The sequence below is a fragment of the Amblyomma maculatum genome, chromosome 10, assembly GCF_055883805.1.
Source record: "Amblyomma maculatum isolate TAMU_Amacu chromosome 10, ASM5588380v1, whole genome shotgun sequence".
Lineage (NCBI taxonomy): Eukaryota > Metazoa > Arthropoda > Arachnida > Ixodida > Ixodidae > Amblyomma > Amblyomma maculatum.
This window is the reverse complement of record NC_139353.1, coordinates 88,040,835-88,112,923: the sequence shown is the minus strand read 5'-3', so window position 1 is coordinate 88,112,923 and position 72,089 is coordinate 88,040,835. Positions and strand designations below refer to the sequence as shown.

At 44.1% G+C, this 72,089-nt stretch overlaps 1 protein-coding gene across 1 annotated transcript; it reads right to left on the bottom strand.

Moving 5' to 3' along the window:
- Positions 1 to 14,491: 14,491 nt before the first annotated feature.
- Positions 14,492 to 55,785, bottom strand: LOC146176955 (uncharacterized). Its single transcript, XM_084581058.1, has 6 exons — positions 55,667 to 55,785; positions 53,752 to 53,828; positions 34,060 to 34,211; positions 32,524 to 32,591; positions 23,510 to 23,605; positions 14,492 to 15,544 (listed from the first exon to the last, which is right to left on the bottom strand). The coding sequence occupies exons 1-6, from the start codon at positions 55,677 to 55,679 to the stop codon at positions 15,366 to 15,368; spliced, it is 585 nt and encodes a 194-aa protein (XP_084437184.1). The 5' UTR covers positions 55,680 to 55,785; the 3' UTR covers positions 14,492 to 15,365.
- Between the last annotated feature and the right edge of the window lie 16,304 nt (positions 55,786 to 72,089).

Below are 72,089 nucleotides of genomic sequence, written 5' to 3'. Positions count from 1 at the left end.
AATAGATGTTAGGGTAGATATTTGCAATTATAAACGATTTAAGGTAATTGTTTAGCCTTTCAGTAAGATAAGTTTGGGTTGTTGCAAGAGTAAGACTACAAGCTTGAAGTTTAGCTCTCTTTGACAAGAATTCCTGCAGGTAAGTAAACCCCTATAGCAGCCGTAAAGAAGCAAGCAAAAAATTGTTTTTTGAACAATAAAGCATTTTTGTTAATCACCACTTATTTCTTAGAAACTGCCTAATACGTTTTTGAGCTATTGGTTGATTGATGCATTGGTTGATATTTATTTCAGTGGTACGTTTGGAGCGATGTCTTGGCAAAAAGCTGCTTTTTCAACTTGACGAGGCCTGGAAATCCATTATAAAGTAGTGGCTTCGACATGTAAGACAACTACTACATGAGAATGATGCATATCACAAGGAAAGGAAAATGCACATTACAGGATACACAGAATGACTACACTCAATAACTTAAATTTTTCTATGTAAACTGATGTATTTTTAGGCTCATCTCCTTATTCTTCTGTTATATATGGGGTACCCCATGGCAGAGCTGTCCGGCGCCTTTTCCTATATATATATATATATATATATATATATATATATATATATATATATATAAAGGAAAGAAGCCAACAGTCGGCGAGGCCAAAGAAAGCGTTGGAGATGGTACTTTATGTATTTTTTTTAAATGTTCATTTGGATAATCACAGAAATTAGTAATGTAATCTGTTTAGGGGAAAGATAATTAAACACAAAGCGGAAGAAAAAACAACGTGCCGATGGTGGGAACCGAACCCACGACCTCTGAATATCGCGTCCGGTGCTCTTCCAACTGAGCTACATCGGCCGCTGTCCCCCCTGCTACTTTAATGGGTATTTATGTTGTCTGTAAACGAACCTTGAGAGTGTTCACCAGCGCCACCCTCAACCATAGCGGCGGACGTGGAACGTCCATTGTTACCGCCAGCGTCACGTAGAGCGTGATCAAGAGCGAGGACGAAGGCTGTACTAGAACCCTCTTACGGTATACCTAAGGCTTCAAGACTGCCAGAAACGAGATCCCCGTAAGCTACAAGCACATCAATTAAGGAGAAATGAGGGTGCTCATTATAATACTTGAAGGAAAGAAGCCAACAGTCGGCGAGGCAAAGGAAATCGTTGGGAATGGTACTTTATGTATTTTTTTAATGTTTATTTGGATAATCACAGAAATTAGTAATGTAATTTGTTTAGGGGAAAGATAATGAAACACAAAGTAGAAGAAAAAACATCGTGGCGATGGTGGGAACCGAGCCCACGACCTCCGAATGTCGCGTCCGGTGCTCTTCCAACTGAGCTACATCGGCCGCTGTCCCCCCTGCTACTTTAATGGGTATTTATGTTGTCTGTATACGAACCTCGAGAGTGTTCACCAGCGCCACCCACCGTTCGTAAACAGACAACATAAATACCCATTAAAGTAGCAGGGGGGACAGCGGCCGATGTAGCTCAGTTGGAAGAGCACCGGACGCGATATTCGGACGTCGTGGGTTTGGTTCCCACCATCGGCACGATGTTTTTTCTTCTAGTTTGTGTTCCATTATCTTTCCCCTAAACAAATTACATTACTAAATTCTGTGATTGTCCAAGTAAACATTAAAAAAAATACATAAAGTACCATTCCCAACGATTTCCTTTGCCTCGCCGACTGTTGGCTTCTTTCCTTCAAGTATTATAATGAGCACCCTCATTTCTCCTTAATTGATGTGCTTGTAGCTTACGGGGATCTCGTTTCTGGCAGTCTTGAAGCCTTAGGTATACCGTAAGAGGGTTCTAGTACAGCCTTCGTCCTCGCTCTTGATCACGCTCTACGTGACGCTGGCGGTAACAAAGGACGTTCCACGTCCGCCGCAATGGTTGAGGGTGGCGCTGGTGAACACTCTCAAGGTTCGTATACAGACAACATAAATAGCCATTAAAGTAGCAGGGGGGGGGGGGGGCAGCGGCCGATGTTGTTCAGTTGGAAGAGCACCGGATGCGATATTCGGAGTTCGTGGGTTCGGTTCCCACCATCGGTACGTTGTTTTTTGTTCTACTTTGCGTTTAATTATCTTTCCCCTAAACAGATTACATTACTAATTTCTGGGGTTATCCAAGTAAACATTATTAAAAATAAAAATACTGAAAGTACCATCCCCAACGCTTTCCTTGGCCTCGCCGATTGTTGGCTTCTTTCCTTCATGTATTATAACAAGCACCCTCATTTCCCCTTAATTGATCTGCTTATATATATATATATATATATATATATATATATATAGGTGAAGGAAAGAAGGCAGCAGTCGGCGAGGCCAAGGAAAGCGTTGGGGATGGTACTTTATGTCTTTTTTTATTTTAATATTTACGTGGATAATCACAGACATTAATAATGTAATCTATTTAGGGGAAAGATAATTAAACGCAAAGTAGAAGAAAAAACAACGTGCCGATGGTGGGAACCGAACCCACGACCTCCGAATAACGCGTCCGGTGCTCTCTCTCTCTCTCTCTCTCTCTGTATATATATATATATATATATATATATATATATATATATATACATACCATCATCATCGTCCCGCGGCGCCGGCTCCTGCACGCGCCTGGGTTTTGTCACCGGATTAAACGCTAGACAAGGCATCGCTGGCCTTGCCGTCACGACCTTGCCGTCTCAACCTAGCCTTCTTTCACAAGTGGTGGAGGTCGAATTCGATCCCCTTGCTGCCTCTCGCTGGAGCTACGTTCCGGTCGCCGTTTGGCAACTACCACCATAATCATGTCCACCGAGAGCAATACCGACCCGGCCTGACCCTCTACCTCAGCTGCACCAATGCCTCCGACTCTGCCCACACGTCAACGCGACCCACCGCTGTTCGCTGGTCGTCGTGACGAAGACGTGGATGACTGGCTTCACACATATGAACGCTGCAGTGCCTATAACCGGTGGGACGATGCTTTAAAATTCCTCAACATTTCGTTCTATCTATTTGAGGTCGCCAGAAACTGGGTCATTAATCGCGAAGCCCACACTACTAACTGGACCACTTTCAAACAGCAATTCCGACAATACTTCGCCGACCCGGCAGTTCGGACTGAGATCGCGAGAAACAAGCTCGCTTCCCGCCTTCAAGGTCCCGATGAATCATATGCGTCTTACATAGAGGCTGTTCTTGCTCTTTGTCGGCGCATTAGTCCCACCATGACGGAACCCGAACGCGTGCACCACGTCTTAAAAGGGATCAATGCTATGGCATATCACACCATAGTTGCCCAGAATCCTTCAAGTGTTGATTCAATTAATACGACCTGTGAACGCCTCGACCAGCTGCAGTCCTCTCAATTACAGCCCGGCTTCGCAACTGGTCCGACCTCTGCTGACCTTGATCTGCTGGCAATGATTCGTGCAATCATCCGCGAGGAGCTTCAAGCCCTCAATCCTTTCTGTCGACATGGGTGCGATCATTCTTCCGCACCTCCTAATGACGCCGTTCTCCGTAACATGATTAAAGAAGAGTTAGCTACCATCAGCCGCCCTATGACATCCGAACCTTCTGCAATCAGCCCAGCGCCGACCTACGCGCACGTCGCTGCATCCCCCCCTTCTTTGGTTCCCCCGCGCCAACCTGCACCAACATACAATCACGTCAATGCAATGGCGATGGCTCAACCTACACAACCCAATTACGCACCTTGGCGTCCCCCCCGACCAGTCTGCTATTACTGTGGTATTAGAGGACATATACCACAGTAATACCTAGCCTTCTTTCACAATATATATATACATATATATACCACCGTCCGAAACTGTCAGAAGAACAAAGATAATCGGGAAATTTGTGTGACATCCTGTGTATTTATAAAAACACGATATGGCTGCTAACAATCGTGTTGACATTCGCATGATCGCAGACAACTGTATCATCTATCGTCCTATATATATATGACAACACTGACCTTATGATTATTCAGTCTGACATCCAAACCGTACTGACATGTTGTAACATACGGTTAATATCCTCGAAGGAGAAGGAAACATTCCATCGACGTCATTTCCATTATCTTCCTGCTATGCTATCGGCGATACTAAATTCACTCTAGTAACAACTTACAGATATTTAGGCTCTGCTTAACACTCGATCTAAGCTGATCTCACGTAACTCACGCCACTAACAAGGTAAATCGTCTTCTCGGTTACTTCCGTCTAACCTTGCATCAAGCACCCCATCAGTAAAATCCCTGGCTTATTTAACACTTATTCGCCCCATCTAAAGTACACTTGCGCCATCTGGGACTCTCCTCACAATAACCTTTCAGCTACTCGCGAAGGAGTACAAAATCGCGCTGTTCGATTCCTTGTCTTGGCCTATTAATATAACATTAGCATCTCTGAACTAAAGCGCAATGCTAACTTGCCAACTGTAGCTAACCGCCGAGAGATGGCTTGACTATGTTTGTTCCATAAGGTTTACTAATATCCTTTAATGACGTTTATTATCAACCGCACCCACCGCATTTTTGACAGCACAAATCATGAGAAGGCTGTCAACCCTCCCCCTTCCAGGAAATCTGCACATTTATTACATTTGTCAAGTTAGCAAGCGATTGGAATGACCTGCCAAATGCCATTGTGGACGAAACCCACCCATCATCAATCAGATCATCCATCGAAGGTTTCATCTGCTGAGTCTACCACTGCCTCATGTGAGGCCCCTTCTATGGGGCATTTAGGGTCTTCGTAAATAATCAATCTATTAAAAAAATTAAAGCTAGGAAGTAAGGACACGTAGAAAACTCGCTCAGACGTTGCGACAGTTCTGTATGGTATGAAACAGATAACTCATAACAAGCAAAATACACATCTAATATTACAAAAATATCACAACTTTATAAAGACATTCATAACAAGAGAAGTAACATAATTACAAATATCTCACAACTAAGACAACTACCGCCGGAATTCCTTCAATTTGATATTTTCGGTGTATTTACATTTGTTGAGTATGTGGGGAAAGTTCATGTAGTGTGTCGAGTATATAATTTAATCTGCCTTCGACTGTCAAAATGCACCTCAACGGCAGCAACGGTTCTTCTCTCCCGCGAGCATCCCATAGCTACATATATTGCTGTTGAAACCATGAGGACATGTATACGACACCTCACCCGGGTTTCCCGTCACCACCTGGCAACTATCCCATCAATTAGACCACATACTGCATTTGCCAAAACCATAGCAGCTCATCGCAACTACCTTCCTTCACAGTTCACTCCAGCTTCAAGACCGAGTTTACCCATATGGAGCCTACATGAACCGAAAGTTTACCTATCTATTCCGGGAGTAAAAAAGAAAACGGGTGTACCATTGCCTGCCTTGAAACAAATGACGTTGGATCACCTGTATTCTATGCACAATAATCGTGAACACGTCTACACCGATGGCTCAGTTGCTTCAACTAGCTCCGCGGGGTCCGTAGTGATACCGTAGAGGTCCATCGTGCTGAGGATCAAGACGACGTACCCCACCTCTTCAACTGGTGCGGAACTGGCTGCCTTACGTGCAGCTATTGAATACATCGGCCGGGTACTTCCAGATGTCTGGTCCATTTTTACGGACTCGAAAGCAGCGCTTCAAGGCGTTCAAGCTGCGCTACGTCGTGGATCACATGAACAACTAACTGCAGAGATCCGCGTGCTATACCACGACGCTACATCAAAAGGTCATGATATAATTTTCCAGTGGCTACCTGGACATTGCGGTATTGCGGGAAACCACCAGGCAGACAAAGTTGCCCGTTCTGCACACAACGACGGAACTACAGTGAACATTCCTATATCTAGAGTTGACGCAGCTTGTCGACTTCGTTCCTTAGCGTCGGAGCTAACGCTTTCAGCCTGGAACAAAGGAGAATTTTCCAATCGACGCCTCAGGGAACTAGACCCTGGGCTGCACCTTCGTGTTCCCCCTAACAAAGGGCGGCGCGAAACAACACTGATGTGCCGTATGTGGCTCGGTGTTGCATTCACCAAAAAATACGCTTATGTGATGAGAATGGCGGATAGCCCTAACTGTGAAAGATGCGGCTGCGAAGAGACCACACAGCATCTCCTTTGCGAGTGCCCTGCTTTTTCAAGCGAAAGATATGCGCTGCGTTAGGCTCTGGACCATCTTGACAGCCGTCCTTTCACAGAGTAGGAAATACTCGGCCCATGGCCACAGAAGGCGTCTAACGGCAAAGCCTTCAAAGCACTTATGTGTTTTATGAAAGACAAAAACTTCATTGAGAAACGGTGACTGTGCGCCTCGCCGCCTTACCTTTCCTATCATTCTCTTCTATATTTCTCCTTTAATCTCCTCATTCCCCTTTCCCAGTACACGGTAGCAAACCGGAAGCTTTCCTGGTTAACCTCTCTGCCTTCTCTCTCTTTCTCTCTCTCTCTCTTTTAAATGATATGACAACCAAAGTATCGGCGCTGCATGTATTAGTAGAAGTACGTTTACTTACATAAAAATGTGCTTTCACTAATAATACGTTTGCAAGAGCTGTTAGAGAAAGAAAACAAACTTAGCATGCAGAAGTGATGCATGCAGTAAATTCTAATATTTGATAGATTTCAAACAAAATCGTTCTTGGGAAAGGATAAATGCATTTGCGATGTGGCGAAGGGATTTCTTCTGGAAGCATATATTCTTCGCGACATTCATTTTGGAAGTAGTTGCCCAAATTAAGCTACAAAATTAATGTGGCAGTTTAAAGATCATGCTAAATTTGACGCTTAAACCTATAGAGCAAAAGCATTTGGCATCTTGACAAAGCTGCAGTTGTCGCAGCGAGTTTTTTAGTGAATATTCACTTTTACATCTCTGTTCAGAATGTAGAGGAAATAATTCCCAGAATTTAATGCTCATGCAAATCTTCAATTTCACTACAAGCATATTTATTAGCGTTTCGAATTGCAGAAGTTTTATTTTTGCTCAAAAGATAATTGCTCTTGTGTTTGTACGCTGTGATCCCAGCAAGAGGTTTTCAAGCATGCGACTATATTTATTACTGATTTAGATACATGGATCAGGAAATAATACATTACTGTCATCTTCATAAATTATGAACTTCGCCATTTGGTTATGTGTAGCGATGACATTTATGTACAAGCTAAATAATAAAGGTCCATAAACATTCCATCATGCGTAAAGGTTAAAAACTGACTCTTCTCCACCGGCGCATACGTACTGAAATATAGCACACATATACGGTAAAACATTTCCACTGGGATGCCACGAATTGTATAATATGAATGTTATCCAGTGGGATTACGCGATTAAGACAATCAACAGCTTTTCTCAAGTCCATAAATAAACACAAGGTATAATCAATATTTCCTACGTTCTGCAGTATACTTTTTTAGATTTAATAGGCTGTCTTTGTTGATCGGAATACACAGAAGAACTGTACAAGAAGGACCCGAATGTGCAAACCCAACTTAAGACGGTTGTGATTACTGATCTCGAGCCGGGCATCTTGAAGAGTGAAGTTGAATGGGCCTTAGCCAGCCTTGCTAAGAACAAAGCTAGCGGAATTGATGGCATTCCAGCGGAGTTGCTTCAAAACCTCAACCATGACGCTGTTAACATTCTGCATATACATTATGTCAGAAGATTTGGACAACCCTGCAGTGGCCACAGGATTGGAGGAGGTCAGTTTACATCCCCATTCCAAAGAAAGGCAGTGCCAAAGATTGTTCCAACTACCGCACGATCGCACTCATTTCCCATGCTAGCAAGGTGATGTTGAAAATCCTCCAAGGTAGGCTGCAACAGTATGTGGATCGGGAGCTTCCGGACGTGCAAGCTGGGTTTCGCAAGGGCAGAGGAACTAGAGACGAAATTGCTAACCTTCACTGGATCATGGAAAAATCAAGAGAGTTCCAGAAACCCATCTACTTCTGCTTTATTGATTATGCGAAAGCGTTTGACTGCGTAGATCACAGCATATTGTGGCAAGCTCTCCAAGAGATGGGAGTTCCAATTCACCTCATCTGTCTCCTCAGGAACCTGTATACAGGGCAAGAGGCCACAGTCAGAACTGGGCATGGTCTTACTGATTGGTTTCCGATCGAGAAAGGAGTGAGGCAAGGCTGCATACTGTCGCCCTGCCTATTTAACCTATATGCAGAGTGCATCATGAGGAAGGCCGGTCTGGACGAGTCTTCAGCTGGAGTGAAGATTGCTGGAAAACGTATCAACAACCTTAGATATGCGGATGATACCACTTTAATGGCATAAAGTGAATTAGAACTCAAGAGACTTCTGATGCGCGTACAAGAAGAAAGTGAGAAGTTTGGGCTTAAACTGAACATTAAAAAGACAAAAATCATGGCGTGTTGCCCTATCAAGTCCTGGAGCATCAATGGACAAGACGTGGAAGCTGTGACAGATTTTCTGTTCTTGGGCTCCAAGATTACCTCGGAAGGAGACTGAAGCCATGAAATTAGGAGACGCCTGCTTCTGGGAAAGAGAGCAGTGGTTAGCCTTGACCGCCTAGTAAAGAGCAGAGACATTAGTCTGCCAACCAAGATCCGTATACTCGTGCTATGGTCTTTCCAGTTGTGATGTATGAATGCGAGAGTTGGACTGTGAAAAGGGCTGACCGCCGGAGAAATGACGCGTTTGAATTGTGGTGCTGGCGAAGACTTGAGTTCCTTGGACTGCCAGATGATCAAATCAGTCGACAATATCGACTGATTTGGAGGGTCAAATTCTAAAGTTAAAGCTCAGCTACTTTGGTCATCTGATGAGAAGAGAGGAGTCGCTGGAGAAAGATTTGACTGAACGACTAAACTGAACTCAACTTTGTTGATAAGTTTTTTCAGATATCCATGTTGGGCATCGGATAGGGCTCTATGCTTATCCAGGAAAGGATTACTCGATTATAAGGAATTTTTCTAGCCCCTTCGAAAATACAGGAAGAAAAGATATTGTTCTGTACTTAGAGACTAAACTTTTCTCGTCTCCTTAGTACACTGCAAGTAATCTAGCTATTATGACATCTGGAAATACACCTGTCTCTAGTGCAAAATTGTAGATATGAGTTAAAACAGGAAGACTAAGATCCAAGGCATATCTAACAGGTTTCATTTGTGCATTATCCAGATCTAGTGCCACACTATTACTCAGTTGATTAAATATATTGATGTCTGCTTCACTAAACTGTAAAAAGAAGCTTTCGGGAACGCTGTGCATATACGGATCCAAAGTAACTGGATTATTGTGCCGTGGTATATATTACCAAAATGTTCATTAAAATGTTCCGCGAATGCCCTTCCAGTCGATCAAAGTAGTTAAATGTAATTTTTTTGCTCAGTGCTTTTGATCCAGCGACCAAATGCCTTATTTACTACTTTCCTAACAATATCTGCGCCTTTCGAGCGAAATCATAAGCAATTTCTTGTTATACAATTTCTTGTCTCGTCTAAATTCGGCATTCCCTTTCTTGCTGGCTGATTTATAACTCTGTAGGTCGGCAGGAGAGCACGTGCATAGGGAATCATGATAAGCTATTTGCTCTTTGTGATCATGCTTAATTGAACCCTAGTTACTGATGGTTTCTCTATTTAATGGAAAGTGTTTCATGTATATCTTAACGAAAGCTTCACTAAGTGTGATGTGGACATCCGTTGCGTTTTTAATGAGAAAGATGGAAGGCTAATCACGGAGGAAGACGTATGTTTGAATTACTCTACAACCAGGTCTCTTGTGTACTGGATTGTGGTCAGCTTATAAATATTGGTTCGAGTATTTTTCTTCTTGATTGCTGACCATAAAGACCGGACAGTGGCCGCTAATGTCTGATGTAGTACTTCCACCACAGGAAATGATCGACTCTATACCTTTATAGCAAATCAAGTATAGACATACTGGATGTCGTGTCGCGACTCGGCGTTTAAATTACTTTTTTGAAACCAGAGCAGTGGATCGTTGTGATAAGGTCATTTTCAGTATTATTTTGTTGATCAATGTTACATTAAATTGCCTCAAATACTAGCCTATGGTTATTAGCACGCACGTAGTAAAGCAATGTGCCGATGAAGGTATAAAAATATTGCCGTTCGGAGGCACGTACACACCTGCTACTACTTCTTGCTATTATTTCAATGTTAATATTTCAAAATCATCACAAGTTAGTGCGAACTCTGAAACACTTTTATAGTCATAATTTGCGTAACCATAAATGTTAATACCACCGCCACATTTACTACACCTATTAAAAATTATATATCCATCTAAGTGAAGCAGAATACAGTGCTCATAATGTCTGGTTTCTGTGAACAATATTATTGAAACTTAAAACTTCACTCTTCCAGAAAGCTAGTAATGCACTCATCCTTGTTACAAGCAGAACATATGTTAATATGTAAACAGCGTTTTGTATGTTTTGGAAAAACCAATGTCGTGATAGGGCATTTTCGACAGATGCGGTATCTCTGCTCTTCGCTGTAAGCTGCCTAGCTGATCATTTCAAAGTCGTTTTAATTTTTTATCTGCATAGCATCAACATACTAGTTGCTTCCACAACATGTGCTACCATTCTACATAGTTTGGCGTTTTAACAGCCCAAAATTCTACTGAACTCTCATATTAACCTTTTTCTCGTGACTTTGGCATTTATTAAAAAATAACCAATCCTAATGACATTAAATTACTTCAGTCAAACCTGAGTACTGTAATTAAATAGTGCAAGGAATTGCTAATGAAGCTAAATATTGGCATGTTTGTGCGTGTATCTAGAAAAACGTTTCCCCACCATTAAAGATATTTTCTTGCCGCAGTTACTTTAATAAAAATTGCAAATTTGCTTCTATCGACGCGCTGGCGGAACGTTCATTTTTCTTGGGCTGTTAAAACTAGTTTTTGCTTTATCCATGCTGCCAATTACCTAATCTGAGAAAAAATTTGGATTTTCCAGACCATTAGATATTTGTCAACAACGTATCGGATTCTGCCAAATTTCGGAGAAAGCAAAAAAGGCCAACTTTTATTTCGGTTAAAAAACATTTTATATTTTTAATAAAATCTCTCAGAGCAACCCTCAGTACCTCAGATATATTATGGACTAAAATGTTGTTCCATTACATTGCATACAATTATTAAAATATGGTAATAATATAAATGCAAACTTGAGGGCTCGAACTAAAAAAGTCAATAATTTACACTGCATTCTAGCAGACAACATTAAGTTGCAAGTGAACCTTTTTCTCTGTATTGCTCAGTATAGGCTCTTTATTCTGGAAACTTATTTAGCTGTGGTATGTTCGGTTTTTTTCTGAACATTAGGAGTCTAAATTGAAGAATGTGCAGAATGGTAACTTTGATTACAATTTGAAAATTCCTATCATTGATTTTTAAAATCTTCTAATCCTCAGTAGCTCACTATTATTCGGCACTAAAAAGTAATTTATTCTCAACAATCGAAACATAAAAAAATAAATCACGCATGCTCTTATTCCATGCAAGTGCTTAGTCCTTCCTCCTAAATAATAGGTGCCACAAAGTCGATTTGGTGTACCCTTACTTTTGTTAACTTTTATCTTAAGTAATTTTGAAATTTTCTTAGAATTTAAAATGTCACCTTCTGCTCCGTTATTAGGATTAATGATAATTTAATTGGAACACATTCGCTAATTCTTACCGTTTCATGAAGAAACGCAAGCGTTGGTTTAGATCTCTTGCTATTGTTTTTTATTGAGCGGTGCAATGGTGCTCAATCCAGCTCTTAATTTTGTAATTTTTTTTGGTCTTGGTAAAGATAACGATGTGCTTTTGGAGACGATCTTCCTCAAGCGCACTAATACAATAAACGAGACAATCTATAGTACTCTTGGGATTAGGTTGTTTTTATGTGTGCGGCGCGAATCAGTTTAGATGGCGAGTATTCTTGCCGACAAAGCTATCCAGCCCGGAAAACAAGAGAGGAAACACAAAACGAAGCCGCCATTTACCTACCTTTGAAAGTTTCAAGCAAAATGCGAGATCCAAGTATTTGCATACATTGTCGTCGTACTTTATTGCAAACTTTCTACAGAACGGTACTTCCCGTGCTCTAATTTAAACATTTATTTTTGAAATAGCCATTTGAGCTCACGAGGAATGTGCATAGAAAAAGGCACCATATACATTAGCAAAAGATCATCGCGAACTGAACAATACGAACGAGCATTGCAAATAATCATTGATGACCTAAAGAGGAATAGAAGAAAGGTAGGCTTGAAAATCAATACGCAAATGACTCAGGTAATGGTCAATAGCCACGGGAAGGGACAGCAGTAACAATAGGTAGCGAAGCACTGGAGGTGGTAGGCGAATATGTCTACTTAGGGCAGGTAGTAATCGCAGATCCAGATTATGAAAGGAAAAAACTACCAGAATAAGATTGGAATGGAGCGCGTTTGGCAAGTATTCACAGAATATGGCTACAATATTTCCGGTATCGCTCAAAAGGAAAGTATACAATAGTTGCCTCTTACCTGCACTCACCTATGAAACGTGGAGGCTAACCAAGAGAGTTCTACTTAAGTTGAGGACAACCCAGAGGGCTATGGAACGAAAAATGGTAGGGGTAACATTAAGAGATAGAAAGCGTGCAGAATGGGTCAGAGAAATAACTCAAGTTACCGACATTCTAGTGGAAATTAAGAAGAAGAAATCGACATGGGCAGGACATGTAGTGCGAAGAGAGGATAACCGATGGTCGCTGAGGGTAACAAACTGGATTCCAAGGGAAGGAAAGCGTAGCAGGGGGCGGCAGAAAGTTAGGTGGGCGGATGAGATTAAGAGGCTCGCAGGGGTCAAGTGGATGCAGCTAGCACAGAACCGGGTGAAGTGGAGAAATATGGGAGAGGCCTTCGTCCTGCAGTGGGTATAATCAGGCTGATGATGATGAAATGGGAATGAGCAGAATAGCGCTTAGAGAGGACCGCAGATGGTCGCTTACGGTACCAAATTAGATTCCAAGGGAAGGAAAGCGTAGCAGGTGGCGGCAAAAAGATAGGTAGGAGGATGAGGTTAAGACGTTCTCAGTGGTAAAGTGGATGCAGCTAGCACAGGAGCGGATTAGTTGGAGCCGTATGGGGGAGGCCTTCGCCCTGCAGTGGATATAGTCTGCCTGATGATAATATAAAAATCTACCGGCATTATCTATTGATACAAATAATTAAACTGAACTTTCTTATTGGTGTCCAGTATAGATTATTATGCTGTTTTCTAGACTGCAAAATTTGACACTTAAATTGAATGAGGATCTGATTTCGTCGCATGAGAAGCAGCTTGCCTACGTTGTTCTTAAGAAGCTCAAGGTACCCGTCAGATTGCGGTAGTACATAATGACCAGCGTAGAACCTCAAATGCTAATTAGTAGCGAACATTATAGCTTCCTTTAATTATGTGGGGAAAAATTCAACGAGAAGGTAAAAAAGTGTGAACGAAAAAAATCATAGGAATGTCTCCAAGAATTTGTTTCATTGAACTTCAAGTCGTGTCTTCTTCCCGGCTGCCTTCAGATTAGGCTGAATTTTTTTCATAAATCAAGTAGCAAGGAAAGCAAACAGTCGGTATCTGGGAACGAAACTGCATGGAATGTTCAGATGCTGGAGGTAGCTTGAAAGATTGGCAGAAGAATTTTGTTTAAGAAGAGAGACTGTGTTCGTAATACTACACAGTGAAGTATAATCGCTTTGTTGTGTGCTAGTTAGTGCATTGTTGTTGACAAAAGACAGTGAGAAGGAAAAAGTGCGTGTCTTCTGCAGGCTGTGTGATCCTGCTTGGCTAAGTTGCTTTGCGCTCTATATTGTGCCACGTGATACTAAGTCAACACAAATAAACGCTTTTTCAACGTATAAAGGGCACTTCCTCCAGCGCATTTTAGTAGTTACAACAGTCAACAGCTTGGTGAATATTAGAGGACATAAAGACGGGTGTCAAGGATTGCATCTACGAGCAGGTGTTTAAGGTTTTGTTATGGTATAACCCCGACCTGCCCTCTCGCGGTTGATTCAGATAGTGAACAGTGAAGCGAATGATGTCTTCACGACTAAAAGTGATAAAATGAGTTACAACTTTTAAAAGCAGTTTCAGTTGAAACTTAACAACGCGCGAAAAAAGTTTCAAGCAGGCCGCACTACTTCTATGCAGTTGGAGCTAAGTTGTGCGATGGTACAATTTTTTTCTGAAGAACAGCGCGACTAGTACACGGACGGAAGGAAGACAACACGGACAGGCGCTGACTTGCAACTGATGTTTATTGCTCGGAACGTGGTAATATATATATCAGGCTCCAAGCAACAAAAGGGAACACAGAAGCGATACACATTTGATTATACACTTGAAAACACGTGTGATGCAACCACGTCACTTCCCTGTAGCTAGATATCTAAGTTCCTTTGCTGACAACGCCAAGGACGGGCTGCTGACACAGGCGTCGTTTGACCATGCGATTTGTGCGGCCTCAATAATTTCACGGGTTATCTTGTCCTGATGCCTATTTAACACTTTTGTTTTTTGAAAATAAGGCTGGACAGTCGTTACTTTTACAATCTCTGCAATGGATGCCGAGATGCCCTTTGACGGAGTTAAACACATTATTATTCTGTTCTCTTAGGCGCTCGTTAAGGCATCTGTCCGTCTGGCCGACGTACTGTTTGCCGCAAGATGGTGGGATGGACTAGAAAATTTGGTAGAAAATTATTACATTAATAAACGACTTGTGTTCTCTACATTTAGGTTACACTTCTGGGGCTGCAGTGCGCCCCTGTAATCAGTTGCATTTCAAATGAAGTAGTGGTGATTGAATCCATCTTTCCTGTAGAGTGCGGAACATTGTTCCTTAAAAGTTATCATGTAGTTTATAGACCATAATGGGCAGTTTGCGATTAATTACGTCTTCGTGAAAACTTTTTTATAGTAAGAACAAACGCTCACATCCGCTGTATTAATAAAACGATGCATAATATGAAATAGACGTGATATATAATATCAGTGTTTTTCACACTTCAAAGTCTTAGAAAGACGGATCGATGAAAATTTCTTGGCAGGTTTGAGGGCGTGAACAACATTCGTCTTTATCTTTTTAAATGCAGACTTCATTCACCGAAAGATACTACTTAAAGCCCTTGCGCTTTAAATGCGACAAAGCCGTCAAGTGCAAACCGAAGTCTATAAATTACTCTAATGAAACAACGTACCTCTTTATTTATAAGATTGAAAATATCGCGAACGCTTTGTGGAGCTTGCATCATTGACATGTAGCATCGCACACATATTGTAAAATCAGATGTAACATTTTTTGCATCGTCCACATTAAGTGGTGGGAGTCTCCCTGACAGCTCCCGGCGACGTTGCACCGCAGTCCGTTTTTTCTGTGTGCATGAAGATGACAGGTTGCATACACACTTGCGTCATTGTCTTCAAGCAGGCTTCCTCAGCAGTTTCTTTACCTTCTGCATCCTCTGTTCCCCATAACGCACAGAGAGGTCTCCCTGCAAAATAATTTTTGACGGTCCCAAAATGTGTGATAATCTGTATTGTATAAATGAAAATTATGCAATATAATGTTACCGACAAATAAAGAAGTTTGCACTTTTTTTCATTTTTTTTATTGTCACACGTATTATTCAATGGTAGTTTGATGTTTTGTTTTTGATTTCCAACAGAAATTAGGCTCTGTTGCTAAATCCGCTCACAACAACGTCAAGAATCGTCACAAAAGGCCCAAGCACTTAATCATTGTGAGGCTCTTGACAGCTCAAACTATTTGATGCTTGCTCCTTATTAATCATGGAGCGAATCGCTGCATACAAAGCTCTTTGGTTCCTATTCAGCAGTTGCTGTGCTGTGCAGCAATGGGAGGAGATTTCACCATCTGCTCCAAGCCTTGGTAGTAATTATTTGCTTTTTTACTGTTAACCAACTGCGTACCACTGTTACGTTCAAGAAAGAATGTCACGGGTTCCCACAGAAAGCTCGGAATGAAAGAATGGTCTAGAAACAGGTGTAGCCACATAGACACACATTTATTACAGCCTATGCGAAACAAACGCTACTACACAAACCTAACACAAAACACAACGACTACCAATACACATGACCCGGGAGCACCCTGTCTACTAGCAATCGGAGTTCGGGCTCACGGTTCGGTACTGATGAAGCGTTGCATGGATCCAGTAAGTTGCAACCAGGTAGCCGGCGTCGAGGTGGCATTCCAAGTGCTCAGGCTGACATCACTGGCGACGTCGTAAGAGCTTCCGGTCAAAGGGCTCATGGAGGTAATGCTGGTGACATTGGCGTTATGGCCAACGCCCGGATTAGTGGTAACAGCGCTGGAGGCACCCCAGCCGTAGCAGGTGGTTGCGTCATTAGTTCACTCCCCGGAACGGGCTCAGGAATGGCAGGAAGTCTAAGGTGCGACGTCGTAGAACTCGAGATAACCGGAGTAGTAGCCGGCGCTGCTCTCTCTTCCAGCAGAGGTGTCCCTGAGCAACCGGAACCCTCACTTCTCAGTTATTCCCTCCCGTGCCACGTTATCCCTCGCGCTTTTATAACCTTGGCTTTGGTTCAGTCATCCTAGTCGTCATCGTCATCATCTTCTCTTCTCCACCAATCATTTGTTACCACCTCACCGAATACTTCATGATTTTTTTTTTATTCTTGAGTTAACACATGCCATGCTTATCGTCATTCCCATCGTCTTCTCCCAACCTCTTTAATTCATACTTCTATTTCAAACTTCCTATTATTAATGACAAGGGCCCACTATCTCAAGAGGTTTTCCTTAAAAACTGCTCACATCAACCCATATTGAAGCCGTCCAGCCAATCATCTTCTGTAGCGATTTCGGACGCACATCGCAAATGTCAAGAACACACCGATCGCACACCAAATTGCATTTACATAACGCTGACACACCCTTGCCATTGTCCGTACGGTGTTGTTAATAAACACGCTAATGGCCACAGCACACTTCCTTGTATAAGCACCCAAAAACAAAAACGACAGCAAAAAGACACATCAGAGAGATAACTAAAGCCGTTTATTTGGCTCTACTCATGAAGTCCTCTCCAACTTTAACTCTGCCTATGATATATTCCACCCGAAATGAGTATTATTGCAAGGCCAAGCGCAATCTCATGACTTTACTCTTGTTAATTTTGGCCTTTGCTATGTCTTCATGCTGCTGATGATCCGTTTGAATTCTGAAATGTCTCCCATAAAGATAAATGTGAAATAACTTTACTACCCATACCACCGCCAAGCATTCCTTTTCAAAAGCGGAGCAGATGCTTTCATTAACCGATAATCTCTTACTGGTAAAAATGTCGGATATAGCATGCGATTCTCTTGCCAAAGTACGGCTCCTGATACTCCGTCCGATTCATTAGTGCGAAAAATAAATTTTTTATCCATGTTCGAAGCAAGCAGAACGGGCGGTTTGGCCCTATGCCCTTTCAACATCATGAATGCGTTTTCATGGTCAGCTTATTGCTTATTGCTGGCTGCGTTCGACAATGGGATGTGCATTGGGCATAATCGGCAATAACGTCCCTGTAGTATCCCGATAAACCAAAGAACGACTTTACTTCTTTCTTGGTCGTCGGTGTCTGGGCTTGCTGTATTTTGATCACGATGTCGTACTTCGTCGCGATGCGGCCCAAACCCAGCTTGTGTCCGGGAAAAGAAATGCCTTCACAGCCCATCTCAGATTTTGCCAGTTGTTTGGTCAAGCTGCTTTACTGAGTTTTTTTCAAATAGTTTTCCAGCTTAATTACGTACTCTTCATACGTATCTGTTGCCACAAGGATGCCATCAATATATCTTTCCCAAAAATAACAGCGCGAACAACGGGGATGAAGGGCAAAAAAACGCATTACATGCGCTGACACTCAAATAACGTTTAATCACAGGAAACCTATATTTATAAGGGAAGTGGCAAGAGAAATTATCACCGCTTACCAAATGAGAAATAAACCAAGATTTTCTTTCAGCAAACCATTTCCGGCGTGAATGTGAGGCTGCCTAACTTAACCTAACGCAGTAGCACGTGCCTTTTGGTTCGTGGTTCGGGTCTTGCCTTTTCCCTTATAAAGGCGCGTTTCCTATGAATATACTGTAGTTGAGAGTCCGCGCTCGTCGTTTTTTTTCTACCCTTCGTCTCTGTTTTTCGCGCTGATATTTGCTGGAAAACGTATCACCAACACGCCCACCTAGCTATCGTGATGAATCAATGTAGTCTTTTATATTTTAGAACCCATCCAATACCTTCCTCATCAGCTTCGTGAATATTGCGGATGCTGTGTTCAAACCAAAGTCAAGATTTTAAAGTGAACTTATCTAGCCGAGCAAGGCAGTCTTCTCTTTCAACAAATGTGTCATTAGCATTTCCCAATCAGTTAAGTTCAGTCGTTCAGTCGTCTCCGACTCTTCGTGACCCTATGGACCACGTCACGCCACGCTTACCGGTCTCTCACTATCTATCCTAACATCACATAACTTCATCTGCAGTGCCTCGAGAATGCCATCTAACCATCGCGTTCGCTGCCTACCCCTTCTCCGGCGACCCTCAACCTTTCCCAACATCAAATCTTTCTCCAGCGACTCCTCTCTTCTCATAAGATGACCAAAGTAGCTGAGCTTTAACTTTAGAATTTGACCCTCCAATGAGCATTCAGGGTTTATTTTCGACAATATCGACTGATTTGATCTCCTGGCAGTCCAAGGAACTCTCAAGAGTCTTCGCCAGCACCACAATACAAACGCATCAATTCTTCGGCGGTCACTCTTTTTCACAGTCCAGCTCTCGCATCCATACATCACAACTGGAAAGACCATAGCACGAGTTATACGGATTTTGGTTGGCAGACTAATTTCTCTGCTCTTTACTAGGCGGTCAAGGCTAACCATTGCTCTCTTTCCCAGAAGCAGGCGTCTCGTAATTTCATGGCTGCAGTCTCCTTCCGAGGTAATCTTGGAGCCCAAGAACAGAAAATCTGTCACAGCTTCCACGTCTTGTCCATTGATTCTCCAGGACTTGATAGGGCAAGACGCCATGATTTTTGTCTTTTTAATGTTCAATTTAAGCCCAAACTTCTCACTCTCTTCTTGTACGCGCATCAGAAGTCTCTTGAGTTCCACTTCACTTTGCCATTAAAATGATATCATCCGCATATCTAAGGTTGTTGATACGTTTTCCAGCAATCTTCACTCCAGCTGAAGACTCGTCCAGACCGGCCTTCCTCATGATGCACTCCGCATATAGGTTAAATAGGCAGGGCGACAGTTTGCAGTCTTGCCTCACTCTTTTCTCAATCGGAAACCAATCAGTAGGACCATGCCCAGTTCTGACTGTGGCCTCTTGCCCTTCATACAGGTTCCTTAGGAGACAGATGAGGTGAATTGGAACTCCCATCTCTTGGAGAGCTTGCCACAATCTGCTGTGATATGCGCAGTCAAACGCTTTCGCCTAATCAATAAAGCAGAAGTAGAGGGGTTTCTGGAACTCTCTTGCTTTTTCCATGATCCAGCGAAGGTTGGCAATTTGTTCTCTAGTTCCTCTGCCCTTGCGAAACCCAGCTTGCACGCCCGGAAGCTCCCGATCCACATACTGCTGCAGCCTACCTTGGAGTATTTTCAACATCACCTTGCTCGCATGCGAAATAAGCGCGATCGTGCGGTATTTGGAACACTCTTTGGCACTGCCTTTCTTTGGAAAGAGGGTGTAAACTGACCTCCTCCAATCCTGTGGCCACTGCAGGGTTGTCCAAATCTTCTGACATAATGTACGCAGAATGTTAACAGCATCATGGCTGAGGTTTTGAAGCAACTCAGCTGGAATGCCATCAATTCCGCTAGCTTTGTTCTTAGCAAGGCTGGCTAAGGCCCATTCAACTTCACTCTTCAGGATTCCTGGCTCGAGATCAGTAATCACAACCATCTTATGTTGGGTTTGCACATTCGGGTCCTTCTTGTACAGTTCTTCTGTGTATTCCTGCCACCTCTTCTTTATCTCTGAGGCTTCAATGAGGTCCTTGCCTCGTTTGTCCTTTATCACGCCCAGCTTAGCCCAGAAGCTTCCTTTGATATCTTTGATTGTCTTATACAAAGCTCTTGTGTTCCTCAATTGGCTGTTGTCCTCAACTGCTTGCCACTGTATGTTCAGGAAGGCATTCTTATCTCTCCTTGCTATTTTCTGAAAATCCGCATTGAGAACCTTGTATCTGTCTCTTTCCCCCATAACTTTTGCCTTCCTCCTTTCCTCAGCTAGTTGCAAAGCCTCTTCAGATAACCAGTTTGCTTTCTTGCATTTCTTTCGCTTTCGAACTACCTTAATAGCAACTTTTTGTATTATATCATGAACATCAGTCCACATCTCTTCGGGGTCTCTGTCTTCTAGGTCTAATTCTTGAAATCGATTCCTCGCTTCCACAGCATACTCTAATGGAATTTGATCCAGATCATACCTGAAATGCCTTCGAGTTTTCTGCGTTTTCCTCAATCGAAGCTTAATTTTGGCAACAAGAAGCAGAGGATCTGTGCCACAATCGGCTCCAGGCCTTGTGTTTACTGCTTGTATCGCGCTTCTCAATCTCTGCCGGCAAAGAATATAATCGATTTGATTCCTGTACAGACCGTTCGGTGAAGTCCATGTGTAGAGGCGCCTCTTGTGCTGTTGACGCTGAGTATTCGCTATGGTCAGGTTGTTTTCTTGACAAAACTCTACTAGCCTCTGCCCAGCTTCATTTGGCTCGGCAAGACTGAGCTTGCCTATAATTCCGGATATTTCTTCACTTCCGACATTAGCATTCCAGTCTCCTATGAGAAAAACGGATTTTGATGACGGGGTGCGGTCTAAAAGGCATTGTAGGTCAGCATAAAATATCTAAACGTCAGCTTCTTCAGCAGTTGTGGTCGGTGCATAGACTTTGATAACTGTTATGTTGAAAGGGTGACCTTGGATCCGAAGTGAAATCATTCGGTCGTTTTTGGGGTTGTACCCTAGCACTGCTTTGCCCATTCTTCTGTTTGCTATAAGAGCGACCCCATTCCTTCTCTTGGATTCGTACCCACAACAAAAGACATAATGGTCGCCGGAGTTAAATTCTCCCATTCCGGTCCAATTGAGCTCGCTGATACCCAAGATATCAATGTTTAACCTGTCCATTTCTCGCTTTACGACATCCAGTTTACCTTGCGTCATATATTTTACATTCCATGTTGCTATGTGATATATCTCCTTGCAACGTCGGACTTTCCGGTCGCTTCCCGACACATCCACAACTGAGCGTCCTTTTGGCTTTAGCCCAGCCGCTTCATTCGTCCTCTAGCTACTAGGAATCGCCCTTTGTTCATACCCAGTAACATGTGGGACGCCTTCTAACTTGGGGGGCTCATCTTCCGGCGCCATATCATTAATGGTATTATGACTGGCCATAGGGTTTTCTTGGCAGGAAATACTGGAGTGGGTTGCCATGACCTTCTCCAGTGAATCACATTTTATCAGAACTCTCTGCGGTGACCTGTCTATCTTGGGTGGCCCTACACAGCAGATATCACGACTTCATCGAGTTTCGCAAGCCCCTCCGCCACGGCAGTGATCCATGAAGGGATCACTGCATCTGCCAATACCTTTCAGCTAAATCATAATGAGAAAAAAAAAATTTGTGAGCTACCTTAGCTAACACCATGTCCGCTCTATATATATTTTCCCCATAGGGTGCTGTGATGTTATTTACCCAACGGAAATCTACACACAATAAGTTAGTACCATCGGGCTTTTTGACAACCACGACAGGGGCAATGTATGCTGAGCACGACTTCTCAATCACACCAAGCCTCACAATCTCCCGCACCTCCTGTTCAACTGATTATTGAACTCTTAAAGGTAGTTGGGATTGTTTCACTCTGGTTGGTCGATCTCTAGAGAGATCTAATTGGCAATATATGACATCAGTTTTCCCTGCTACATTTTAAAGCACATCCCCTGTGATTTGAAACAGAGCCTTTATCTGTGATCTTCTGCCTTCGTTCAAATGAGGATTTATTGGTACGTTATCCCATCCTACCCTTTTGTCCCCGCTGAACGTGGGCACATCGGCAATATCATCTGTCTCCTCTGCAACTACCAAGCATGCTACCTTGGAATGATATTGTGCTTGAACTGTTCATATATTTCAACATATTTGCTTGGAAAACCATATTGGTGTTATTTGTCAATAACGCATAAACCATGTCGTTTTTTCTTCTGCGTCAGAAAGTATGAGCCCTTATATTGCGTCAGTAACTTATTATGTTCTCGGAGTAGCAGGATGAGAACCCTGTCCCCCGGATTCATATTTCTGCGAGATGCTTTCTTGTCATAGTAACCCGCTATAGCGTTTGCACACTCTTTTCAGGCCTTGATGTGCAAGCCTGCATGTTTCTTCCAACTTGACCCGCAACTCAAGAACGTACGTGTACCTTGTATTGAGATCTGAGGAATTCTATTTATCAGCCCACCGCTCCATGAGTAATCTAACTGGAACTAACGGTTCTGCCATACAACATCTCGAAGGGCGAGACAGCAAGACTCATTCGGCACTTCACGGTAAGCGAACAAAAGAGCGGGGAGGTATCTAACCCAATCAATAAATCTCTCCTGGCGCATTTTTTTATCATATTTTTAGGGTGCCGTTTAATCACTCCACAAGCACACTTCACATGGGATGTTTTGGCGTTGTTACTAACTGTCTTACTTACAAAAAGGTTAACCTCCTACACTAGTTCCGACGTGAAGTTTGAGCCCCGGTCACACAAAAGTTTCCTCGGGAACATATACCACGAGAAGATCTTCAAAGACCATCCACCGTTTGGATATTGCCAACAGTCTTGAGTGACCATGTCGACCAGGGTAAGCTCATATCTGCAAGGTTTACTGTAATTGCTGCTCCTATATATTATTGCTCTTTTTCCACTGAAAGATTTTTCTGGCTTATGTATGCTCTGTAAGAAAAACAACCTCTACATTTGCAACAAAATCATTTCAAGCATAATTGTCTTTGCCCATATAGTAGTTTATAATTTTATATTTACAAGATTAATCTTATTGAAACGCAATATAAACGCTGAGCGGGTCAAATTGTGGTCTTTCCAGAGTGTTTGGAGACGTTCATTTTTTTATTAGTGTACATAAATATTTTCTTGTCGAAATAATGAATTTATTAAAGGAATTATTTAACTCATCGAAGCAACACAGACTTTATGTGATATCACGTGTGCTCTGAGGTGCCTATTATTAATTCAACAATTTCCTTTTCGTCTTCCCTGCGCACGTGTGCAGATGTGCTTTTATAACTAGGTTAACGCTTAGTTGTCGCCAAATATTGATTGATTACCTTTTGATATTGCGAAATATTCAGAGTGAAAATTTGTTTTAGAAATATTTCTGTCATATGCAGCAAGCAAAACATCCTTACCTCTCACCATGTCACTGATTTGAAGTACGGCACAGGAGACAGTTGCCATCAAGACCTCGTAGGTTCCTTCTAACGCCACAGGAAGCTTGTCTAGAGCTACAGGAAAGTGCATTTATGTGATGTTTTTTGCGAAGCCACATGTCAGCCTGTGTTGCTTTCAAAGATAAAGATTTAACGGAAACACGGCTGACGCAGTGCTTACACAGAATTGGAGATTTGATACGCTAAAATGCGTATAAAAAAGGGGTCGTTACCGTAAGAGGGATGCTGCGACTTAATACGGCTGCATGAATGGCGGTTTAACTTTGCAATATTCTCGAGCGGTTGTATAGAATGTAACAGATAGGGTTTTATATTTATGACTATAAATTTGTGATGCACTCTAGTAATTTGAATTGGTTCTACTAACACTATAATCTTGTAAGAATCGACGAAGATACGATTTGAACTTATATGCCTTCCCAATAAAAGGACATTCTACCGCTCTGAAAGTGTTATATTGCACGTATGGCACAGTGCCTACAGCTTCCACCATCCAGCGGGCACACATAGAACAACGTTTACATGCACTTAATCACATAACGTTTTCAGAATGCCCCAGTGAAAAATATTTGCTAAGTGCTAAACGCGCTCACGCCGGTAGAAATGTATTGGAAGATACTGGAATGTACTGGAAGCATTTATAGTGGCTGCACAAAACCATGTTCATGCATAACGAAATTAATACAATTCTCATAAATATAGGTGTTAGGCAAAGAAACACAATCTATAATCCACAATTCGCGAATGGCAATGCCTTCCTAAGTTAGGAGAATTGCAATGATTGATGACCTCAACTCGAAAAGCAGAAAGGCAGGCTTAAGTATTACTATTCAGAAGACTAAATAAATGTTAAACAGCCTGGCGAACGAAAGGCAGCTTACAATAGGTGGCGAAGCATCAGAAGTGCTAGCCGAATATGCCTACTAAGGGCAGGTAGTAACCACAGATTCATTCCATGAAAAGAAATAAGTAGGAGATTATGGATCACTGCCTTGTCGTGGCGGAGGGGCTTGCGATGAAGTCAAGGACGTCGTGACCTCTGCTGTGTAGGGCCACCCAAGATAGACAGGTGACGGCAGAGAGTTCTGACTAATTGTGATTCACTTGAGAAGGTAATGGACACCCACTCCAGTATTTCCTGCCAAGAAAACCCTATGGCCAGTCACAATACCATTAATGATATGGCGTCGGAAGATGAGCCCCCAGGTTGGAAGGGGTCCCACATGTTACTGGGCGATTCCTAGTAGCTCCAGGACGAATGAAGCGGCTGGGCTGAAGCCAAAAGGACGCTCAGTTGTGGATGTGTCGGGAAGCGACCGGAAAGTCCGATGTTGCAAGGAGCTATATCACATAGCAACGTTCAATGTAAGATCTATGACGCAAGGTAAACTGGATGTCGTCAAGCGAGAAATGGACAGATTGAACATTGATATCTTGGGTATCAGCGAGGTCAAGTGAACCGGAATGGGAGAATTTAACTCCGGCGACCATTATGTCTTTTATTGTGGGCACGAATCCAAGAGAAGGAATGGGGTCGCTCTCATAGTAAACAGAAGAATGGGAAAAGCAGTGCTAGGGTACAACCCCAAAAACGACCGAATTATTTGACTTCGGATCCAAGGTCACCCTTTCAACATAACAGTTATCCAAGTCTATGCACCGACCATTACTGCTGAAGAAGTTGACGTTGAGAGATTTTATGCGGACCTACAATGCCTTTTAGACCACACCGCATCATCAGACGTCGTTTTCCTCATAGGAGACTGGAATAATAAGGTCGGCAGTGAAGAAATATCCGGAATTATAGGCAAGTCCGGTCTTGGCGAGCCAAATGAAGCTGGGCAGTGGCTATTAGAGTTTTGTCAAGAAAACAACCTGACAATAGCGAATACTCATTTTCAACAGCACAAGAGGCGCCTGTACACATGAACTTCACCGGACGGCCTGTACAGGAATCAGATCGATTATATTCTTCGCCGGCAGAGATGGAGAAGCGCTATACAAGCAGCAAAAACAAGGCCTGGGGCCACTTGTGGCACCGACCATCAGCTTCTTGCTGCCAGAATTAAGCTTCGATTGAGGAAAACGCAGAAAACTAGAAGGCATTTCAGGTATGATCTGGATCAAATTTCATTAGAATATGCTGTGGAAGTGAGGAATCGATTTCAAGAATTAGATCTAGAAGACAGAGAGCCCGAAGAGATGTGGACTGATGTTCGTGATATAATACAAGAAGCTGCTACTAAGGTAGTTTCAAAGCAAAAGAAATGCAAAAAAGCAAACTGGTTATCTTAAGAGGATTTGCAAATAGCTGAGGAAAGGAGGATGGCAAAAGGTATGAGGGAAAGAGAAAGATACAAGGCTCTCAATGCGGATTTTCAGAAAATAGCAAGGAGAGATAAGAATGCCTTCCTGAACATACAGTGCCAAGCAGTTGAGGACAACAATCAATTAAGGAACGCAAGAGCTCTCTATAAGACAATCAAATATATCAAAATAAGCTTCGTGCTAAGCTGGGCGTGATAAAGGAAAAACGAGGCAAGGACCTCACCGACGCCCCAGAGATAAGAGAGTTTCGGAAACCCATCTACTTCTGCTTTATTGATTATGCGAAAGCGTTTGACTGCGTAGATCACAGCAGATTGTGGCAAGCTCTCCAAGAGATGGGAGTTCCAATTCACCTCATCTGTCTCCTCAGGAACCTCTATGAAGGACAAGAGGCCACAGTCAGAACTGGGCATGGTCTTACTGATTGGTTTCCGATTGAGAAATGAGTGAGGCAAGGCTGCATACTGTCGCCCTGCCTATTTAACCTATATGCAGAGTGCATCATCAGGAAGGCCGGTCTGGACGAGTCTTCAGCTGGAGAGAAGATTGCTCGAAAACGTATCAACAACCTTAGATATGCGGATGATACCACTTTAATGGCAAAAAGTTAAGTGGAACTCAAGAGACTTCTGATGCGCGTACAAGAAGAGAGTGAGAAGTTTGGGCTTAAACTGAATCTAAAAAGACAAAGATCATGGCGCCTTGCCCTATCAAGTCCTATCAATGGACAAGAAGTGGAAGCTGTGACAGATTTTCTCTTCTTGGGCTCCACAGTTACGTCGGAAGGAGACTGCAGCCATGAAATTAGGAGACGCCTGCTTCTGGGAAAGTGAGCAATGGTTAGCCTTGACCGCCTAGTAAAGAGCAGCGACATTAGTTCGCCAACCAAGATCGGTATAACTCGTGATATGGTCTTTCCAGTTGTGATGTATGGATGCGAGAATTGGGCTGTGAAAAAGGCTGACCGCCGAAGAATTGACGCGTTTGAATTGTGGTGCTGGCGAAGACTCTTGAGAGTTCCCTGGACGGCCAGAAGATCACATCACTCGATATTGTCGACCATAAATCCTGAATGCTCATTGGAGGGTCAAATTCTAAAGTTAAAGCTGAGCTACTTTTGTCATCTGATGAGAAGAGAGGAGTCACTGGAGGAAGATTTGATGTTGGGAAAGGTTGAGGGTCACCGCAGAAGGGGTAGGCAGCGAACGCGATGGTTAGATGGTATCCTCGAGGCACTGCAGATGAAGTTATGTGATGTTAAGAAGATAGTGAGAGACCGGAAAGCGTGGCGTGACATGGTCTATAGGGTCACGAAGAGTCGGACACGACTGAACGGCTGAACTGAACTGAACTCTGTGGCTTATTTGACAATAACACGCAGAACACGACTAGCAGCTTACCGGTTTTCCTGAAGAGGAGAGTACATACCTGTTGCATCTACGCTATACTCACCTGTGGCGCTCAAAAGATGGAGGTTCACGAAAACGGTTCTACTTATGTTGAGTACAACGCAGAGAGCTATGGAGCTGATAATCATTGCTGTAACATTATTAAATATGAAGCTTGCAGAATGGGGCTCTGAGCAAGGTGGGTTTGTTTTATACTAGCCGAAATCAACGATAAGTAATGGGCATGGGCAGGTCATATACTGCGAAGAGATTATACCCGATGGTCGAAAAGGGTAACACATTGGATACCAAGGGAAGGAAAGAGCCGCAGGGGGCGGCACAATGTCAAGTGGCCGGATGAGGTTAAGAAGTTTGCAGGGATGAAGTGGATGCTGTTAGCACAGGATTGGATTTATTTTACCAATATGGGAGAGGCCTTTGCCCTGCCGTAGGTGTAGTCCAGATGATGACGATGTTGATATGCGCTCAGCTCAGCATTTGCCGCACATTCTGAGCCTTTGTAGCTACTAATAATGTATGTACCTTCAGCCTCGTCCCGTGGTATAAGCTGCACTTACGGCCCATTTATACTATCGTATTATAATGTGGTGTAGATAGCTGCTGCCTTTCAACCTGATACTCGGAGATGTCTACACACTATACGCTCATTCGAAATGCAGATACCAACTTTTGCTGCAATTCCGTTTGGGCATAGCCATGTCCCGTACCAAGCGCACACGAAAGGGCCTAATGTCAGGCTATCTGTGAACTCTACGTGGTTAGGTGTCGAAAAAGTTCACAATTGTAGACGAATAATTATCGCATCGCCATTTCACTTACCAGCTGCTGCCTTCGTGCTCACTTTTCAACTGTCCTTCTGCATAGTGCGATGCTGTAACATACCTTGTTGTGCAAAGGCTCCCTTTTCTGGTTATGCCACGTGGTCGTTTCTCATAGTCAGTGTCTTGACCAATAAGCGAATAATCTCACTACCTGCTCCGTACCCTCTCCCATTAGGGCCACTTCAGTGAACTTCGGAAACGAATTTGAGGTTTACCTGGCGCAATCTGGATCTGATACTTCAAAAAACAGTGCATTGACAAGCCTTTCCTGGGCTATTGTTGTGGGAACAACGCGCTGTGCTTAAATAAAGAATCGAACCATGCTTAAAATTATATCCGAACTCGAGTTTTAATACAGAAAAGCTGCAAGACACTGTGATAAAGTTGGAATAATTTTGATTAAGGCAGACATAATATTTATCTTCTAAAAAAGCGGCCTAAATCAAGTACTACTCGAAATGCAAACACTTGATTCACGCGAAAGTATATATTGCCTGCCATTGAGCCAGCCGCTACATCGTTGTACGTCTATATCTATCAACGCACAACTCCGCTTTGACATATGTATAAAACCCAACATTCAGCAGATTTTACAAATGAGAATTTGCCTATTTTATTTCATTGACACTCAAGACTGACAGCCCACTGCTCAATGCTTCGAAATATTCTTTTGTAGCGAAGGTCCTACTTGCGTACCGCAGCCGCATTAGCCGATAATTTTGTGAAGCATCTTGCGCAAGCCAGTTGGCAGCTAACATGAACGGATCCTAATTGGCCGCCTGTGTTAGTAACATCCAAAAACAAGTTGTGTTGGCAGAATTAGCAAGTGTTCCCAACTCGGGCATCGCAAGTGAGACGGAGGGTGAGATCAACATGTAATCTTCTGGGATCCTCGCATCTCGATTAACACACGCTGCTCCTGGGCCACGCAGGTACTTAGTAGGATTTCGTTCATGCTTGCATAGTATGTTCCTGTTGGCAACTTGCAAAGCATTCTTCATAATCATCTTCGCCACTGTACCACTGGCAGGTAAAGTTGCCAGGTGACGTGGCAAGACAATAATTAGTAGGAGGCTTATGTGATGTAAACAAATTTCAATTAATTTGTCTTTCAATTTGCTTATATTTAACGTGCCTATTAAATTCACTGGGTGATATTTCGCCACAGTTAGCGAAAAATTGCACCAACAAGACAGAAACAACGTCCTCTGCGTCTATGATCTACCGAAATCGACTGCTCGAGAAGCGAAAGGCAAGAGTGGTTACACAGTAGCCTATCATCATAAAAAAGCTGAAGAAAATTTAACTGCTTGTTTCAATATTGTATATTTTTTCTTCTATTACAACACGTCGCACGCGAGAATTGCTGCAAAACTAATTCAACTAAACAAAGCTAAACAGAAGACTCAAGGATTCTATTTAAGCACGATAAAACCCCAAACTCTTTTTTGCCGAGCCTGCATTGGAAATGTGCTCATGAGATCCTCACGAGCGAGACCTTCAATGTAGGACTATTTCGGGGAGAGCACACAGGAAGGCCTCGAGCTAAAGGGTTCGTAACCGACACGCACGAAAGTGGAACATATATACATATGCATAAAAAAACATGCACGCAATCATGCCCACGCCCACACTTGCCGGTTAAGCGCACACTAAACCACTCGGACGGCGTCAGACTCTTTGTAGTGCATAATTTAAAAGGACGCAAGTGGTTTTCACGAGGCCACTGGTGAGATTTTTTTTAGATGGCTTTTTTTATTCGCACACAATTGCGCGTGTCCACTGACCTCAAGAAGTGGAAGGTAACTGAGCCTAGGAATTGCAGTGACTCTCCGAAATAGAGGGTCTCTTAGATGTCTCTAAAGAAGAGAATGCCAAAATCGTACCCTTCCTCTCCTATCAATTGCCTCTCATTGTTGCCTCTTATCGGCGTTGGTTGCAGTGCTACATGTAAATGTAATTGGTTCCCATGAAATAAAGGCGCAGTATCTGTCACACTTGTTGGTGTGTCTGTAGGAAGAAGGAAGAGAAAATGCACGGGCCTGCTACTGGCTCTGTAGTTGAGTCACCTTCGCTGCCTCATGTGAACAGGAGGGAGAAAGTAGAGAAAGAAGAAAAAGAAGAGCGAGAGAAAAATGCGCGCCATAACCGCCGTCGTCCACCAACTAAGCGGTGGTGGGTGCAGTGACGGCCTTCAACAGATAACAATTTGGTTGCAGGCTAGCCTCCGCCGTAAACGGCCGTCCCAGCCCCGTAGGGCCAGAAACAGCCACCCCCACTTCCGTCGGCAAGTGTGCATGGATGGTATCCTCTTGTCGCGTGGCGTTCCTTGGCGCGCGCTCAGGTGTCGCAGGAACACTAGACAGCAACTAACCTTGTGGAAAATGTCTGATCTCGCGCACAGATCTCGAGCAGTAACCTCGCGCACGGAATGTCATTCTAAGTAGGAGGAATGAGGAGGAAAGGCAGGTGAGGTTAACCCGTAACAGCAAGGGGGTGAGTGGATGTAAAAGTTGTGAGAGACGGATGGTTGAAGTTAGTACAGTCACATTATAGACATGTCACATCACATCACGTCACAGTCATATCACCTAAAATATCACTTAACATATGTTGCTTTAATATCCTAGAAAGGCCCTTGCTTAAAATGAATGCAAGGCCTGTCAGCAACATACTGGCACATTAAAGAAGCTTGTTCTCCCATTTTCGTCCCTGCGATGCTTCCAAGGGTACATAGTAAAATTTTCGCTTTTTGATAGTACTATTTCAAGCATAAAAACAACTTTAGTGCTAAGAAATATTTACTGCTTGGCTTTTCCGCCAATGCACTAATACTTATTTTTTAGAAAACGGCCATTGCTTTGGCCGCATTGTTTCAGTGTCCAGTAACTTGTGGAGAAGGTTTTATCTCGGAGAGGGTACGTTGCCATTTTCATTTCGGGACCACAATAGCAAGTAATGTCTAGAAAATGACTTTTATCTCACCGCATTTTCTGGTGTGTAATTCGCAGTCTTTCTGAAAATTTAGTCAGAGCGTTTTTTTGAAGTTTGCACGCAGGTGCTGCGTTGCTTGCCGACGTGCGTGTCATTGTGGGGCAGTCGCCAGATGGCTGCCTTTGTAGTTTTTCGTACTGTGTTATCACCAGGCCTACAGACATCGGAATCATTTTTCTTGTCATGTTGTGGGTTGCCACATTTATCACAGCGTCTTCAGTGCATATTTGGACATGTATTTTTGGCGGTGTCCAATATCGTGGAACACGTTACATATTGTGACCCGCAGAGTATAAGTGTGTACCTTAACTTCGCACAGCCCAACATACATTGTCGCTCGCGCAGTTTGTCCTTGAAACGCCACCAAATCAGTGCCTCTGTTGCCCTCGGGATTTTCAGCAATGATGCGATTGGTGCTGCAGTGGAGGCGACACTTGAGGTCATCGGGGCTGCAACCGGCAAGTCCATTGAGCACACCACGTGTGGTGTTGGCTGATATCGGCTCATGTTTCCACTAGAAATATGTGGTCAGGGAACACACGTAGCTGGTTTGGTTGTAGGAGTGCTTCCTTAATGTGGCAGTTGGTTGCATGTGAAGACTATGGTGTTCGAACGGGCCCGAATTTTGTAGCGAAGGAAAGGTACTCATGCAACTCTATCACCATGTCATCAAGACGTTTTCAGGAAACATTGACAATTCGGTGCTGCTCTTATGGTCGCAAAAGTAGCGTGTAGGTATGCAGCGCCTTGGGCGCTGCCGACCTGCCGACGGTTGTTGTTGTGGCTGAAGGAAGAAGGAAAAGAAAATGCACGGGCCTGCTCCTGGCTCTGTAGATGAGCCACCTCCGCTGTCTCGTGCGGACGGAAGAAAGAAAGCAGAAAATAAAGAAAGAAAAGAGGAATAGAAAGACCGTACCGCAACAGCCGTCGTCCACTACCTAAGCGGTGGCGGGTGCAATGACGGCCTACAACAAATAAAAATTTGTTGGCTGGCTAGACCCTACCGCAAGCGGCGCCGACCCACCGTCCCAGCCCCGCAGGGTGAGGAACGGCCACCATTCACTACCTTCGAAGCTAGTATCAAATCCCTTAAATCGTAAAGCATGTAGATCATAAACGCGTGCAGGGCCTCTATGCTTCTGATTTGAGGACCGCGATTGTCGCATTCTATACTACGCACGTCTTTGAACCTTTCGCTGCTGATTCGCTTTGGTCTCGACAGCATGAAATAGTTACTTAAATGTCTAAAACATATATTTCTTTAAAGCCAAAAATGTACACTACAACACAAGCGAAATACTTATAGCTTAAAAATTTTCTTTAGAAAATCGTAAAGGAAGTCATATTTTGCATAAAAGCCGTCTACCCAAAACTATGTTATGCGTTTAGGTGAGAACATGCTTCGAATAATATTACTTACCACCTGAGACCTTTATCCTTGTTATATATTCAGAATCAGTATTGACGTCAAGAGTCACATTTTCGGTGCTGCAAAAATTGTTTAAATTTTTTACACACAACCACAGGTTGGGGTAAACGTGTTTTCGCTTCCTACATCACAGATTCCTGCGGTGTAATCATTTCTTACTAAATAAATTCCTAAAATGCACTTGCATCCTACAGGCAAGGGGCACGTGTACGTTAATTTTCGTTAATGAATTAGGGTAATTTTGTGTATTTCACATTTATGCTTCTTCACTGAAGCCCTCCACCACCTGGTTTCCTTGGATATCTAAGTGCAAAAATATTATTGAAAACGTGGGGAAAACTATCGTCTCTACAGAATCTACACGAAAAGCCGGTCGCAAATAGCAGCCATTCGGAGGGTAACCCCCATTCTATCCTTCAAAGGACATATTGAGAATTCGACAGTGTGGTAACATGTAACACCAGGCAAGAAGTTTGTTTCAGTTTTTTCTTTCAACCTCAAATGTTTTCACTGTTTTCGAGGTAAATGCTTTAGAACAACGGGAAAAATTGTGGAAAACGGGAGAACGGAAATGATAAACGGCTTCACATGCTCAGCTCACCTTGTCCGCCGAACCGTTGGTGCAGACTATAAATAGTTTGCATTGCAATACTTCGCTAGTTCAGACAACCTACCAACGAATGTCTGCCTCGAATCTCTTCAATAAATCTTATGCTGAACTGCCTTCATCTGCGTTATCCATGCAGGCTTCCTATTTTCGCCCGGGAATCCTTTACGGCCAATAACTACACATCCCTATTTCGACGATTGTTCTTTGTGTTCAAATTATTTCCCTAACTTATTTCGTTTTTTCCGCCATTATGTTTTTATTCAACTCTTATATTATACGCATACCGCACTTTTCTGTTGTGTGGGACATTACTCAAGAACAAAATTCAAGATGAAACCGTATTCTCGCCGCCAGCATACGAAAACTGTGTTCAAGAGATGGTATGCTTGTTAGTGGATAAAAAAAATGCCCTTCGTCACACATGAACACTTTCATTTTCTAAAGTTTGCTGCTGTTGAAAGAAACTAGATCCCAGCAGAGAGTAGCTTTTTGTCGATGCGAGTTTCATAGGTATGTTTTGTACTATGATAATAAAGGAGATAATAGAGCGTATCGATCAGGAAACCTTTACCTTATATATCGTTGTAATTTCTAGATATAAGCACGATTTATTTGTGGTCGTTCCATTTAAATCTCATAAAGCAAAACGAGATAGTGTCACTTACGGCAGCCAATATCACTTCATCTGCATTCTTCATAGGCATGCAGAGCTCCAGTAATACAAGCTGACCAGGAGTTAGCGTGACATACAAGATTTTATGGAGTGAATCATTGATTTAAATTCGTATAACATGTTAACTGATAATCTTGAAACTGCAAAGGTTGCAGTGTACACTAACTGCCAAACATTACGACTTAACATCTAGCGTAATTACAGGGGTAGACGAACGACATAAAAACATTTTGGCCAAACTTACTGCTCGTGTCCGTGTAGAAGACATGAAACCGATCTTATTGCTCCATCTCTTTGATTTAAAAGCAAGTGCGACTCCATGCACTCGCATTTAGAATCTCCCCATGCAGGTTCCGATATTAGAACTAACACAAGCCGTTGGTTGCTTTCAATGAGCTGAAACAAAGCGCATGAAATCTGAGCAAGTTCTTGTGCGATTGTCCTACAAATAAAATTAGTCACTAGGCGGATAAAAAAACTTTAAGAAAAAGATGCTGACGACACCCTTCATGATAGAGCGGCCTTAACTTAATGGAGACTATGATCTTTTTAAATGTTTTATTCTTTTACAATAGTGCTAAGAAGCACCACAAATAAATGTGCTTCTAATTGCACAAGAGGAGTCAAAACAAGTGATAAATAGAGTGAAAAGTGTTCGCAGTGAAGCCAAAACTTCGTCATTAAGCAAACTTCCGGGTAGAAACCAGCAACGCCTGCAGATCGCCGGCGCTTCCGCAATCATTCAGCATTCCGCCCACCACACTCTGTCACGAAAGCATCGACATCTCTCCAGTCAGACGTTATATCTGACTTCTGAGAAGGCTTTACTAATTCTGCTACTGCTTCTGCTAGGTGCGTCAAATTAGATCTAATGGTAGCGAAATCCGCATAGCGAAGCCACCACGCCGCTCATAGAAAATTTCGACTTACTAGTCAATTACAAGCAAACAAATTATTTCGTCACATTGATTTGTGCTTCGTGCGGATTTCGCTTTTTTCTTGTATACTACGAACTAAAACGCCAATGACGATGAAGATGGAACGGTGCTCTCAAGCAGGCAAAAGTTGATCCCGCAACAGTTAACGTAATTTATCTCTACAGGAAATTGACTGTCAATTTAACCAAACTCTTAATGTTGATCAAGGTCAATTCTTAGCCGACTTGTCCAAGCATCGTCTAGTCACCGTCGTCGTCGGACTTTCCTTTCGTGGGCCTAATGTAAAAACATATTGCTTTACGTCACAAATAACATCCACTTTCGTTCTTCAGCCTCTGTGGTGCTAAAACGTTATGCACTAGCCTGATGAGTGACAAATGCGTGGTAATGTTTGCACAAATCGTAAAAGCAACGTGTTTGTAATGTCAGCTTTCGGGAGTAAAGAAGCAGAAACATGGTGCAGTAAATGGTTCCGAAGGCATTAAAATAAGGTTGAATATACAGATTCTGCGAGCCCTAATTGTAGCTGCAATCTACGTTCTGCAGTCTCTGCTAGAGACTTTTAATGGTCGCATAATGCTTTCGCTTAGGTTTGGGAGCGCAAACGATAGGCTGCACGGCGTCGAGTTCCTGCCCCTGGTAAGTGGCAAGCAGCGAACGCAGCTGGGAATCTCCCAGTGCCAATATTTTGCCTGATTCAATTAAATCTTGCAGCATGCTAACCATTTTCTTTCCCCTAAAACCCCCAGTTTATAATAAATAACATCATCCTGTCGCGGACACTAACTGTGAAGTTGAAACGTATTATGGCCTGCAGAAGGGAAAGAATATTACGTGAAACATTCGAACGAAACAACAGACAGTTAAAACACAAGAAAGCGCAACCATGTTTATAATTTAAAATTAGAGACCAAGTAACAGATGAAAACTAACAGAAAAATGCGCCCTCAAACGGCAGACAACACTACGTGTCAAGGAAAGAGTTCACCAGATCGCGAGCGCCCCATGTGATGTAGGATGCCTTGAAGACAGGGCGGACGCGGGTGGATATACTGCGGGCATCGCTAGCGTTGCGTAGAAGCGACGAAAGGCAGCCAAGTGGTAGTAGGAGCGGAGACGACGCCAGGAAGGAATCAGTTGACTCGCGTCAGCAGCTTCACTGACTTGGCATCAGAAGCGTGGGCAGATGCATAGCAGTCAGCCTAATGCAGGCGAAGAAACGGGGCCTTTTTGTTGAACGGACCCAAGTCCGTAGGCTGCAAACCTCATGCTTCAATCAAATCGCCTTCGCTACGCTGCATCTCTTTACACCTCGGTTTTCTCACACCCAGATTCTCCGCTTCTCGTGCTGGCCCCTAGATCTCTACGCCCGCCGCTACGGTCTACAGTGTTCCCTACAAAAATCGGAATTTGGCACCTGCGCCCCTCGCCAAAGTGCACAACTCAAATCCACCTTCTTTAGACTCGCGAGGAGCCTGAGGGAACGTCAAGCAAGGCTGGACGCCCTTCCTAGCCAATAAAATATGCTTAAATTGCATACGGAATATAGACCCCGCACACCGTTATCTTATATGGGCCCCTGCTCATCAGGGTTTGGCAGGAAACAAGGCAGCAGACGCAGCCACCCGCGCTCACTCTCATCGGGCTGATTTATCCTCCCCACGTGATCAGGAACCAGATTTTAATCCGATCTATACTTTCAACGATATCACACCACCTTTACCCAGCCCATGTAGGGGAGCAGCGGTGGCGTAGCGGCAGAACATCCGCCTCGCATGCAAGAGGACCGGGGCTCAAATCCCGGTGCCGCGCAATTCTCCACCGGAATAAAAAAAAATCCGCGTGTCGATGGAATTGCATACACAGGTTTGGGGTGCGACCTGATGCCAGTGAACACTTCCGGCAACGCACTCCCTCACCAGAACAGGAGTTGGCCACCCTGGTGCAGTAATTGGCCACAACCTCCTAGGATATGCTTCATAAAACCCCGGCCCTCAGTCACCAACGGCTGCGGAACAACTGACCACGGCGGCGGTCAGACCTGTGACGCAGCAGGGGGTGCTAAGAAAGCCGGCTCCGCTGGACAGGCCGCCATTGGAAACTGACCCTGGCAACGTTTAATGCTAGAACCCTAGCTAGTGAAGCTAGTTTAGCAGTGCTGTTAGAAGAACTAGAGGGCATGAAATGGGATGTCATAGGGCTTAGTGAGGTTAGGAGGCCGAATGAGGCATATACTGTACTGCAGGATGGGCATGTACTGTGTTATCGAGGTTTACCGGAGAGGCGACAACTAGGAGTAGGTTTCCTTGTCAATAAGTATATAGTGGGTAATATAGATGAATTCTATAGTATTAATGAGAGGGTTGCAGGCATCGTAATTAGGCTTAATAAGCGGTATAAACTGAAGGTTGTACAGGCCTATTGCAGCTACATGTAGTTATGCAGTTGAAAGCTTCTATGAAGATGTAGAATCGGCAATGCGAAAAGTAAAAACGCAGTATACTGTACCAATGGGCGATTTCAATGCCAAGGTAGGGAAAAACAGGCAGGAGACAAGGCAGTAGGTGACTATGGCATTGGTTCTAGGTATAGCAGGGGGGAGTTACTAGTTGAGTTTGCAGAGCGCAATAACTTACGAATCATGAATACCTTCTTCAGCAAACGGAAGAACCGGAAATGGACATGGAAAAGTCCTAACGGAGAGACTAAAAATGCAATCGACTTCATAATGTGTTCAACCCCCGTCATTGTGCAGGATGTAGAGGTAATCGGGAAAGTGCGATGCAGTGACCACAGGATGGTGAGGTCCCGCATTAGCCTAAATCTGAAGAAGGAACGCAATAGATTAGTAAGAAAGAAACCCATTAACGAATTAGCGGTTAGGAGGAGGGCAGAAGAGTTCAGGATCTCGCTACAGAATAGGTATTCAGCTCTAACTGAGGATGGCGACATTACCCTAGAGGCAAGAAACAATAATTTCAGAAATGTCATTACTGAGTGCGCGGTAGAGGTAGGCGGTAGGATAGTTAGAGAAGATACCGGCAAGCTGTCTAAGGAGACGAAAGATTTGGTTAAGAGACGCCAGAGTATGAAAGCTTCCAATCCAACAGACCAGATCTAATTGGCCGAGATATCAAAGCTAATCAATAAGCGCAAGGTGGCCGATGTAAGGAAGTATAACATGGACAAAATTGAGCACGCTGTAAAAAACGGGGGAAGCCTTAAAGCGGTAAAGAAGAAATTGGGCATAGACAAAAACCAGATGTCTGCTATAAGGGAGAAGGCGGGCAACGTCAACACTAATATGGACAAGATAGTCAAAGTAGCCGAGGAGTTCTATACAGATCTCTACAGTAGCCAAAGTAGTCAGGACCGTAATGAGATTGGCGGTAGGGAAAAACAGTCAGACGTTCCACCAGTGACGAAGGACGAGGTCAAGAAAGCACTAGAAACTATGAAAAGGGGGAAATCAGCGGGAGAGGATCAGATAACTACAGATTTGCTGAAGGACGGGGGGGATATCGTGCTAGAAAAGCTGGCCACCCTGCATACGCAGTGCCTGGTGTCATCGACGGTACCGGAACCATGGAAGAACGCAAACATTATCCTCATTCACAAGAAAGGGGACTCTAAGGACCTTAAAAATTACTGACCAATCAGCTTACTGTCTGTTACGTGTAAGGTATTTACTAAGGTAATCACTAATAGAATCAGGACAACCTTAGACAGCAATCAAGCAAGGGATCAAGCAGGGTTTCGGAAACGGTACTCTACTATCCATCATATCCATACCATCAATCAGGTGATAGAAAAATGCTCGGAATATAACCAGCCCTTATACATAGCATTCATTGATTACGAAAAAGCATTTGACTCAGTTGAAACCTCGGCGGTGATGCAGCATTGCGAAATCAGGGGTTAGACGAGCCGGACGTGAAAGTGCTGGAAGATATATATAGTGGCTGCACAGCAACCATAGTTAAGCATAAAGAAAGTAACAAAATTCCCATGAAGAAAGGTGTTAGGCAAGGAGACACAATCTCCCCAGTACTATTCACAGCTTGTTTAGAGGAAGTATTCAGAGACTCGGAATGGGAGCAGTTAGGGATAAGGGTAGATGGAGAATACCTCAGTAATCTGCGATTTGCTGATGACATTGTCTTGCTAAGCAACTCGGGGGATGAACTGCAAATAATGATTGATGACCTAGACAGAAAAAGTAGAAAGGTAGGCTTGAAAATCAATATGCAGAAGACTAAGGTAATGTTCAACAGCCTCGGGAAGAAACAGCAGTTTACATTAGGTAGCGAAATACTGGAAGTAGTAGGCGAATATGTCTACTTAGGACAGGTAGTAACCGCAGATCCGGACCATGAAAAGGAAATAACAAGAAGAATAAGATTGGGATGGAGCGCATTTGGCAAGCACTCGCAGATTATGACTAGCAGCTTACCGGTATCGCTCAAGAGGAAAGTATATAACAGTTGCATCTTGCCTGTACTCACCTATGGGGCTGAAACGTGGAGGCTAACCAAGAGAGTTCTATTTAAGTTGAGGACAACCCAGAGGGCTATGGAACGAAAAATGGTAGGGGTAACATTAAGAGATAGAAAGCGTTCAGAGTGGGTCAGAGAAATAACTCAAGTTACCGACATTCTAGTGGAAATTAAGAAGAAGAAATGGACATGGGCAGGACATGTAGTGCGAAGAGAGGATATCCGATGGTCGCTGAGGGTAACAAACTGGATTCCAAGGGAAGGAAAGCGTAGCAGGGGGCGGCAGAAAGTTAGGTGGGCGGATGAGATTAAGAAGTTCGCAGGGGTCAAGTGGATGCAGCTAACACAGAACCGGGTTAAGTGGAGAAATATGGGAGAGGCCTTCGCCCTGCAGTGGGTATAATCAGGCTGATGATGATGATTATGATGATGTAGGCCTCAAAACGGCGGTTGAGCGGCTCCTTCTCCGCCTTTTCACCAATACATTGCTGTGCCCGGAAGCCCTAAAACATTTAGAACCCTCCTTTAGTGGCAGATGTCCGCACTGTGGCGCAGTGTCCTCTGGTATCTATCACATGGTATGGGCCTGCCCTTCAACACGGCTATTTCCCCAATCTCCAGCCGGGAAGACTGGGAGGTTATCCTACTCGACTGCCACGACTTAAGACCCAATAAGCCTTAGTCGGGCGCGTTCCTGCGGCGGCAACCGCCACTAGTGTCCCAAACTAGGGACCTCCACCTAGTGCTTTTGAGGACCGGTCCCTTATGGGTTGATCAAAACACACCTCCTGGCCCTTGTATATCTAATAAACGCTCTTATCACACCCTGCTCTTCATCATCGCCATGCACGCTCCAGTCTCAACGCACGCAACCAATGCTGGGCTGCGCGAGCAGCACATTCGCGCTCGACTCCACACACTCAAAAATCATTCGAATAATCGTGGTGGTCCTCAAAATTTTCAACAGGTTTATTCTAACCTCAAAATCTCATCTGTACGTCGAGCTTACTTACATCCCTTACTTTTATTTAGAACGTCTTCTGCCACCCCTCGGGACCTCAGCTTTCTTTTCTTTGCCTCACATGCTTGCGTATAAAATTTCTTCCTCTATTTCGGTTAAAACATTACTGCATTTGTTTCTTCTACAGACCACTGTGATCAATTCATGTGTGATACATCCATCGCATTTCATTCCACAGCACGCTGTTTTTTTCATCAATTTTGGTGGAGCCTTTATTTTTAGGGCGATGCATTTCCCCTCATAGTTGAGAACCGGTAACATATAGTTGTAGGTCATAGACTATTTATTTAGGTATGTATCTTGAAGGCCTATTCAAAACGTGAAATTATCTATAAAAGCGGCAAATTCCAATATTATTATAGATATTTGCCTGTCATGCTCCGAATTTGCATTCGGCACTTAGCTAATTAGCGCAAAGAGAGAAAGTAATGTCATAGGAGAGATAACTTCAGTGGTACAGAACTATAATTAGTAAAGGATAGCAGTGAAACTAAGGAAAGCATAAAAAAATTTGATTCAGCAAAAAGTGAAGACAGCGGATGCATTCTTTAAATCTGTTTAAACTGTGTTGTGCACGGCATTTTCTCGTGCACTGTAGTGGCTAGCTGTTACCTGCACATGAGTATTTATATTGGAGAGCGTGCTTGCGCTGTAACAAGCTGTTTTCCTGCTTTCGTCAGCCTCCCTCCCGGCATTGGTCGACTGCCAACAAATTTACAACCATGGGCTTGACGAGCCAAGGATTATCGGTCGAACGATGGCCCATGGTTAGACGGATTAGGCCGGAGGTCTGACTTCGTTAGACCCAGCGTTTTGTCTTCGTAGATGAGTGCAGGCAAGATGCAACTATTCTGTAGTTTCGTCTTCAGCGATACCATTAGCTGCTGGTCATAGTCTGCGAATACTTTCCAAATACACTCATCATCATCATCACCAGCCTAACTATACCCACTGCAGGCCGAAGGCCTCTTCCATATTTCTCCAAATAACCCGGTTCTGTGCTAGCTGCATCCACTTGACCTCTGGGAACTTCTTGACCTCATCCGCCCACCTAACTCTCTGCCGCTCCCTGTTACGCTTTCCTCCTCTTGGAATCCAGTTCGTTAACCTACGCGATCATCACTTATCCTCTCTTCGCACTACATGTCCTTCCCATGCCCATTTCCTTTTTTTAATTTTCACTAGAATGTCGGTAACTTGAGTTATTTCTCTGAACCACTCTGCACGCTTCCTATCTCCTAATGTTACCCCTACCTTTTTTCGTTGCATAGCCCTCTGAGTTGTCCTTAAATGCACTCCATCCCAATCTTATTCCCAAGTTATTTACCTTTCACGATCTGGATCTGCGGCTACTACCTGCCCTAAGCAGACATATTTGCCTACCTCTTCGAGTCCTTCAATACCTATAGCGAACTTCTGTTTCTTCACGAGGCTGTGAAACATTACCTTAGTCTTCTTCATATTGATCTTGAAACCTTCCTTTCTGCTGTTTCTGTCTAAATCATCTACTATTATTTGCAGTTTATCCCCTGAGTTGCTTACCAATGCAATAGAATCAACCTATCGAAGATTACTGATATATCATCCATGTACCCGAATACCTAACTTCCATTCCAGGTCTCTGAATAATTCCTCTGAGCAAGCTGAGAATAGTAAAGGGGGGATCTGGTCTCCTTGCGTAACACGTACCTCACTTTATGGGGATTTCGTTACTTTCTTTACACACAACTATGTTTGCTGTGCAGCCACTGTAGATATCTTCCAGTATTTTACCACACGGCACTTCTACAGCCTGATTATGCAATGTCTGCAAGACTGCCGGTGTTTTGACCGAGTCAAATGCTCTGTTGTGGTCAATATATCAGATGTGTAGAGGCTGGTTATATTCCGAGCATTTTTCTATCATTTGGTTATAGTATTGATATGGTTGATAGTAAAGTACCCATTCCGAAAACCTGCTTGATTTCTTTCTTGATTGAAGTGTGAGATTGTCCTGATTCTGTCAGTGATTAACTCGGTAGACATCTTATAAGTAATTTGTATAAAGGTGACTGGTCTGTTAATTTCAAATCCTTAGCGCCCCATTTTTAAGGAATAAATATAATGCTTTAGGGCTGCCCCCGTTTTAGCGCATGCTCAATTTTCTCTATGCTGTAATTCTTATTTCGGCCACTTTACGCTTGTTGATTAGCTTTAGTATCTCCACCAGTTCTATCAAGGCTGTTGGATTGGACGCTTTCATACTCTGATGTCTCTTCATGAAATATTTCGTCTCCTTAGCTTACCGGTATTCTCTCTAATCATCCTACCGCCTACTTCTGCAGAGCACTCAGTAATGATATCTCTGAAATTATTGTTCACTGCTTCTAGGCTAATGCCGCCATCCTGTGTTAGGGCTAAATATTCATTCCGTAGCGAGATCTTGAATTTTTCTGGCCTCCCGGTCCCCGCTAATTCTTTGATGAACTTCTTTCTTACTAATCTGTTTCATTCCCTATTCAAATTTAGACTAATTCGAGACCTTACCATCCTGTGGTCACTGCATCGCACCTTCCCGATTACCTCTACATCCTGCATAATGGCGGAATTAGAACACATTATGAAGTATATTTCATATTTAATCTCCCCATTAAAACTGTTTATGTTCCGGTTCTTCCGTTTGTTGAACAAGGTATTCAATATTCTTAAGTTATTGCGCTCTGCGATCTCAACTAGTAACCCCCCCAGCTATTCTTAGAACCGATGCCATAGTCACTCTACTGCCTGGTCTCCAGACTGTTTTTTTCATACCTTGGCATTGAAGTCACTCATTAGTAGAGTACTCTGCGTGTGTACGTCCCAATTGACAATACTAAAACTTCGTAGAAGCTTTCGACTGCCTAACTGTCATGACGGCATGGGCATAGGCCTTTAATTTATACCGCTTGCTAAGCTTAATTGCGATGTCAACCACTCTCATAATTGCTATAGAATTCCAATCCTACCCCTATTCTCGTTTTTCCTGCAACCTCGATAGCAAAATACATGTCCGCCTATCAGTGTAGCAATTGACCTCCTAACCTGGCTAAACCCTATCTCATCCCATTTCATACCATCTAATTCACCTAACAAAACTGCTAAATTGCCCTCACCAGGTAGGTTTCTAGCGTTGAACGTTACCAGGGTCATTTTTCTATGGCGGCCTGTCCGGAGCCAGATATTCTTATCACTCTTTTTGCTGCGTTGCAGGTCTGACCGACGCCGTGGTCAGTTTCTTCGCTGCCGCTAGAGACTGAGGGCCGGGGGTTTGTTAGAGTATTCATAGGTGGGTGTTGCCAATTATTACACCAGCGTGGCCAAATCCTGTTTTGGTGAGTGAGTGCGTTTCTGGAGGGGTTCGCTGGATAGGTACACCGAAAACCTGTATGTGGAATTCCATCAGCAGGCGAATTTTTTATTTTTTTACCTGCTGCGCAATCGCGCGGCATCGGAATTCGAACCAGGGTCCTCTTGCACGTGAGGAATGTTCTACCTTTACGCCACAGCTACTCTCTGTATGCCAGTTGCATCTATAAGGCAGGGCAGGATAGCTCTAAAAGAGACAACCGACCTTTCAGGCCAGCTCTGAAGCACACAAATTAAATTATAATGCAGGAAAGTAGTCATTTGCATCCACTGATAAGCTAAACACATATACATCAACGCAGATATGCCGTACAACTGGACATTTTATAGCTTGGACATACCTGCGTGAAGAGGAATGTGAAATTTTTTCCATCAAAAGGACTGAATCGGATAATTACTAGCATTTAGAAACGTTTGTTTCAGTAACAAAGTATATTATATGGAACAAGTACACGTGGTCGGGAAAGTGCTGAAAAATCTCATAATGAATCTTTATTCTATATAACATAACTGAGCCGTAGTAGCCATCCTTTCGTGGTTTTGAGACCATTCTTGCTGATGTTTCTTATATCAGCGCTTTTGAAAATGTCTACGGCATTTTGTGCTGTTGTAGAGTCCGAGGGCAATGCAATAATCTCAAGCGAAGTCATAAATGTATTATGTGCGAATGGGTGCCTAGCACATTCTATGCGCGAACGTTCCGAAAAGCAACCCGTAGAATGATAAAAACGCCTACGGCTACGAACTATACACGAGCGCTTGAAACATGATCTCATTGCCGCATTTTGTGTTTCTGTGACAGCATCTTTGACAAATAACAACAAACAAACACGCTTGCCGCGAGAAGAAAGAACCGAGCGACGAAGAAAACTTGAACCACGCAAAGCACGCAAGGGAAGGTAGACACTTCAAACTAAAAGGCGTGACGTCAGAGGCAAACCCGACCTAGAGAAATTGCAGCTACACAGCGTCCAGCTCATAAGCTCCATTCCAAACGAACTGAATAAACAAGAGCCATTGGTTTCAATTCATCACGCTATTCTGTGGCGATGGATTCGGTGCCCGCAGTGCATTGGTACTGAAACATGCGTCTGTCAGACGAGGTGACCCGTCCTTAAAAAATAAGCGATATGTTAAAATTTATAAAGGTAGCTTAAACTGCTCAATAGGAATAAAACGCTATAGTACATTTTCTTTCTTTAACTCGTTTTGCTTTACTGTGCGATATAGTGCAATACTGACACATGTGCTGCTACGATGTCACACCAAAATAAGTTCTCTTCTCTAGGCGCTTCTCTACACTCTGACTCATGAGCCTTTCTTTAATGTGTAGCGCTCCCTTTCAGAAAGCAGTAGGCCTGGGTTCAACTTCCAACGCCGGAAACTGCACATTTATTTATAGAATTATGTGGAGCCACTAAAGAAACCTCTTCTCCAAATTGGACCCTTGATAATTTCTTGAGTTCATTTTACAAATGATTCGCTGTGGTGATGCAATGGTTAGGGCTCTCGACTGCTGTTCCCCAGGATGTGAAATCGAGTCCGTATGGCTGCGACCCCTTTTTGATGGAGGAGAAAAGCAAGTTGACTGTGTGCGTTGCGATATCGCTTCACGCTGAAGAACGCCAGGTTGTCTATATTTCCTTAGCACTCCACTACGACGTCTGCCACAACCTGATTCGCTTTGGAACATTAAATCCCGTAAACCAAACCATATTACGAATCTCAAATTATTGTTTTAGACGGAAGTCGGGCCTAACTGAATTTTCTGTACTACGAGCTCCTTAACGAAACGCACATAAAATGTGACACATGAGAGGTTATCCCAAATATGCTTCACAGCTGATGGACATCTTTAATGAAGGAAGCTTCGGCACAGGGCAGCGTAGCACGAACGCTCTTGTCAAAGTGTATTCGAACATATATTCTCGAACATCTACGTTATATATAGGTTGAGTAGTGCCAAACAGTCACTGTGGCATAGGTATGTTGCAACAGATGTTTGGTTTGGGCTAGTTGGTAGCAGTTTCTTGAAGACATAGCGCAAAAAAGACGGGGACAACACAAATGCGCCGGTCCTGTCTACATCTGTGTTGTCCCCGTCTTTTTTGCGCTATGTCTTCAAGGAATAGGTATGTTATATACGTTTATAAAATATCTTCTTTTATATGTGTTTTACTTTCGATTTACTGAAAACCGAAAATGATGAAGGCGAAAATGGGCATGCGGCCGTAAATCCAAACACGGCGAAACAATGATAGGACACGCTACGGCGTATTTTGCCTGGTATGGCTGTGGGCTTGAAGGCGTGAGGAGCGTTCGTCGGGAGACATCGCTCGGTAGACAGGTTATGCGGTATCCCATAGCGCGGCGCCGCGTGAAGGAAAGAAAACAAACACATAAGAGACAGCGAGGGAGGAGGCTAGGTGCACTTACGTTATAACAGTATCGCTTCACATTCAGCAGAGGCGATGGCCCTGTTCGCGCATTTTGAGGCGAAAGCCTTTATTGGCTCATGACGTGCCAGCGTGTCCATCCGTGCGTTAGCAGCGATCGTAAGCGAGACGTGTCTCACTTCTTCGCGAGATTCCGCGGGATACTGCGGGATTCTACTTGTCAATCATCCTGATGACATCATCAAAAAAATCCTGAAAAATTCTGTCTGCACCGAGAATCGAACCTCCGACACGCCCAGGGTATGTTTTTTTATTACGAACTATGGCATGAGACGGGTACAGGTGCGGACATAAGTAAAAGGAGCCCACTTTTTCGTTCAAATTAACATCACGCCTTCAGCACTGGAGATAAGAAAACAATATTTGTCCATGCAAAAGGGCACTGTCGTCTATTACCGGTTCGTGTATACCACCACTGCCAGTTTCAATTATGCAAAGCGGGAAAAAATTTAGAAGCAAGTAGCGTGCTACGTTTACTTTTGTCCGCAGGGGCACGAAACGTAATGGTAAAACACGTCTGCAACACATTTACTGTCGTGACAGGTTTAAAAGTTTTTCAATGCCACTAGTTCATGAAGTGCTCCAATCCATGTTGGCTGGTCAGGAAGTACACGATGCGCTTCTATGAACCGTATGACGCTTTCAATGAAGTATTCACGTACAGATTGCACTTCGATATCTGCGTTGTTGCACTGCATCCTCATTTTACACAAGCTGCGATGGCCCAGGAGCGCAATAGCATCAGAAGAAATGTCAGCTGTTTGTACAGGTAAGAGTCTAATGACATAGAGACGTAACGGAAACTTTGAAGGATATCTCAGAAAACATTCTCCTCCTAGCAATCCAAAACGTGTGTTGTATTATTTCAGGTTTATTACAGATGAGACAGTTAGTCGACCAAGGACAAAAAGCCTTCTTCATGCATTAAGGTTTTGTTTGATAAAACGCATTTAAAGTGTGGTGTTGAAAGAAAATGGTTTTTACTGACCACCTCCGGGATGGTGAAACGCACATAACAATTCTCCTTGTCTACAATGAGGATGGTAGTAGCGGGATACCACGAGTGACAGATACTAAGACTTCCCTCCCCTGTAAGCGTATAGACCGCCGACGAACTTTGATGCACTCAATGGAACGCTGGCTGTGCAGCTGCAACCTTGTGTAGCAGCAACGCGCAGGCTTCCGCATTCCTAGCGCTCTCGACATTTTCTACTACCGTCAGCGCTGCCAGCCATGTAAGATTGATCCACAATGCCACCATTGATCAGCCCTACGTTTCTAGTCTTTATTGTATAGCCTTAACCACTGTGGATTAAGCCATTATCTCTCTGATCGTCGGTGTGCCGCGCCGTTGCCGAGACACTTTGGCTGAGTGGCGGAAACCACCATGGATAAGCAGTGGTCCGCTCGGATTTCTCGCTACCTGAAGACCATCCAGTTCATCTGCGACTTTGTTCGACGAAGTCGTCTCCGCGTCACCGCTAACGCGACTGTCTCTTCAATGATCTTCCTGCTTTTCGAGTATAGTTCTCGTCCGGCGGCCTGTTCCTCTTGTTCTGCTTTCCGCGCCTCTCGTTGGTGTACAAAAGAGCCGGCGTTCGCATTCACAGAGCCTTTCCCGGTCAACAGTATGTACACCTACGTCGCCAGATGAACTAATTTCCTATAACTCTGTGTTCAGTTTTGCCCTTTCCTATAACAGCCTCTAAAAGAGGCTAACAGTATGATCAAAATAAAATACATTTAAAATCAAGGCCCTCGAGATAAAAAAAGCACTCGTGATGGCTCATTCTTGACACCATCGTTTTAGTTTTTAAGCTGGAATAGTTTATACCGATATTTCTTGTTTGACGGGAGACTTTATCTTTCCATTTCCATAAACAGCCACAATGGTGGGCACTGCCGACATGTAACTTCACTGCCGAACATGCCCATGCCACCGCCTAATATCTTGTTTCGCATATTCAGTTTTTCTTTTTACTAAGCTACCGTGTAACTTGTGTAGCTTTACAAACTGCAAATGCATTTCAAACGGCATATTTTCCTCTATTGGCGAAATTTAACTCTGAGGACTCAGGGCGCTCAGACAAGAAAGCAAAGTATTTGAGTTTGATTCCAGACCCAGTCACTGAGTAGCTTTCTTTAAATATATATGAAACTGAGGTAGAGTAGCTAACCTTCTGTTTAACAGCAGATATATTATTGAGCATCAAAAGATTTACGGTCGATAGCCTGTTATTTGCGCCTACAAACTTCCTTTTTATTACTGGTTTTGTGTCCCTATAGCTTTGCGTTTTACATCAACTCGTGTTCATCATTTCAGTGCTTTAATCGTTAGTGCTACACAAAATCATCGCGCCTAAATACTCAAGCCAGTTTCTTGAAGTCAATTTATTGAAGTCAATTTATTGACTGTTTGAGTACTACAAGATTTTAGCATGAAATGTTGAAATTGTAGCTTGTCTGATGTGGATGAACTGTGATGAACTACGACAGCGGTTACCATAAAGACAATATCAAAGCTCTCTTTATGAATTTATTCTGTGATTTTGCAGCCAAATTATTTTCATTTAATTTGTCTTATTTGTGGATCATCTTTCAGGAGGCCGCACACAGCCTTCAACGCACTTCTCATTTAAAGTTCCGAAAAAAATAATATTCCGACAATGAATTACGGTTCCCTTCTTAACAGCCCATGCTGAAGAAGATATATTTCTTCGTTTATTTTGATGAAGCACCTTATGAAAAAGAACTTTTTTTTTTTACGTTAGGCAAATCTTGGTTCCTTAGTGCGGGAGTATTGCTCTCTCTAGTGTGTTCGAATATAGCGTGCGCACAAACTGGTTTAATGCGTCGCGAAGATAGGGTTCTCAGTAGCCTTGTTTATCTTCGTGATCATCACTTGCAGAAACCGCCTTCACCGGTGGTGACATCTCAGTGATTTACACTGAAATCAAACTTCGGCAGCGCACCTCTGTGGCTGGTAATGACTTTGACAAAATATATTTCGGCCATCCAGCAAAATTTACGAACAAAAAAAACTAAAAAAATAAAACGTTGCTGTTAATCGCGAAGCATCTCGTTGTTTATTTTTTATCTCGAGGGCTTTGATTTTTCATACTGCCTGGATTATCGAGAAAGTCATTTTTCGCGGAATTTGGAAACTTTTGTTATACAAACAGCTTTGTTGAACGAGCTTGAATTATTTTAACGATCACTAGAGCAAATTACAATAGCCTCGGCAGTGTTTCAGGTGAAACGCTATTGAAAAATTTCTAGATAATCTATTTTGTTTTCATTTTTATGACCCGAAAAGGCACAAAATATTACTCCTATATTGATCGATTCATTATGTCACAGAAAAGAACAACGCAAGTGAAACATTCTAGAGTAATTGCATCTTGAGCTGAGCAGAGTTTTTTTTTTGTGAAGACAATAGGTGGTGGTGAAACGACAGCGGGCAGTGTCACTGCTGGAGCTTTGTCATGTAAATTTCGGCTTGCGGGTAGTTTCTGTCGTTTCGTTTGTGCAGGTGTTGCATGGCTGGCGTGCGGTTTCAACCTGTATTTCGTCTATAACAGCGCTCATACCCCAGCACAACAGTGTTGTGTGTTGCCTCAAGCAGCGGCAACTCCTTTGGAATTGGATGCAGCATATTGTGAATGCTGTTCATTAATGAGCAGTAGAAAGAGCAGGCCGGTCATTACGATCTGCTTGCAGACCGCTGACGGCTAGCTTCACGGGTAACTCAATGTTTTGCTTCGAGTGTTTTGATAGCGGTGTTTTTACAATGTTGTGAAGGCTAGCGAATTTGGTAAACTAGGTTTTGCCTAGTTCGTTATAATAGAACGTCGTCGCCCGGTCAACATCGGCTATGCGGTGCAGCAGCGCATAGCCGATGTTGACCAGCGGCAGCAGCGCGTGCGCGCTAAACAATTCACGTGAGCTTAATCACTGTCGCTCTTTTGCAGCCTCTTGTCGATCTCAGGCTCCATCTCATGTTCAGTGCTGTCTGTGGCATTAGAGATGCCGAAGATCTCTTAAAACGTCACGGCCATAATCAATGAACTCTCTAGCCTACCTTCTGCCCCCAAACTTTCCATTTCACCCTATGCCTAGCAGTGAAGCTGTGGCAGCCATATTTTGCAACCTATTCTAGATTGCCACAATCTGGTCTTTAATTGATGTATTGGTGCACACATCCACTGGCTTTAGTTGCGACGTTATCCCACGAGGTATTAGCCAAGGTTGGTGTTGCAAGTTTGGAACTTGCCTTAACACGCTGGTCTACGTGACAATTCACGGCATCCAGAACAAGCATGGAGTGGAGCCCCAAGCTAAAACATGGCCTCATGCTTTCTTCCTTTATCGTCTGCGTGAACTGTAACACCCCGCGGAAAGTTTTCTGACCTTCCGAGCGTCTTGAGCCTCCTTGTTACCATTTTCTGCACAAGCCAGCATTGCAGTTACCAGAGTCTTCGCGTTGCCGGATGTATACACGCTAACGTATTTCGCCCCTGAAAACTCCACTTTGATATCAGCAGGCATGGCGAAATAGAAACGAGTTTGGTCGGCGTTGCCAATCTACCCAAGTGAACATGCACTACTTTGTCACAACAATAAACCGTGTCAATGAAATTCAATCAAATTCCTCGGAAACCTCCGCCAGCTTCTTGTAAACACCAGTCCGTCGACAAAGCGAAAATCCTTTGCGCTTATGAATGTTTCGGCGCAAATCCAACTTGCTTCTTTAGAGGACTCGATTACTCGCAAGTTTGTGGGCATTCACCTTGAACATGCTGCGGTGAACTGTATGTGATCTACCGGCAGTTGGATTGTGAAATCAGCTAGCTCATTTTCAAGGCCTTGGAACCTCCCGCTTTCCGACAACACCGGCCTTTCCTTGAAAGCACTCTAAAATTCAGCTTTTCAGTTTTCCCCTGTCGCGGGCACAAGTCTCAAACACGCCATTATAACGAGCTTCATCTCTATTTCCGGCTTTCTTCAGCACGCAGAAGAACTAAACTAAGTCTACGCATGGCTCCTTCTTCCTTAAAACTGTTAACTTGCAAAGCACTTGTGCGACCTAAACTTGAATACGCTAGTGCTATCTTTGATCCTCATGAAACTAACCTTATCACAGCTCTTGAATCTGTACAAAACCGTGCTACTCGCTTTATCCTATAAAACTACTCAAGATATTCTAGCATATCTGCATTAAAACTTCAACTTCAACTTCCTTCTCTCGCTTCCCGTCGCCAAATTTCACGCCTCTGCCTTTATCACAAGTTCTTTCATATTTCACCTCGTGACAGCCAGCTCATCCAACCTATACGTCGAACATCCCCCACAGGCCATTCCGCATCGTGCCCACACTACTACATTCCAGAAGTCTTTTTTCGTGTACACAGCTCGCGACTGGAATGACCTTCCCAGCCGCCTTGCCCTAATCTCCGACCCTGCTCATTTCAAGACTGAAATCGAAGAAGCCTCATCTTTATAATCACTTCACAAGAACCGTTGTTAACCACCGTTCAAGTGCCCACCCCTCATGTAATGTCCCATCTGGGGGCCCTTGAGGTTCTAATAAATAAATAAATAAAAAATCTATTGTCTTTGCGCACGCGACGCATCTTTGTGGCCACTGCCTTCATTCTCGAAAAAGCCTGCAGATCGAGCAATGACACCAAGGCACCGATTGCAACTTACTGCAACGTTGCAGGAAGCGAAGAGGAATCCTGCTATCATGGTTTACAGCAATGCAACAGGTGCCACACCGCATAATGGCGAAGGGTAGTTACGGGGCAACTCCAATTTGAACAAAGCAGTTTGTTTATCTCATGAAATACTACTCCGCATGATAATTCTTTACTGAAAAGACTTGCCTGCTGAAGCCGCCCTCCACACAAGAACCATTCACAATATATATAGACATTTAACTTTTATGTTCGTATTTTATCATTTGTAACCACGCGTAAGGCATTTCTCCTTGCAATCGCAACGTGAGATTTGCCTACGACCGCTGAGTAATTTATAATTTAATTTCTTTTCTCACGTGCTGGCTGTGACGTCCAAGTCCTCCAACTCAAGTCAGCGATGAACAAATAGTTCCTCTCTCTTTTGAGTTCGCTAGATTGCTAAAGCCAGCCTGCTTCCAACACTGGAATTGCACGTGCAGAGTCTGTGAATATATGGCTTTTTTTTTTTCATCTCATGCGTGATGTACTCTTCATTGTAACATCTAAGCCATTTCTCAGCTTTTGAAACTGCAAACGACCCTAATACGAAAGCAGAATTCAATTATAAATTACTTCACGGTCTGTAATACGCATTGTAACACGCATCATTAACAAGAAGAAAACTGCCACAAATACTTGGTATGTTTACTACTTTAAAAACTTTATTGAAACTTGGTTTTGAGTCGAAAAGCTTCACTGTGAGGGTCGAAGCCAAGCTTCGCCTGGGCCGTATGCTGCAAAAGCCATAATCTGCGTATGCGCGAAACCAAGTGACGTCACGTGCGCGCAGGTGGCCGCCGTCGCCCCAACCGTCACCGCCGCCGACTGCGTCGCCTAATCTTTCGCCACAGCCTCGCGCTACTGCACATACGCGCCACAGCTACTACTGCGCATCGCCTCCTCGCCACCATTTGACCTTTTGAAGCGAAAAGCTTCGCGTATGCCGTATGCCGTGACCGAGTGACGTCACATTCAAGGCGAGCTGCGAAGCCCCTAGCTAATCTCTGCGGGCGTTGCCTAGCAACGCTAAAAAAGGTGTGCGGCTCCTCCTTAATAAAAAAAATGTCTCCATCCTTGAATAGAGCCTCCATTCCTTGGATCTCCGGCCGAGCGTTTCGCAGCTGTGCCGCACCCTGGGTCGTGAAAAGCTCGTTATAATTCCGCTTGTCTACCGTGAGGATGACAGCGGGATCCCGCGAGTGACAGATACTGCGATTAGCGCGCAATTTGAAAGTACCAAAGACTAAAATGGTTATGTCAAAAATGGTTATGTCAATCAATTAGGGTGACGTCAAGGATGTGGCGTCATCCATCTGCTGTCAGCTATGAGGACCAAGCAGGAACGAGTGCGCTCCAACGCCGCCGGACGGCGCTTCTTGCCTTCCGCGAGTAACAGATTCTGCGCCTTTCCTTTCCTCTTATCGAAATACAGCACGCCGGTAAACCTAGACGCGCTCGTAATGGAAGCCAAAGAGAGTTTAGCTGCTGGTGAACGGTGTTGAAGACTAGAGAAATTCACTTCTTCTGGTCCGGAGATAGTCCTTGCTTTGCGCATAGTATAACCAGGCATAGCAGAACTATATCATCTTTCATTTCTTAACAAATGTGTCATTTCTTAACAAGTGATTGGGCTAGTGTTTCGGGCTAACTTCCCTTTCTTTCTATGTTATACACCTAGTCGGAACCTTTACGGTGAACAAAGAATAAATAAGTAAACACATTTTTATGTGGAGATACGTTCTGCCTACACGAGCATCTAGCCTTCCCGCAAAAAGTAAATTTTCCGGACTATTACCATGATTATGCGCAAAATTAGTCGAAAACATAGCAAGGTAATTAAACTCCAAAGGTCTCCATTTAGGTGTAGCCATTGAGTTCTTTTTGTTCCACCAGGCATACTTACATGCTTGACGTGTTCCCTTGGGTTGCTGCCCCGGGGATTTCGAGAGTGATTTTCCAAAAGTTTTAAAAACTGAGCACCTATTAGAAAAAAGTCGATCACTGAAACAAGTATTGTGCGCATAGTGCGCGAACACCCCATGGTGCCTTAGTCAGCAAATAATATAATTCACCGGTCAGACAAAACGAAATAATGATTCGCTAGTGCGCAGTTATATAACAGAAAGCTGAATTCATGGAGCATTCAATGCCGTATTAAGTTTTATCGCTTTTACAAATAGTTTTTTTTTACGCTATGATCGTTCAAGCGTCTAAGAACCAAGATGTGCCTGAAAATCATTCTCGTTCATGGTAGTTTTGGTGCAGTTCTACAAGCGTATTGGACTGTGAGAACAGCCTGCAGAATTTTTCAGCCAATTTTTATACAGTCGTTGACTCTACTGAGCTCACAAATCTATACCTGAGGTTATTTCCCAGAAACAGTTAACGAGTATTAAAAGAACATATTGGATAATTAAAATTTCAGTTAGCGAGAATAACCCCAGCTTCGAGTTTTAAAACAAACGTTGGGTCACATATTCGCAAGAGCCTGCGACTTGCCCAACACCGGTGTGTTTACATAAGTGCTTCAGACTTTCGGCTGGGGATATGCATATCAATGTGTTTGGGAAGCGTTGCATCTTAAAACGCCTTCCGGAAATTTAAAATGCGATCAGGACAACTTCAGCGATCTGAGTTCCTGCTGACGTCAACTGCACAATGCTACTGGGAGTTTTAGCGTACAGTAAAACAGAGATGTAGGGCTATGCTGCCCTTGCAGAGACTTCTGTTATAGCTTGGATCGTGGCTTGTGTTTCATGGGGAAGGATAATGAATCAATGTACGGACAAGGAAGGTAATATATTTGAAGTTTGCTGTTAATTTGCAATTAGGAAAGAGAGATGCTGCACTGTGGAAGCGTGTACCATCTACCATTAGTCGTATAAATACGAGATATACTTGATCTTCAAAGCCTTCTTTGCGAAAGCTATGAAATATTTATTTACTATGTCAGAAGCCATTGCCCTCGCTCTTTAAAGACTCATTCTTCAATATTTAAGTAAAGTGCTGTGGACAGCCTACGCTTCAAGGACGCAAACAAAATCTTTGATGAGCCGTCGCTAGTTAGCCCAAACTGCTAAAATAATCATTACAAGGAAAACAGAATGGCCTCCTTCAATCGCAGTCAATTAGCATATGATTTCATTTAGTAACCAAACTGGGTATAGTGCCAGCAAAATAGATTTCGCTGTCTAAGCAGAACACAAAAATTGACCTTCGTGCTTTGCGCCACAGGATATGCTATGTTCGGGTTTCTATGTAACACGAGGTACATGGCTCTGTGTGTCCATCTTGAAGAGTTTATAAACGAACATCGGCGGTAGGCTAAGCACAAGATGTGTTTACATCACTACAAGCAGTGACAAAAACCACCCACATGTGAGACGCTGTAGTGAAAAAAAAAAGTTGCAATTAATTGGCTTAATAGTAAGGTTGAAAGTTGGGCGAGTTGAATCTGGTTCATTTTGAAGGTAGCGCGAAAAACGAGGACCAAGAGTAGAAGGACACAACACGAGCGCTTAGAGTAGAAGGACACAACACGAGCGCTTAGAGTAGGACCCAACACGAGCGCTTTAGAGTAGAAGGACACAACACGAGCGCTTTGTGTTGTGTCCTTCTACTCTTGGTCCTCGTTTTTCGCGCTACCTTCAAAATGAATTAATTGGCTTAAGGAAAAATGTGGCCTCTACTCGACTTCGGTGTAACAATGTTAAACTTTTTTCTGATGCCATTGAACAAATATACTTCAGGATGTGGAGCAGGATGGACTCTTGCAAGCACAACTAAATATTATTCAACATACTGATTTTCGCACTTACTGTAAGTGAACATTTCGTAGCAATAGCAAGTCTCTGATTCTGAGTTCGGACAATATCCGCCGGTGTACCCTAATGCTTTGCAATATGCATCACAGATCTCTCTTGTTCCGCACGGTATGATGCCTGAAATTAAATCAAATAATTTGCAGTTTTCAAACACAAAAATCCAAATTGAAACTAATTTCGAAGTCAGCTCATGCACACAGCCTTATGACATACCTGTGATCATGTGTATCCTGAAGAATAAATGACATCTGGGCATAATGATGGCTGTACAGTTATTAGTAAATTGCTGTTGGGACATGAACGTTCTCCCAGTTAGGTTAGGATGCGGCAGGGTCAAAACCCCGTCATTAGCCGGCTGCTCTTTCTAATCCTTTTTGCCATACACGCATCTTGTTAGTCGCCTATCACTATCGTACTTACTGCCTGTGCTTCCTCAGGTATTCTAGCTCAGGTCTAATGGCATGTTACCAAATTATGTTACAATCGCCCGCCTAAAGTATAAAATCCCGCTTTAGAGAAACGGTACGAACGTCGCTGTGCGGCCTTTTAAAAGGGTGTCTGAGTCGCGATCTTTCGGGCCTGGAAAATTATATATCCATCTCCCTCCCTATTGAAAGGAAGTAGTCGCCTCCGCAGCTCCATGCAGCTAGTAGGTGTCGTTCAGACTTGGGATGTCATAGAACACGATGACTGCTGCCTATCACCTGTAGAAGTTCACGTATAGTGTATTGACGTTACCCTGAAAAGCTGCGACAAAAGGTAAATCGGGCAGTATAAAATGACGATAAATTACAATTATTCTTCGCAATGTACCGCGTATCGAACATGGTAGCATAGTATTCATACAACTGGCATATCTTTATTTGTCCAGCTCGAACATTCCCGAATACACTTGGTTGCCTTCTTAACCCGGATTTGGGAAGTCACTTTCCAAATGTAATGATATGTGCTGCATCGGTCAAGGGCACCGAACACCTCGTAACATAAGAGCCACGTGGGCTAGCGACAGAATTTCAGAGTACAAACACGCCCGTTTAATTTAACATCACGCATGGGCTGAAATTGAAAAGAAACGACATGCAAGACGAAAACATGGGTAAAGTCATATATCTTTATACAGCACATGAATTCAATTACAAAGCACAGCCTTTCGTACATGGTACAAACATGCTACATGATGCGCTATTTATTGCAGGCTTCTACGACTATATATTAGGCACGTTTCAAGTGGGTGTGAAATGGACAATGCTTCTCAGAAGAAAATTAGCAATTGGGGACGATTTTTGTTTTGAACTATATGGCTTAAATTCTCAAAACGACTCAGGATATCAAGGATGCTGTAGGTGAAGCTTTTGAAAATTTCTCTCACGCTCTGACCTTTATTTTGTCTCTCAAATAAAACACTACATGGTCTCCAAGTCTTCCTTCTTCATCGAAAAGTGGTCGTGGTGGAAAGAGTTGAACTAATATCAATATGTCCTCAAGTTCAAAGCACGCAAGTAATCTTGAGGGCCTGTCGTAGTTTTGCGGTATCATCGGGATGATTCGCAGAAAGAAAGATGAACAACGACTGTGTATTTCCTGTGAAATTGTTACTTCACAAATTGCGCGCGACGTTATTATTAGGCCTAATACTCGTGCATTAGCATCACGTCATCAGCAATCTTTCAACAAACCTATTGCTGTTTAATTTGCAAAAACGGTCAATTTATTGAACTTGTGGAGCAAAGCTTTTATGATGCTCATTTGTATTGCAAGGTATTGCCCATTTGTGAAATGGACAAGGTCAGGGCCTGGTCATGGACTTCACTGGAGAACATTGAGATCTGAAGAAAGCTATGGCGATTGGTTTGCTGGACGAGTTAGCAGACATTCGAGATGTATTGGCACTCCCCAACGAAACGCGAGGAGATACATCGAATTACGGACGGCTCACACACTCACACTCGCAATCTTTATATTGGCCAGCGACAACACGGCAGGAGTGGCCTTTCTTTACGTCATCGGCGTCTGCTGTTTACATCAGGAACACACTTGAAGTGATGACGTTGACCACGGGTCAATTGTGAGCGGGGGTTGTTAGTGACGCGAGCCGCTCACAACTCGTTTGTGAGCGCTCACAAAGGGAAAATAGCGGTAATGTAGACGGTAGCAGTGGCACCCCGACGTGATCATCTGCGAACGATGGTGTACGAAGACTGTTTGACGTGCCCGGCGAGATGTTTCGACGCAAGTTGCTACACGAGAAGGATACAGTACAACTCCTGTGAGACGCGATGAGCTTGATGGGTGTGTGCGGCAGATTGCGCTGTCTGTGCGGTGGCACATAATGCGTGCACTGCGCTTTTTCCGAACTGCTAGTGGCTGCCAAGATGTGCACAAGAATACTGAATTGGGCGAGTTGGTGCATTCGCATTTTAGGAAACGTAGCGCAAAGAAGACAAGGACAAAAAAGAAGGAAACACACACGACCGCTTACTCACAACTGATTTTTTATTAGAAAAGTTAGCAGAATATAAAGGGCACAATAAAATATCAAACACATGTAATAAAGGAAGTGAATTGACAAAACTTGACAAAAAATGTGGAAAAAAAGGCAAGTCTGCAAAGATACACAAAAAACACGTGAAAAAACTACTTGACCACTCATTCAAGGTATGTAATCTCTACTTTTGTTAAGTTAATGGATGCTTCGCTAGCACACTTATCCCCTCCTTTCATGATATGATACGCCTCTATAATTTCTCTTGTACGTTGATTGCGCGATGTGCCAAGAACGATAGTTTTATCGAAAATGGGGCGGCATTTACATTTCGTGCAATGTTTAGGCAAATTGTTTTGTGATGTTGGGGTTAAAACATTTCTATGTTCGAAGAGCCGGACTTTCAAACAACGGCCAGTCTGCCCTATGTAGTATTTTTCACAAGAAAGAGGAATTTTGTAAACTACCTGCGTTCGGCACTGTACATACCTAGATTTATGGTTAACATAGCAGCGATGCTCACTTTTTAACGCGTCTGCCTTTCTTCTTGCCAAAGCACATACACCTGACAATTTCGTGGGGGCTGACACTACTATGCCTACAGCATACCGTTTGGCGACATTAAGCCATGTGAAAAATGGTGCACGTACGGCAGAACCACTGGTTTCCTTCTACTGCTGCAACACTTAGACTTTTTCGTGTTCTTTCCCTTCACCCAAAGCAGGAGTTTATCACATCTGCTACTGATTAAAGGAAGCGGATAACCAGAATTACTCAATCGATTAACTTGATCTAGAAAACTTTTACAAATTCTATGCTCGCAAGATTTAATTAAAGCAGAGCGCAAACAAGACGAGACAATTGCATTTTTCGCCACTTTGGAATGTCCGGAGCGAAAATGTAGTAAAGGCTTAGATGATCTAGGGTGATAACCCAAACACACATGCTTATTCCCAAAATGAAGAGATAAGTCAAGAAATTGTAGAATTTCATCATTGGGCAACTCAAAAGTAAAGTTCAAACCATGACCACTTTCTTTGAAAACCTTTAAAATATTAACAACAGGTAGATTGAACCGATTGGAAGGGAGAAGGACGAAATATACATCAACGTAACGAAAAATACTGAATCAAAGGCCATCTAGATTATTTTGAATAGCTTTGTCTATTTGGCCAAGAAAAATGTCTGAAAGAACTGGCGCTACACGCGAACCGATGCAAACGCCAGATTTTTGTAAGTATAAAGAACCCTTCCACCCAACAAAAGTTGACTTAAGGTAAAAAGAAACTAATTCTAAAAAAGATTCTACAGGAATGCCACAATGATTTATGAACCGTGCTTCATTATTAAAGTCAGAAATGCACGCCCTCACACTTTGCATAAGGGCGTTGTGGGGGATGTCATAATAAAGATTTTCTACGTCTATGCTAAAAGCCCGAAGCCCCTCCGTGTCGGATATCTGTAGATGCTGGACAATTTTTCCTGAATTGTGAATTAGGAAAGGGTCATCGATTGCAGATGGGATAAACTCCTTTGGGTGAAGGGAAAGGACACGAAAAAGTCTAAGTGTTGCAGAAATAAAAGGAAACCAGTGGTTCTGCCGTACGTGCACCGTTTTTCACATGGCTTGCGGAATGTCGCCAATTGGTATGGTGCAGGCACAGTAATGTCAGCCCCCACGAAATTGTCAGGTGTGTGTGCTTTGGTAAGAAGAAAGGCAGACGCGTTAAAAAGTGAGCATCGCTGCTATGTTAACCATAAATCTAGGTATGTACAGTGCTGAACGCAGGTAGTTTACAAAATTCCTCTTTCTTGTGAAAAATACTACATAGGGCAGACTGGCCGTTGTTTGAATATCCGGCTCTTCGAACATAGACATTCTTTAACCCCAACATCACAAGACAATTTGCCTAAACATTGCACGAAATGCAAATGCCGCCCCATTTTCGATAAAACTATCGTTCTTGGCACATCGCGCAATCAACGTAAAGGAGAAATTATAGAGCCATATCATATCATGAAAGGAGGGGATAAGTGTGTTAGCGAAGCATCCATTAACTTAACGAAAGTAGAGATTACATACCTTGAATCAGTGGTCAAGTAGTTTTTTTCACGTGTTTTTTTGTGTATCTTTGCAGATTTGCCTTTTTTCCACATTTTTGTCAATTTTGTCAATTCACCTCTCTTATTACATGCATTTGATAATTTTTGTACCCTATATATTCGCTTAGCTTTTCTAATAAAAAATCAGTTGTGAGTAAGCGGTCGTGTGTGTTTCCTTCTTTTTTGTCCTTGTCTTCTTTGTGCTACGTTTCCTAAAATGCCAAGCTGTTACTGGCAACGAGGAGAACATCGTCCTCACGCAGCCGACAGTTACGCAGCATGTGCGGCGTGTAGCTATGGCGGCGACGAGGAAAGGCTTCCTTCGTAACGCCACCCTATCCGAAGTCGGTGGGTTTGTCGACGGCAGATCGGGCTTCCACGAGTAGCTGTGATGTCCCTGTTTTTAGATATGAGATGCCAACATGATTTGGGCCATGAACCTCCTTGTCTGGGATCTTGGCATGATGATTTCTCTGGCAGTATTCTCGGTTGCACACAGGTATGACGCAGGTCGGGGCAAAACAGCTGCGAGACGTCGAATCCAAGACAATGAGCCGCGCTGCTTTTTGCAAGATATGTTACGATAGGCTCCACATGCCTCAAGTGCATTGCCGTTCTTGGGCTTTTATTAAAGCTGAAACATAAGACACGTAGTACATTGTTGAAATGCCTACTTAAGAAACGAATACGGGAATCCGAGCTTTTGATGCCTGTATTAAGTAGGACTGGGGAATCATTTATACCGATATGAAATTCAAGGCTGTCCGGACAGCAATTTTGCTGAAAGGTTCAATCGTGCATTGTCTGCACTCCCATGAAGGCCATTGTCAGCAAAACCTGGCAATGAGCTTCTTATTGTGACTATTTTGACCCTCCATTGTGACTGGAAGGCTGTTAAAGCTGGAGACTGTTGAGGTCGACAACGACGAAGAATTAGCTTAACAGTATGCCATTTTCGGTTATGCTGGTGAGAGGGGCACTTGTTGAAGACATGGCTGCCAGTGCCATGGAATTCCAGTCCGGACTTTCCAGAACGGTTATAGCACAAGGCATACAACTCCACAAGGTTAAGGATGGATAACTGCATCGGCGTGATAAAGAGCCGCTTCCGGTGCTTGCAAAAATACTAGACGCTCCTCTACAAGCCAGAGCGTGTAGCATTTGCCGTCTTGCATAACTTCTTTTGATGTCTTCCTGCCTGCAGACGGGGAGTGGGCTGCTGGCCTGGACATGAAAGGGCCACATCTGTGCACAGGCTACTTGGAAGTGGGATCCCTGGTGTTATACATACCTCCAGGGAAAACCATACAGAGTCATGTTGTCAGCCTGTTCCACAGAACCTGCCACAAGAGGCTGGCACAGCTACACATCGTGCGGCAACAGCTGCAGCATCAATCCCAGCGGAGCAGTCGGCTGTTATATACTACACGTAGCTGACCAACTCATCACACGCAGCGAAGTGCAGCTTCTTCTCGTTTCATGTCTGTGCCAAGTAACATGTTGTGGTAAAGAGGCATCTTCCCGAATCATCGATTGCAATGCCTCATCTGTCAAGTCAAATTAGTCTTCGTACACCCCCTTCACTGCTGCTTGCAACTGTGCATTTGTTTGAGTACATTTTTTTGGTTGATATTTATTGCCTCAGGGCATCAGTAGGTTACGATGAAGGATGAATAAATGATTAAATGAATGGAAAAAGGTTGGCTGATTTTATGAAGTCCGGAAGTGAGCGATGATGAGGTCCCTGCGTCCAAGTGACGTATGAGACAGGATTGGTTGCTGAAAGGCCAGCTATGCTCAGGTGCCGGATTCGTGTTGGCTTGAGTGCTGGGCAGTCCCAAAGCAAGTGGTGGATGTCTGCCTCGACATCTTCGTTGTTACAGATCGGGCATCCTGGGCGAGGATATGTGTTGGAAGTGTGACCACGTCCTAGTTACAGCTGCTGTAAGGGCAACACCGACCCGGATCCTCCTAAGCGCAACCTCCTCTGCACGGGTGAGACCGCGGGGAAAGGATATCGCACATGGAGGGATAAGTGCACGTGTGCGGCGTTGGAGGTGCTCCTTTCTTGACAAAAGGAGGGTAGCGTCGTCGACTTCGAGAAGCCGTGGGATTGATGCGTCTTGGTTCACGAGGCGGGTTGCAAAATCCGCTTGACTTTGGGAAGGCAGCAGATCCCGTGGGACCCACTCAATGCGTATTGATTGTGGGATGCGCGCCGCAAGCTGGTGGATGTCCTGACAAATTTTAGGGCAGCGGCTGACACGTCGGAGCGGACGTACTGCTTGAAGTGCGTCAGTGCGGATGACAACGTGGGCTGTAGGGAGCATGGTTATAAAAGTCACGGAGCAGAGTGCCTCCTTAACTGCCACAAGCTCAGCGCAGAAAGATGTAAGTGGTTCCGAAAGCTGAAACGTAGTTGTCTGATTCAGGCTAGGTCTCCGTGGACAGTAGATTGCCGTTTTGGCTTCACAGCCTTGCAGGCTTCCATCTACGTGCACTGCTATGGAATCTTGTGGCAGGTTAGTATCTTGCTCTTCAAATCTCTGGCGTATCAACGATGCAGAGTTGGCAGACGCCGGTCTGCGGATGTCAGTTGGCTTGTTGTCTCCTAACTGTATAAATTTCCAGGGAGGGAGAAATGGCGCAGGTGGCTGAAGAATAATGTGTGACGCTGCATACGCCCTCAGTGCTTGCGTGGAATGTGACAAAATGGCCTTGAGTCTGCGAGCATCACGGCGCTGCTGCACCAGTTCATCGATGGTGTTGAGCTGCGCATTCTCCTGTAACGCTACGACCGGTGTGATTCGTGGAAGGCATGTTATGGTCCTCATAGCTTCTCGATTTACGGCTTCAAGGCGACCCCGTTGTGCCATTGTAAGATGCTGGAGCTGGGCCTGATAAACAATACGGGGCTGCAGAACCGCCCTCACTAACTGGCGTGCAACAGACGAGCCAGCGCCACCAGTTTTAGGTGCAATTCTTCTTAATAAACTTATAGTTTGAAGTGCTTGCTTTTTTGCCTGATAGAGCCAAGCAGTCGCTGATCCTGATTGGTTAATTGATAAGACCAGAATTTTCAGGCTCGAACTTTCTTGTATTGGGGTGCCTGAAAGAGAGAGACGAATCGGATTTGAGGCAAGTTTACGGCGTCCCCAGCGGTTGGCGACTGACGTGTATGAAGTTTTACACACAAAGTTGAAGGCCAATGGAGGATGCGTAATCAGAGGTTACGTCTAATGCTGACTGAAGGACGGCCTCTTGAGTGAGAAGATCATGGTGAGTGCTCCATACCGTGATATCATCTGTGTACTGCAAAAACTTGATTTCAGGGATATCATGTAAGCGCCACGCAAATGGGATGAAAGTAATATTGAAAAACGTCGGAGACAATACTGATCCCTGGGGCACGCCACGTAGTGAAACGAATGAACCAACAGTGTCACCGCTGAGGCGTATTGCAAATTTTCTTCCGTCCAAAAATGATGCGCAAAAGTGCGTACTCTCGGAGGGAGATGAAGCATGTCAATGGCATTCAGGATTGCAGCATGACTGATGTTGTCATATGCCTTTAAAACATCCATTGCCAATATGGTACGTACATTGCGGCTGCGGGTAGATGATAGAACTGCTGATGCCAAGACAGCCAACCCGTCCTCTGTACCTATGTATGGACGAAATCCAATCTGAGCAGGGTGATAAAAACCGTGCTGTTCAAGCCACCAAGAAAGTCGTGTGGCTAGCATTTTCTCTGCGAGCTTGCAAAGCGTTGATGTTAAGGAGATTGGTCGTAAGTTGGCAAGGTCCGTTGGAGGCTTCCCAGGTTTGAGAATAGGTATCACGACAGCGGTTTTCCAGCTCTCGGGTACGACACCGTCAAGCCACACTTTGTTTATGGTGTCTAGTAGTTGAGGAAGTGCAGCAGTACTGAGGTTCATGTAAACCTCATACTGAATTTTGTCCAGGCCGGGCGCTGTTTTCCGTTTCGCATCGTCAATTGCAACCAGCAGCTCGCACATCGAAAAGGGGCTCGCAATTCCATCTGCGTTGGCAGCAGATGGTAGTTTCCATGCGTCTGTAGGGATACCTGCCAAATTAAGGTTTACAGCTGAAGCAGGCAGTATATCGTATTTTGGGAAAAATTTTCGAGCAGCTTCTTTGGCGAAATCGCCCGGCGACAGATTAGCCTCAAAGCATGCTGTTGCTGCTGCGGCAGTAGAACGACGACCATGTTCCATTGCACGAAACGTTCGCCATAGTGAGGCACTCAATGATTTATCAGAAAATTGTTCACACCATGCATGCCGCTGGCGTCGCGAGAGATCGCGTTCATATCTCCGAGCCTTCGCGGTAAGATAATTCAGTCGTGTGCGTGCCTGCCCCGAAGTAGGGTCTCGCGTAGCAGCCAGCTCAGCTTCACGGCGGGCTGCCCACAAGTTAAGCAGGCCGAGATCTGGTGCCGGTCGACCAACGTCAATCCAGGTAGTAGTCGTAGCGCTGCTTAGTGCTCTCTGTATATGGTCAACAAGGATTGACGGCGAATCTGAAGACATACTGTCGAGACATGAGCGAAAGCTGTCCCAGTTTAACACAGAACATTTGCGGCGTAAAGGGCGGAGACGGGAGGGATGGAGTCCGATGAGGATAGGGTGGTGATCACTTCCCCAGCAGTCCGGCTCCATGTGCCATGAGGGAGGTCCTGCGCCCAACCACCACGTCAAGTCTGGAGCATAGGCAGCACTACGTATGTGACACACAGGCCGTGTTGCTGTCCCAGGGTGATTAAGCAGAACAAACAGGGCATCAGTGAAGGCGTCCCGCACACGTCTACCACGAGGGCTTGCAATCGGATACCCCCAATCCTAGTGAGGGGCGTTAAAGTCGCCTCCGACTAAAATTGGACACCCGAGGTATTGCTGACGAACACTTAATAACCAGCCAAGAATAATACGGGAAGAGGCGCCTCCAGCTGGTCGAACGTAATAAGAAACAAGAACAACGGTTCCTTTCAGAAATTTCGCAGCAACTGCTACTACCTCTTGGTATGATGTGCACCAGTTTTCGAGAAAAAGGCGTACATGAGGAATACGCGTTTCAACATATATTGCCGCCTTTCCCGGGGGAGAAGCAGTCTGCACGCGACGGTCGGTCATTGAAGGAGACACGTAGCCGCTGAAGCCAGGAATAGATTGCAAGGCGTTCGTTTCCTGAAGTAACATAGCCCCCACCCGAAGCTTGTTAAATCGCAGTCGGGTCTTGACATCGGCCACCTTCGTGGAAATGCCTTTGCCGTTCCACTGTAGTACACCAGGACGACCAGATTTCGCCATTTTTGTGTGCTAGTCCAAGCGCTGTAGTATCACAGATGTCAGGTTGGCCATATAGCGGAGCAGCGATGTTACAGTTATCATTGGGCGTTGTGGTACTCTGGGAAGAGGCAGCAAATCGCCCTGTTGCGCGGGATCTAGGCTGTTGTCTTGGGCAATTACTAGATTTGGCGGTTACTTCTGCAGCTCGCCGACGTCGAGCAAGCATTTCGCGGTGTTGTCGCAGCTTAGAGACCTCTACTAAGAGACGATTGATTTGCTCATCCACTACAGCCATATCGTCGTCTGGTAGATCAGTGCTGCTGTATTGGCTGTTATCGACGGCGTTTCTTGAGCACCGTATCATTAGACTTTGTCTTAGCTGGAGGTGCATTCGAAGCGGGCTCAGAAAGCTCTGGCCACTCGTCATCATCCCACTGAAGAGCTGCAAAGCGATTGGATGTCTGCACCGGTGTGATGTCCTCTATTGGCCAACGCTTAGTGTTCCGAAGACGAGCCTTCTGCGTTGCCTTTTGCTTTGTCGGACAACTTGGAGATGTTATCTCGTGGTCGTCCGATTTGCAGAGGCCGCATCGGTACGTAACTTTTCCTTCAGACGCACCTTCATCGGCAGTAGCAAAGGGGCATAATTTGCGCATGTGCCCTGCCCGAAAACAGTTATAACAGTAAACCACACTCGGTTTGTACGGCCGTGGCCTTAATATACAGCCGTAGTAGTACAGACAGGCTGGCAGTGTCGGAGGGCCTTGCAAGGTGATCATGCAGGAACGCCCCTTTCCTATGTGTCGGGCCTGTATGACTCGGTGCGTTGGGCAGTACAGCTCACGTTGAAGGGTGGTTTGATCTTCGTTTATGTCGACGTTGTAAACGATGCAACGCTGCAAGTCGGATCCTTCAACTAGATACACCTGCACAGGCACTGAGATCTCACTTGTGACTGAAATATAACTAAGCGTTTGGACACGCTCCACCGCAGTAAGTGTCGGGAGCCACACAGCTATAGTGTTTGACTTCTTCCTTGCCGTGAAGCCCCGAAAACCTCTGGTTCCGAGACACGCGTCCAAGTTGGCCAGGATGATTTTGTTTTGTATATCGGTGAGGCTTTTGTTGGCTATAAATTTAATCGCCACTTTAGAAGATGACGATCCCGGTGTAGGTGCAACCTGGTTTTCGATAGTTAAACAGGAGCGCTTTCCTATATAGCCACCACTTGCCGAAGACGAATTCGGTTGATTATCTTCCGAAGGACGCTTGTGAGGGGCACGGGTGCTCGTTGATACGGATGGTGGAGCCGATAGGTCCATTGGAGAGCTTGTCTCCTCAGGTCGCACTGTTAGATGTGCATCTCGTCGTGTTAGCTGAGTGGCCATAGCCGTGCTCCGCCCAGAGAACAGTTCACTTACGGGCTGTTGTCCATTTTGGGAAGGCTGAATGGGCGCTGGTGCTGAAGAACCAGGAGCACCAAGCTGGACCTGAGGCCGATGGTCAGGTTGAGGTGTCGACGGCAGGGCAGGAGTTGCAGCGAGCAACTCCGGCGAAGCTACCTCTGCCAGCGTGGCAGGGGCAGCACTAGGCCTAGCCTCCGTGCCGACCTGAGCTGCAATCATGCATGAGTAGCATGCGCCGGAGGTCTCGCAACCTGACGCGGAGAGGGCGTCTGGAGCTTCCTCGGGAATAGAAGATCCACTTCACTGGAGACAGGACAGGTGCTTACAAGGACGGCAAGAATTTTCAGAGAGTCGATGAAGCCACCTTAGTAGGAAGACACTTCTTCTTTTATGAACTATTAGTTTGAGTACATAATTAAAGTGTTTCACAACGAGGCTGCAATTGCGACGCCTAACGGAATGGGAAAGTCTCACAGAAGGTTGTTTTAAAAGCACGTGTATCCTCTGTGCACCTGTCTTCTGCAGAATTTCACAGGCTAGAATATGCAGCAGCGAAAACATCTGTCTGCAATAGCACCGGCAGTTACTTACACGGGCTGCACAATAGTGCTACTCAGAGCGGACACATAAGAATAATTTTTAGAGACTAAGCTGGCAAAGTACTCATCGCAGGTCTGGCACATTTCATAAGCAAGAAATGAAAGTATTGTGCATAAACCTGTGCAACACAGAAGCAAGACACAAAAGAATATTGGCTTATTTGATTACAGGCTTGCCCAGTATTTGTCATAGGTTTTATACATTTCAGAAGCCCAGAAAAAAGTATGGCACTTAACTGTGCAGAAACATGACACAAGTAGTGCTATGTAAAATTTTTGCAATAGACAGCCTCTATTAGTGAGCCTTTTATGGAGTATAGGCCTTCATGTACTGTTAAAATGCACAGAATACATTTGCTTGATGATTAAAAAGTATAGCATATCAAGGATAACGATGGCAAATTTAATGCAAAGTATTGCTAATTACAGTGTTCACAGTGATTGTAGCATAAGTAGAAAATACCATAGTTATACAAACTGGTGCACAGACATTACATATGCATCAAGCAAATGCTGTTTAGGCAGAAAGTATCGCTCAAAAGCAAAGCAACCCAGTCATGGAGAATATTGAAAATGAAAAAAATACAGCACACACTACAATGGACGCTACATCGAAAGCCCAGTCACGGTAGCACTGCAGTGAATGAAGGCTTCGGGTTCACTCCCTGCAGGGGTGGAAGCATTCCCATGGGATAGTTTCCTAACTATCCCGCTACATAAAAACAGATGATCATGCAACCAGAGAGGCTCATTTTAGCTTAAACTGCATACTTCACAGTTGTCTTGTATTTCCTAAAGAGAAAAAAATAGAACCACAGATCCTGCAAGTTGCACTTTCAGCACTTTTCTCAACGATACTTATCGGCGCCGACCGAAAACACCTCCGAAAGTTGTCTTTGCTCATTTCCGTGTCACGCGCCCTCTGAAATTTCATCGATGCAAGCCTTGAACTTCGACTGCATTCTATTATATTTTTAGCATGCTTACGGCACCCGCATAGTATTTCGCTTTCATACAAAGCTAAAGAAATCAGCACTTCTCGGGGATTCAGCTGTTTGCTTGCAGGCTGCCATGTGCACGCCATAACACCGCCGGCACACACTCAAAGCAACCAAAGTTACCTAATAGCAAGTACAATTAAAAAAGTAAGACCGCTTCTACTTGAGCTTAATGTTATTCAACATAAAAAATAGTGCTTTGCGAAAATAAACCTTTGTTTCTTTTCTTTATCGCGTAATAATTGCGGCGTGTTAAAAAACGTTAGGAGACGGCTCCTTGTCGGATTTGTGCCACACTGTGGCAGCAGCGTTTGCCGAGGATTTGGAACTACCGTGGCGGATCCACGCTAAAAGTCACTGGTAATTGGATGACTTCGTACTTCGTCACGATTTACGTCTCAAGGCTGCGTCACGGCTTCGTAATTTTGACGTCCCGCTCAGAAACTTGTGAGCGGAGTCCATAATTCAGCCCCTGACCAAGGTCTTCCGCCTACGTTTGACATCAACCAGCCCTATCTCGAAGTAGAAAAGACCTGATACGCACGCATCTTGGAAGCTACAGCGAACGCGTTTCTTCAGCATCGGAGATGAGTCAAACTTGGTTGGCCAAGCACCGCATTGCCAAAGACGAAAGCCTTTACTGTGTACGCCAAGAGAACGCTAGGCCATCCGCAATAGAGCTGCAGAAATCCTTCGCGGTGACGTTATTCAGCCATGAAACATTCCTTTGGCAGCGTCGATCGTCTTAGTCAAGAAACTGCACACTTCGCTTCTACTCGAATACCGCTGTTTCAACTACGTCACAGAGAAGGATGTCTCCCCACTTCCTCGCATCGACAATACTCTAGAACATCTCTGCAACAATAGGTATTCCTGGCCATGCATTTGGAGAGCAGGCAGTGGCAAATGAATGTCGACGAGATACCTCGAGAAGGCGTTCGTAATAAAAGACGGCCTCTTGAAATTCAAGGTAATGCCATTTGGCCTGTTCTCGGCACCAGCCTCATTCCAACGAGTAATGGATACTGTCCTGGCTAGATTGAAGTCGCAGATTTGTTTGTTAGCCTTAAATGATGTCTTTGCCTTCTTGTTAAACTTTAAAGACCACCTGGAAGAGTTGTGGAGAGTGCTGCATGTCCGCAAGTCATCAGACCTAACATTACAATCAGAAAAATTCCACTTAGCCTACGAGGAGATGATATTCCTGCGATATCGTAAGCAAGGACGGCGTTCGCCTAGGCACGCAGACAACTGCTCCGATCGCCTAGTTTCGGCAGCCTTCCGAAACGAAAGCGTGCGCCGATTTCCTGGACTGTGCTGTGGCTATCACCCATTTGTCAGGACCTTTTCGCGCATCGCCGAACCGTTGACGCCACTTACAAAGGTTGATTGCCTTTTTAATCGGAAGCGCTGCAAGCGGAAGATTTTAAGGAATTTAACTGCCACTTACAGTACCCTCTTGCCCACGGGCACTTCGATGAAAGCAACGAGACAGAAATACATATCGATGTAGGCAACATTAGCCTTGGGGCAGTTCTCATTGAGAAACCTGAAGGACAGGAAAGAGCTACGCAGTGTTCCAGCTGTTCGCTGTCAAAAGTAGAAGCGAATTAGTTGAAGGCCGAGAAAGAGTGCCTCGCCATTATTTAGACATCTTTAAAGTTTCGTTCTATACCTGAACGGCCAATCATTCAAGGTTGCGGGTGATCACCACGATCTTTGCTAGCTTGCCAATCTGAAAGACCCTTCCGGTCGTCTTGCGCGATGGAGCTTACGCCTCGAAGAATTTGATGCCTCTCTGGTCTACAAGTGTGGTCGCAAGCATTCCGATGCAGAATGCTTGTCACGGGCTCTATTGAGGCGCTTCCGATGGAATATGAGACGACGCCTTTTTAGTACTGGTAAGGGCCAGCATTTTATCACAGTAGCCGCGTTTGGACACTGAGTTGAGAGATGTATTCGGGAAAGCAAGATCACCTGTCCTTCTACTGTGTTCAAGCTTCATTGTCCATCCAAGTTGTACGAGGTCCTCATGGATAATTATGCAACAAACTGGAACATCAAATTTTACTCCCCCCCCCCCCCATCCTCAGTGCCGCCAGCAATCAACTTTACCGTTTCATTTGTTACCTGGTATACTTGGTGGGGCCTGGTTTACATTTATAAATTCAGCTGTCGGCCACTACGTTCCCATTTTCGAGATTATTTATTTCGCATTTGCCGCTTAAAAACTAGTGAAATCCAAGCACATAATAGCCTATAAGAGAATAAGAGGGCATGAGATTGCTTACCAAACACTGCGGCAATTTTCTATCACATACAAATGCTGAATATACACGACGCATGACGGAAACAAACTGTCCTGAAAACATGTACAAATTGTTTCTAATTACCAATACGTTAACCATTGCATGACTCTTCTCATAACTGCTAATCTTAGCAACATTTAGGGCTTCATTGCAGTGCTAACTACACCCAGTTTCTACAGCTTTAGGTGGCAATGAGTCTACTTTGCTAGGTACAATTAATACGTCTGTTAAGGTATTAAAAATGTACACCCTACCACCTCTCTAACACTAAAGCGCGACCATAGACTGCCCGATACAGCGGCGCCTAGCAGAAGCAAAGCAGATATTGGGAGAGCAATGAGTGTAAGGGAGATTTATGCGGCCTGAATGGACATCCTCGCTTTGGCTATTTTGCTCATCCGGAAGGAAACACTCAAATCAACGTTCGTGTCTGAGTTCTCAGAGTTATTGTTTTGTCTGCTGCGTGGTTGTGGCTTTGAATTGTGCAGAAAACTTGCAACGCTCCAATTACTTTCCCCCGGCACTGGAGATCAGCGGTGGCACAAAGGTATAACATCCACCTCGCACGCAAGAGGGTCGTGGTTAGTATCCAGGTTCTGCCCAATTCTCAACCGAATAAAAAAAGGAAGAACGAAACCAGCGTGTCGATGGAATTGCATAAAAAGGTTTGGGGTGCTACCTGATGCCGGTGAACCCCTCCCCCAAAGCACTCCCACACCAGAACAGAAACTAGCCACCCTGGTGCAATAATTGACCGCAACCTCGCACTACTAGTGTTAAAAAATCTCGGCCCTCAGTCACCAGCGGCTGCGGAGCAACTGACAACGGCGGCGGTCAGACCTGTGACGCTGCGGGGGGTGCTAAGAATAATTGGCTCTGCTGGACAGGCTGCCATTGAAAACTGGCCCTAGCAACGTTTAACGATAGAATCCTAGTTAGTGAAGCCAGTTCAGCAGTCCTGCTTGAGGCATTACACAGTATGAAATAGAACGTCGTAGGGCTTTGTGAGGTTAGGAGGCCGAATGAGGCATAAAGTGTTCTGAAGGACTGGCATGGGCGGTGTTATCGAGGTTTATTGGTGAGGCGAGAAGGAATAGGTTTCTTTGTCAATAGGTAAATAGCTGGTAATCAGATTAATTCGATAGCATTAATGAGAGGATGGCAGACATAGTAATTAAGCCTAATAAGCGAAATAAACAGACAGTTCTACA

Bases quoted from the DNA above. Each gene is read 5' to 3' on its own strand.
- LOC146176955 (XM_084581058.1), bottom strand. The intron at 32,592-34,059 runs GTAAGTTTGGCC...CAATTTTTGCAG, and splicing joins CTTCTACACGGACACGAGCA to CACCGAAAATGTGACTCTTG. The intron at 15,545-23,509 runs GTAAGGATGTTT...ATTATTTTGCAG, and splicing joins AATCAGTGACATGGTGAGAG to GGAGACCTCTCTGTGCGTTA.